This window comes from Pinus tabuliformis, chromosome 6 (assembly GCF_031772625.1).
Source record: "Pinus tabuliformis cultivar Carrire ecotype Pingquan chromosome 6, CPIR1, whole genome shotgun sequence".
In the NCBI taxonomy this organism is placed as follows: domain Eukaryota; kingdom Viridiplantae; phylum Streptophyta; class Pinopsida; order Pinales; family Pinaceae; genus Pinus; species Pinus tabuliformis.
Genome location: NC_142292.1, coordinates 1857235019 through 1857307107, shown reverse-complemented (window position 1 = coordinate 1857307107; position 72089 = coordinate 1857235019). Strand labels below are relative to the sequence as shown.

Genomic DNA, 72089 nt, shown 5'->3' with positions numbered 1-72089 from the left:
ATTACATGGAATTTTCACGAGGGCTGTCACATATTTTCTTTTTGTATATGATTGGATTTTTGAAATAACTATATAAACATTGGAAATTTCATTTTTACTTTGACGGAGCAGTGTTGTGAAGTGGAGAAGCATGGAAACTCGAGGGCGTTGAAGAGTGGAATGGGTCCAGTTATGGAATGGACAGAACCTCATGTCACTCAATCTACTTAGTCTCAAATATTGAATGTTGGAAGGGTGTTGGGAGATGTTGTAGGCAACAATGAGCACCCAAGTAGGCCATTTCCTTATAATTCCAATGGAGCAGTGATTCATCCTTCGATGAGTCATAATTCAATGAGCAAAAATGCTAGTACAAGCCCTACTTCTAATTCTACTCCTATTCCTGCCTCCTCCCATTTGTCCTCGTCAATTAGAAGGTTTCAAGGAAAGGGTACACTATATTATGCCAATATAATGTGATCATTGAATAAATTTGCAATTCACTTGGTCTCTATATAATTATTCTGGAAACAACACCTACCAATATCAATGAAAATGTCTCCAAATGCAAGGTCTCATTCTGAAGGCATTTGAATTCTTTGCTAATGTTATTGTGCTTGATCCCCAGAATGCTTGTGCTCTCACACACTATGGATTTTCTTAAAAGGATGAAGGGAACTTTCCAGATGAAAAGAAGGTTTGTTTTTCACATCTCACATTGTTTAAAATATATTTCTTTTTTCTTTAGTGTACTTTTTTTTGCGTTACTTATTTTTTCAAGATTCTAAATAATAGTAGTTGTTTTATAATGGAGTGGGTTGAACAAGAGTTGTAACTACCTAAACATTTTCGGGTTGAGGAGGGTCTATTTGATTGCTAAGGAAATTTCCATCTTGTTAGGAGTGCCAAAAATCATGACATGTGAAGGAACGATAGTGAAGGATTGTATGTCCTTTCTAAACCCCCCAAACCTCGTTTATGTTTTCCACTAGGATTATCAAGAGTGTCATACTGTCATCATGATGTGATGTGCTAGTATATTTTGTAGATGGTGAGGGATTTAGTGGGCTACACTAGATGATGCATCCTTCAAGTAGATCCTCAGTGAAGTTGGCGTTTTCCTCAAGATTTTTTTCATTTGGGGGGTGGGAAAAATAGGGTTGCAACGAAGAGCGAGCATGGAGATTGTCAGGCCATAGGAACTAGGCATATTGACTTTGAAAAAATATGATTCTACCACATTTATTTGAGATCAGCTCAAACCCTAGCCATAGACCTATCACTTTTCTCATTGTACATAAGTGTTAATAAATTTTTTCATCTTTTATAGCATATATATAAGAGAAAACAAAAATATGATGAGTATTGGGTAACTATCTGCAGATATCGACCAAATCAAAGTAGAAATGGAATTTTTGTTTATCTCATGCTCTCTGAGACTTCTCACAGTCTCTACTAATTCAACGTGTATTACATAATATTTTCCATTTGAATTTTCTTCCACATCTGCATTATTTCTCTCTTGCACATTGTAACCTCATGCATTAAATAAGCATGCATTTTTAGTTTGCTTTTAACAGGCATTAGAGTGAGGACTTGGATTTTGTTTTCAAAAGTCTATTATCCCTTAATTGGATACTCTACACCATTCTTAAGCTATTTTATTATGCCTTCTTCCATCACAATACATTTCTTCCTTCAGAGACTCTATCTCCTTCACTTATAACTACTTCAAATTGAAGGTTTCTACACATTGCATTTCACCTTCTCAAGATGTTTGGCTTTTGTTCAGCTCATCATTGTACTTCAATTTTATTGGGACCACAAAGAAGAAAAGAATCCACTTTGCATAGGAGATTTTCTTTTCATATTATTTTGATTTTCTTGTGTTGTCTATTTTTTGGGGGGTTTTAGCACTTTCCTTTGATTAGCAAAACAATGGACTCCTAATCTATGCTTCACTTGGAGAATCATCTTCAACGTTTGGTGATTTTTCTAGAAAATTACTCTATTGTTTAACACTAATAAAGGCTTAACCAATTTACCTTCACAAAATAAGAGTCTTGAGTCTGTTGAGCTATGGTAGCTCAGGAATTATTCTTCACTAGCATGGTGCCTTAGCTTGTGAAGAATATTAATCAGCCTTGTAAATGCTTACTTAAGTGGATAGAAATCATGGATATGGTTAGGGCATAGCCACGAGGCATATTGGCCTTGCAGAAATCTGATTCTACCACATTTCTTTGAAATCTACCCTAACCGTAGCCACAGATCTATCACTTTTCTCATTTTACATAAGTGTTACTGATTTGTTTCACCTTTTATAGCATATATATAAGATAAATCAGAAATATGATGAGTATTAGGTAACTATGTGCATATATTGACCAAATCAAAGTAGAAATGGAATTATTGTTTATCTCATGCTCTCTGAGACTTCTCATGATCTTTGCTAAGTGGACATGTATTACATAAGTGTTTCCATCTTAATGTTCATCCACATTTTAACTATTTCTTTGTTGCACATTGTAACCTCATGCATTAAATGAGTCTAACTTTCTGGTTTTCTTCTAACAAGCATCAGAGTGAGGAATTGGATTTTTTTTTAGAACTCTATCGCGCCTTAACTGGATACTCTACACCATCCTTATGTTGTTTGATTCTACCTTCTTCCCTCAAAATACTTTGCTTCTTTCACATACTATCTCCTTCACTTATAGCTACTTCAAACGAAAGATTTCTACACACTAGAATTCACCTTCTCAAAGTATTTGGTTTTTTTTCTGCTCAACACTCTACTTCAATTTTGTTTTGACCACAAAAAAGAAAAGAATCCACTTTGCACAAGAGATTTTCTTTTCATATTGTTTTTATTTTCTTCTTCTGTCTACTTTTTTGGAGTTTTATCGCTTTCCTTTTATTAGAAAAACAATGGTCTCCTGATCTATGCTTAAAATGGAGAAAAATATGCAACGCTTTGTGATTATTTTGGAAAATCATTCTATTATTCAACGCTGAAAAAGGCTTGACCACTTTACCTTCGCAAAATAAGATTCTTGAGTCTATTGAGCTATGGTAGCTCAAGAGGTATTCTTCACTAGCTTGGTGCTTTATCTTGTGAATAATATTTATTCCAAAAGGTGTTCCATTTGAGAACAACTCCCCCATTGCCACTGTGTACTATTCTGCACCATCAGATGGAATGGTAGACAATTAAATATTTTTAGACCATTCGATTAATAGTTAATAGTTAAGAGAAAACTAATAGTTAGGGCGCGTAATGGCCATGTTCAAAAAGTAATCAAAATAGTTTCTTAATGGCTTAATGTGGAGGTTTTTTCGTTCTAGATACAATCGACACATGTGATCTCTTTGATGACAACATGTTCGAAGATTAGAAGTGGGCAGGGTTTACTTTGAGTACCTAAACTTGGCCTTCTGGTTTCCTTTCTCTCTCTCTGTTACTTGAATTGTCTCCAAGAACTCCATTTGGGCTCTTGTGAAAGTATAATTGTGCTTCCTATAAGTTTGGAAAAGCTTACATAACTGAAATAACTCTCCATATGTTTAAAGTCGGTGTATATTTTCATAGGCTGTACTACAATTTTGTTCAAATGGCATGGGTCAGTGGTGCATGCACAATGCCTAATATTTTCCTCACAACTGACCCTCGAGAATTCATATGGATTTTATTTATTATATTTTTGTGCAAATCATTCATTAGCACAGGTTGTTCTCAAGACATTCAAACTTTGACAAGCCTGAAAAAATGCTTCACAAATGAAACTATCCTCATTGACTGGCTAGAAATAGACTCCTCTCGTTGTGCATGGACGGGTATACAATGTATATAGGGAAGTTTTTTCTCCCTAGATTTATCCTTCATAGCTCTACGGGGAACCATATCCCCTACAATAGGAAACCTAACATTTTTGCAGAGTCTGAATTTGAGCAATACTGCACTGACAGGGAAACCACCTTCACAACTCTGGGGTCTTCCAAAACTAGAATATCTAGACTTAAGCAACAATGATCTATATGGTGTGTTGCCCCCTGAGATTGCTAATCTTGTTAGTTTATTTTAAATTTTAATTCATTCTCCGGTAGCCTTCCTACCAAGCTCGACAATCTTGAAAATTTGAAGTATCTTGATCGCATTTTCAATATATTTTCTGGTAGAATTCCCCCCTCCCCCCTCGATGGGGAATTTCTTAAAATTGTCGTATCTGGATGCCATTGAAAATTCCTTCTATGGAGTTTTCCCTATTCAGTTCGACCATATTACTAATTTAGTCACTCTGGATCTTAGTTATAATGCACTATCTGTATTGCTGCCAAAGGAAAGTGGGGGCATGGAGAATTAGTCTATATATGGATAGGATCAAACTCCTTTAGTGATGAAATACTAGCTAAAATTGGAAAAATTATTAAGCTTAATATATTAGATTTTCAAGGTTGTAAGTTCACTGAGCACATTCCCTCAGAAATTGGAAACCTTAAATCTCTGACGAAACTTGACCTTTTATAGAATAACCTTGAAGGATAATTATTAGACAACATTGGTAGTTTGTACAACCTTCTATATCTAATTACTGTGATTAATGGACTAAGTGGGTGGACTCCAAACACAATTGCTAATTGTAGAAAATTCCAGGTGCTAGATTTCTTATTCAACGCGCTAATTGGGCTTCTCCCCGATGATTTCAAAAATATGGAGTCAATTTAGAGTTTTAATGATTAGGAAAATATTCTGACAGGGCCCCTTCCATCCTGGGTTGGTGGGTTGAGAAGAGTAACTTCTATAAGGTTATCCAAAAACTAGTTTGAAGGTCGCTTACCTCAGGAACTAGGAAACTTTTCATCTCTCAGAACATTGGGAATTGACGCTAATAGTCTTTATGGATCAATAACATTATATCTTTATCATGCCAAGAGCCTAGACTCTCTCTCTCTTTTTCACTGAATCAATTTACAACTATCACAGAGGTCACTTTCCGAGGGTGCATGAACTTTACAATCTTGTTATTGGATGGGAGCAATTTTTCTGGTGGTATCCCTAGCTACTTTCAAGTCTGTGTTTGGTCACCTTAGACATGACACACAATAATTTCTTTGAAAAATTACCAGATGAACTTTGGATTTCATAGACTAGGCTTGGAATATCACTCATCAATAACTTCCTTGTGGGTGGGTTCTCTCCATCCATTTATACTGTGACTAATCTCCAAAGGTTTCACCTTGATAACAATTATTTACAAATATTTATTCCTAAAGACGTTGCAAAGATCAAGAATTTAACAAATTTATCACTTCATGGAAATAGGCTCAAGAAAAATTCCTCCTCAAATTTTTTACTGTGTCAATCTTATGGCTGTTGATTTGGGAATTAATGATTTGTTTGGCACAACCCAAGAAAGATTGGGCAACTAGAAATTTTGGATAACCTTTTCCTTTCTCATAACAAGCTTTCTGGTTCCATTCGAGGTGAAATTTGTGTTGGATACAAGGAAATATTCCCATTACCTAATTCCGGGTTTACACAACACCATGGACTATTAGACCTTTCGTGGAACAATTTTACTGGGAACATTCCTTAGCAGATTGGGAATTGTAGTGTGATAGTTTATTTAAGTTTACAAGGGAGCCTACTTACTGGTCATGTTCCTCATAAAATTTCTTGGCTTGCAAATCTGACTTTGCTGGATTTGTCCTTCAATTTTATTAGTGGGCCCATTTTACTTTATTTGAAGAGACTCCAAAACCTTCAAGGTCTGTTTTTTTCTCATAACCAATTTTCTGGTAGTAATCCTATGGGGTTAGGAAGGATTTTAGGCATTGTGAAGCTTAGTTTAAAACATAACAAACTGACGGGCACCATTCCTATAATGCTTTGGAAATCCAAAAAGGCTCACTCATTTAGATTTGAGCAACAACAATCTCACTGACAGTCTCTTACCATCTTCTTTTCCAAATCTGGGAAATCCTTTATTGTTTTTGGATTTGAGAAATAACAGATTTATTATAGGAAATATATCTTCGCTAGGAAATCTTGCAGAGATGGATAACCTAGCCTCGGTACTTGGACCTATCCTCCAATCATCTTGAAGGTATCATTCCACCCAATTTGTGTAAAATATTTTGCCTCAAGTTCATAAACTTCTCATAAAATGCATTACTGGTAGAGATTCCTGAGAGATGCAAGAATTTTAATTTGTAATTACTTTCCAACCCGATACTATGTGGGTAGCCAACCGGTATTGTGTGTCCCTCAAGATCCTTCTTGAGAAAAGGTGTTGTATGCGACATAGAAATAGGGAGTACACTTTCATTTCTTTGCTCGATCTTGGTTGTTATTAGGTGGAGTATGTTGAGACAAGAGGCTTTTGTGAAAAATCCATAGAAAACAATGCTCATAGCTCCTCTTGAACCCAGTGACTATGGCTCTATGCTTCTTGATACTTTAATATCCTGCATTGAGACATCTCTTGGTCTCTGCTAAGTAGACATGTACTACTTTGTGTTTCCATTTGAATTCTCTTTCACATCTGCAATATTGATCTCTTGCACATTCTAATAACATGCATTAAACATTTTTAGTTCTCTTTTAACATCTTTCAAAGTGGGGCTCAAATTTTATTTTGGAAAATAGACAATCTTCCATCATCAAGCTACTGGATTATGTTTCCTTCACTGACCATGCTTTGCTTCCTTCAGAGACTCTATTTCCTTTTCCTACATTTTCTTCCAAGTGAAGCTTTCCACACATAGGACTCCACCTTCTCAAGGTGCTCGACTTTTGTCCATCCCATAACTTCACACTTTCTTAAAGTTGTATTATACGTTTGAACTCTTAAATTCTTTCTTTCCTACAATAAGAGTTTGCAGAAATAAATCTCGAGGTAATGGAAAGAGATCACAAATTTAAAATTGAAGTTTCATTTATCCCCTTTTTCAAGAATACAATGATTCAAAGAAATTACAGAGTAAACATCATCTATAATAGTATATTTATAGAGAAAACCACCCAAAGAGAGGGTATCAAAAACAAATACTAATGTGTACATACTATTAAGAGCTAAACCCTTAGGAGAAATTTCATGTAAAAGGGTACAAGGAAGAGAATATCATGAATTCTTGGAGCTATTATCTTGTATTTTGGAGGAATACAGAGAAGGATGTTCCTCCTCCAAGTCAACAATCATTGTATATACATCTCTACTAACATCCAAGGTTTTATAGAAGAAATCTTGTATAGATGATTGACTAGATGAACTTGTGAAATGTGTTGTTGCTTGGAAGAGGCACCTCGCTTATGGTGTTTAGACGAAATCGAATTCTTGTTGGTATGACGTGAAGTATCTTAGGCTCTGAAAGGATATTTCTATGGGGCCCCTTAAGAGGGTGGGGAAACTCATTCATGAAGAGCATATAATCCACTGAGGTCTCATGGATCTAGAATCAAAGAAGGTGTTGCACTTGGCTTGCCACATGGTGCCTCCAGTAGATGGGAGCATCGAGAAAAAATATGTGATTGTCCTAAGGGTCCCCCGCATGAACAAAGATAGGTGCATCTAATTCAAATATTGGAAGAAGGTCAAAACTGAGTTTTGTGATCCTTGAATAGACATTAGAGCGCCCTTTTAATCACATAATGAATGGGATGATGGAGTATGAAATGTTGTTAGTCTTAGTCTCTTGTAGATGTGTGATAAACTAAGTGGGTGTTACCTAAATAACCACGTGAGCTAGACGTCCATTTGGAAAACTGACTTGTGAGAGGTTAGCCTATGAATATACTATATTTGTTGTTATGATTTTTTGATGTCATCTTATGAGTTATTTGAAAAATTCTTTTCTTCTTTGATTTATGATATAATTCTTGATAAACTTATTTCATTTGTCTTGCTTCAAAGGAGTTTCATCTTTGGTAGTCATTAATGTATTTCCATGCGTCTGTTATAACCCTAAAAAAAATCTAATTAGAAGAGAATTTTTGGCTTACAATATGAATGATTATTACTGTAGGGGTATATAAATGTCGATGTTGCAGTGAAAAAACCAAAAATGAAAGATGATTTTAAGCCAAAGCTAAATCTTTCAAAAGAGAGTATCCAGACAGAAAATTGTGGCCACAAAGTTATTGATGGAGAAGAAGAGGTTTCTTTCATTCTTGGTCAGATTAAGGATTATGAGGAAATCCTTTCACCTGGGAAGAATCAAATTTAGGTAGAATGTGAAAAATAAACAATGTTTCTTAATGTGGAATATGTGAAGAGAAACAAACTTGTAGAAAATCACTCTGGGTCAACAAAATCAGATAAAATGGACTATGAAGAATGTAATATTTTTCTATAGAAAGGTCCCTGATGGTTGTACCCAATACAACAAGGAATTTAACTATGGAAGTTGTAAGATGATATACTGTGAAAAATGAGGTGGAAATTCAATGTGTTGTTGCCCACAAAGATGATAAGCTAGGAACAAGAGACATTTCTAGTTCGGAATGAAAATGAAGTTTTTTTAGGAAGGGATTATGGAGTAAAAATTTAAGTGGATTCATTACTCAAAGTTCATTATGCTTTGGACAAGATAATTTTTTTTATGGTGAATATGAGTTTAGTAATATTGACAAAGCAAAATTTCTACATAATCTTCGTAAGCGTGATTTGAAAGTGGGCTAACAAATTGATAAACAGGAATCCAAGTGAAATGCAACATTAGAGGCCAATGATAGAAATTATTTTTAAGAAAGTCAGAAAAGGATAATTGTTATTGGTGCAGGGCCTTCTGAGCTAGTAGTTGCTAGGCATTTGCAGTGGCTAAATTGTCATGTAACTATTTTGGAAGCATGAGATAGGGTAGGTCGAAGAGTTTATACATATTTTTCATCACTTTTAGTGCCAGTGGATCTAGGTGTTAGCATTATTACTAGTGTTGGCGCATATGTGGAAACATAAAGAAAACTAGATCCATCTGCATTGCTTTGTACACAGCTTGTCTAGAGTTGACAATGCTAAATAGTTACTTCCCTCTATATGATTCTGTGACTCGTTAAAAGTTCTTGCCACCTTTGATGAGGCACTTGAAGCAGAGTATAACATCTCATTTATGATACAGTGATTCTTATTACTCGGAATGGAGATGTAGAAATGCACATTTCTATGGATGAGGGGTTAGAATATGCTCTAAGAAAAGTGACACAATGCTCGATCAAGCTCAATTGGTTCAAAGTTGGCAAGTAGTAAAGGTCTTCTTAACAATTCTGAATTCCTTAGTGGGAGGCTTAGAGGCATTGAGTGAAACAGTTGATTCTATCATAAAGGTAATTTCTTAAAGTAACGTTTTAATAGATGTAGTTAAGTAAAATGGAATTAACATGGAATCTCATACTGATAAACTAAATTTATCTGATAATTCCAGCATGGAATAACAAAGCCTCAATACACTTGAGAGATGAGTTATGGAATGACATTTTTCTAATTGGGATTCACTCCCTTACTGGAATCAAGATGATACTTATGGAGAATTTTTAGGAGCTCATTGTATGATTAAAGGAGGTTATAGCACTATTATGTAGGCATTAACTGAAGGTCTTAATATTCAACCAGGTAATGTTGTAACAGATATTTCATACTCTACGAAGGACCCAAAGTCAAAAGGTGGAATAGAGAGAGAGGTCAAAGTTTGCACTGAGAATAATCAAGAGTTTTTGGTGATGTAGTTCTAATAATTGTACCCCTTAGCTGCTTGAAAGAAAATACAATAGAGTTTTCACTAGCTCTTCCATATTGGAAATTAGCCTCCATTCAACAACTTGTATTTGGTGTCTTGAACAAGGTATTTATGGGATTCTCGAAGGTCTTTTTGGATGAGAGTGTGGATTATTTTGGGGAAACTGCAGAGAGCACAAAGTTATGAGGTTGATGTTTTATGTTTTGGAATCTGAAGAAAATAGTTGGTGCACCAGTTCTGATTTCTATTGTAGTTGGAAAGGTTGCAATAGATGGTCGGGATTTAGAAACCTTTGATCATGCTAAACATGTCGTCATGATCCTCTAATTTTTTTTGGGAGAAAATACCACTAGACCCCATTACATATGTTGCTACAAACTGAGGTAGTGACCGATTTAGTAGGGGTGCTTATTCTTATGTTGTCTTTGGTGCTTATGGAGAGGACTACGATGTTTTGGGTAGGCCTGTAGAAAATTTCTTATCCTTTTCTGGGGAGGAAACCTATAAAGAGCATCCATATATTATTGGTAGTGCACTGATGAGTGGTATTTGAGAAGTTGTTTGAAGCATTGACATTCTAGAAAGAAGGGAGGACTCCATGGAAAAGGCTAAGGCTACGGTTGTTGCACAATGGCAGTCTGATAGTGAAAGAAGTGAAGTGAGGGACATGTTTAGGAGGTTTGATGTGAGAGAGATTTCCGGTGTTCTTTGAAAAGGATCTTTTAATGGGGAATAAAATCCTTTGAGAATATGCTTTACTTCAATACATGTTTTGAAATGCAAAGACAACAACCGGGTTTCTATGTTTAGAAAAGAAGTTGTTGTAGCTACATGTTGTTGCTATGAATTCTTTTGTTGGCACAAAATAAAGGCTTGGAATTCTCAACATATGGATCCTAGTATGCTAAATGAATTTTCCTAAAAAAATTTGCTAGTTCATCTAATGGATTTCAAATCAGTTATCATGGATTACCTTGCCATTTCATTTTGCAATGACATTGTAATATTATGATTTTATTTCAAATTTCATCAGTGACATTCCATTATTTATAGAAAAATAAATTGTGTGTCTCTTTAGAATTTGTTATGCATAGATTTTCCTCTAATCAACTCAGAGAGAAGCATTACATGGCTATTGTCATGTGTCATTAACTTGCTCTCATTCCCCCTCCAGAAATTTCCAATTTTCCAATTGAGTTGATAGTTCATATTAAACTGGCATGGTTTTTGAATTTAGGAACGTTTTGCTTATTATCTCTATATTCTTAAATTTTAAAAGTGTAATGAAGCCTCGTGCACCTTATTAGTATAAATTTGTTTTCAGTTTGTACTTGATTACTCTATATTTGAGTACTTCTACATCCTAAACAAGTCAAACTTTAATATAATTTAGTTCTTGATTTGCAAATGACATTAAAGATGTTGTTGAAAATATATTAGAAAGAAAAATGGGTGAAGAATGAACCTTTATGTTATATTTCTTCATTTTGCATGGGGCAAACAAGATTACATGGGAAAATATGGAACACAAAATCCTGTGCCACTGCATACAATTTCTATTGATTTCTTCAGCTGATATGATTGCAGTACAAAAATCTCGTAAAGACACTGAGACTTCAACATAGCTTGTCATTCTTTTTTGCTCTTTTTTTCTTATGTTATTGTTTTAATGATATAGTTGATCCTAGATGCTTCGAATTTTTTAAATGAATAGATCATTTTATTCATATTCCAACAATTCTTTTTTGATAAATAACAAAGGAAGTTTGTTGCTTGATTTTATAGTTAAGATTAAAGTTTGTATTTGATTCATTATATATTTGCAAAAGTTTCTAGTCCAGTTCAAAAAAGAAGATACTCAATTTTATATGGTATGTTTAGTTAGTAATAAGTCCTCTTTTCAAGTTCACTGAATAATATTTCAACCAAAAGTGTCTAGAGTTCACTTCTATCAGGGAGCCACGAAGAATCCATGGTTGGGAAAGCATAGTTTGTAGTAGAAATACATCAGGTGAGAAAGACTCACATTCTGGAAAATTATTTGGCAAGGGAATAAATATTGCTTGAGGGGTTGGCATTCAAAGGTTGATACTTGATACTAATACTTCCTAACAAATCTCGAAGCCCTACAAAAGTGTAAATTATGGATTGAATGCAGATAAAGCAATTCCCAAGAAGGATGGGCTTTCTCCTGGATAACAAGAAAAACAGGATCTGCGCTATGGGAAGATAAAATAACAAAATATTCTTTTTTATGGTAATTCCTGTCTAGAGGTTGATACAAAGGATTTCTAGAGAAATCAAACCAAATCCGTAAGTGCTATAACTATTGAGGAGTGCAACGTTAATGGTGAAAATAGTGAAACAAATGTTGGAAATGTGAAATACAACTCAAATTTTACCTTCAGACCTTGGTCAAAGGGAAGAGCGAAAGGAAGACTTGGAAAAGGGGACCGTTGAGATAGAAAGAAAAAAATACTATGAACCTAGTGAGAACTCAAAAGGTACCATTAAGGCTTCTCTATCCATTCTCAAGAAAAATCTGTAGCACAGATGAACATGCGATGAATTTACTAGCAAGCATATTTGTGACTGAAATCTCAAAATATGAGAATGCAAATGTCGTAGAAAATTTTGTAACAACTTTCATGAGAACCTAAGAGAATTTAGCCCAGGATGGTTTATCAGGTTATGGATCCAAACTCAATTCACCTCATAGTGATGATGTAGTAGGTAAAAATGTGTTGAATATGAAGAAAGACAAGAATGATCACTATTCCATGGATCATCGAGATGATTCTAGAACCAACTTGGATACATTTCAAAATGTCGAATTTACTGGTAAAAAGGAGGATTCATTGAATTCCTCTATGAGGGATTTGGAAACTAAAAATGTTGCTATGGTAGGAGATGGTATAAATGGCCTTATTGAAGACATCATACAAGAGCAATCATTTCCAAATAAGGGTGGGGAACAATAAAGGGATGAGTTATGTTATGATGTTGAAGAACTGTACAGCAGAGGAAAAGATGGATTTGATTCAGACTATGAAAAAAATCTGAACTAGAGTGCAAATACGAATCAGAGGGATTTAGTGGACACCAAATACAAGATGCAGTTAATTTACAATAAGAAAAGGTACATGTCAGGGGAATTAGTGTACAAGGAGACAACCAAGGAAGTAGTAAACATTGCTTGGAAAAGGAAAAAGAGGTTGGATATGAAAACCAAGAAAATCCAAGTGAAGGATATGCTCCATGCACTGGGGCCTCTGATTCTGATGTTAGGGAGCCAGATAATTGTCATTCAGGCCTTTTTGACAATGATTTTGTGCAAAATACACATCAAGCGGAAAATGAGGTTGGAAAAATAAGAGGCCCATGACAAGTAGTCTGGCTATAATAAGATGTCTGATAAAGATGTAGAGGATATAAGTTTGTCTTATGAACAAAATAAAAATACTGACGTGCTTGATGCCATGGAACATCATTCTACCTATGGAATTGAACATGAAGACCAAGGGAAGGGTGAACACAAAGGTAATTACCATCTTCTTGTTTCCAGGAGAATCACATATAAGGATGATAATTAGGAAACTTTGATCGAAAAAGGAGAGTGCATGGAACCAGAGCAAACTGTGGCATCTCGAGAAGTATAAAATAAAGGAATTGGTGTGACTACTAATTATGACAAGAAAAATTTTACTACAGAGATGGGATCTTGTTATGTTCTTGATATTTGTGACATTGAAAGGAAAGTTTAAATCAAACATAATGAGATTTCAGAGGTATCTTCTAATATTGGTTATGAAGGTCCACAAAGCATTACATTTGTATCTCATTTGTAGAACATCATGAATTTTGTTTGAAAACAATAGTACAGAGTGCATGGTGAGATGAACTGCATTCTTTTGACCAAATTATGGAAATGAACATCCCTCTAGAAAAGTATGATGGAAGCAACGATTCATCAGAAACACTTGCTTTTGACTTAAATGAATCTATTGAACTGGATGAAGGAGGTAATTATGACGCAACACTATCCATGTTAGCATATCGCTTATCAGTTGTACCTTACACAAGTGCTTATGTTCCACTTACTGTATGGTGCACTAACTTAGAAACACCAATTGGTGTGGTTGTTAGGTCAAAGCTACCTTTCATTCCTTCAATAATTCCAGTGCAAAGTATAGCAGAACTAGTTTGGAAAGGATCTGGAGCAAGAAGTGATTTTCGACCAGCAGAACCTAGAGAAATAATTGATCTGCAACATCCTCTCTCCAAAATACCAATTTCATATTCTAATGCATTTAATTCAGTTGGAAAAGGAAATAGAGCTTCATTATATATTGATATTAAGGTGTATTATGAGAAAACATCTGAAGATGTGGTAATAAGAACTCATTTATCTTCTCAAATATGACCATCAATAAGCTTTGGATGCAGAGATATCAGAGGAAATTATTTTATATCTTCAATCGTTGAGCCGTTTTCTCCTACCAGGCCTTGTAGTCATTTGAAGTTGCATTTAGAATTGAATCAAATTGACGATATTGAGGAGAATGAACTGATAAAAATTCCTCTTGGTATCAGTGTTGAAAATTTTGGATTGACTTTGAAGACTGACACCAGTGTGTCATCCCTTGGAGCTTCATGTGTTCTGAGATATTTTGAATTGAATGATGTGCCCACCTTTGATCATGGTGGAGATGAATCGTTGCCTTAGAATTTCAGCTCATCTTCCCAGCTTGTAGTTGACCTGAGAATGAAGGTCGCGCTATTCAATTCATCATCTTGTTTTTCTGCTAAAAATTCCTTTTAGTCATTTACAATACATTTTCATTTTAATGATAGGATAAATCATTAAGTTATCACCACAGTTGCATCTGCATCTCAGTATAATTGGAGCAGTGTTACAAAAATCGTGATTTTTTGAAAAAATCGCAATTTTTTGCCTAAAACGACTAAATCAATGATTTTTTCATTTTCCCGATTTTTTTTTTAAATCACTTGATTTTTGGTTTTTTTTTTTAATTTTTAATTTTGCTCATTTTTTGTCGGTTTTAACCGATTTGCCCTGATTTTTACGATTTTTTTCTGATTTTAGACCCTCGCTGATTTAATCCCGATTGTGATGTTCGCAACATTGAATCAGAGTTCATTACCTAGTCCTAATTTGTTCAGTGGTGATATACATATAAATGGCAAACATCATTCTCTTTAGATGCTACTATTTTCTTTTCAAATTCCACTAGTAAATCATACCCATTTATTGGATTTTATTTTGGGTCATGTTTTCATCTTAACTCTGCTTCTTTTTCAAGTGACTCACCTTCCTATCTAGAATAATTAGGATTGGGATGTTTTCCATGCACTACTCAGCCTCATCTAGCCAATCCATGTCTATTCACGAACCAGTAGAAAAATGGATAAACCTTGAGACAATTGTTTCCAAATGTATTCCAGAAAATGATTTCATCGAAATTAAATTCTTTCAGGTTCCAACCGAAGGAATGCAGATAGTTTTCACAGAGCATGCAATGCAATGTAAGAAAGCTCCATAGGACTAGACCCCAAATCCTATAGTGTAAAAGTCCCATGCATTCTTGTATTGCAGTGCAAGAACTCTAAATGTCATAGACCTTTAGATTATGACTTTCCAGTGGTTAACTAGGAATTTACTCTTCATTAATTCCCACATCACACTAGTTGTTTTCCATGGAAGGGCTTACTGACATATTTTTTATTGGAATCATGTGAGGATTTCAAGGATTGGAACAACATGATTCGTATACTCTACATATTTATTATTTGTGAATCCATTCGCAAAATCAAAATTAACAATTTCGACCCATTTTTTACAGCATGAATCATTGGAAAAATATTCGAAATCCAAGTACCTTAGCATGGTTCAGCCCCAAATTTTTAACCCTCTGAAAAGGACACATAAGAAGATTATGACTTTCCAGTGGTTAACTAGGAATTTACTCTTCATTAATTCCCACATCACACTAGTTGTTTTCCATGGAAGGGCTTACTGACATATTTTTTATTGGAATCATGTGAGAATTTCAAGGATTGGAACAACATGATTCGTATACTCTACATATTTATTATTTGTGAATCCATTCGCAAAATCAAAATTAACAATTTCGACCCATTTTTTACAGCATGAATCATTGGAAAAATATTCAAAATCCAAGTACCTTAGCATGGTTCAGCCCCAAATTTTTAACCCTCTGAAACGGACACATAAGAAGATTCCTACAACTCAACTAGAGTAGACACCCATAAAAATTGACTCTTTAAATTTAGTTTCAGACATCATCTCTAACATATTTTAGATGACAATTGTGATGATAATATCACATGCCAAATATCTAATATCACATGTTTTTGGAGACTAAACCTCTGCAGTTGGGGAAAGGGTTTCTGGATACCTGAATCTATGCCGTTGGAAAAGGTATTAGTCATGGATATGTGAATCTATACCGTTGGAAAAGGGATTGTTCACCAAACCACTCAAGCTAGATATACACAAATAGCTATTTATTTTCTTTAAAAACCATCTATATATTCAGATAAATGAATATTTTTTTTCTTCCAAGAGCTGGAAACTACCATCTCTTTAAAAAAACATCTACGTATTATGTATTCATTTAGACGGATGTTGTTTTCTTTCAAGATTTGGAAACTACCATCTCCATTGGATTGAGTGTGTTGAACCTACAACTTTTTGTTTGTAACTTGGGTGGATGGATAAGATTATTACTACAACAACTCCATTGTTGGAGTTTAAAGTGTTTTAGATTTGAGGGTGTCATTCTCACAGATTGAACAAGAAATAGAAAAATTGACATGGTGGTCCTCTTTCTTTGCATGTAATGATATTCATGTGGCCCCGTAATAAGAATAATATAGTGATCCATTGTCTGAATGTGCCATAGATAAAAGTTGACTTAGGGATGACAAGTGAAGAAAGTAGTTAACCTAGGGTTGAGGATTGGTTGGTAGCCAATATTTAATTATGACAAGTCCTAATAATTTTCCTTAGATATGAATTGAACCAATAACGACACATTCATTTCACTATACTATTCTCTCTCGCTAGCTAGTATATGGAAATGAATTCTTTGAACGATTCAATGCTAGGTTTAATTGGTGTAGGAGGAAATGGTTCTTTTACTAGAAATTTGGTAGATATTTCAGAATTATAATTTTAAGTTGTTTATTTTGTGGAGTTCCAGTGCTGCATTACTTTTTTCGAGAGCCAGACAGATCAACGTTCTAACAGGTTGATTTAGGTTTACGCACATCCATAGGGAATTGTCCAAATCTCTAGGTTTTTAGCAGCAACACTGTTTCAAGCACATGAATAAACTGCATTCATTCAGGAAAAGGCATTGACTGTATTGCTTTAGGCACAAAATTTCATCTTCCATTGGTGTTTAGAGACATAAATTACAGTCACTTTAGCAGTAAAATCAAGGGAGAAGGTATTGGCATCATTGACAACAATTTATGGTGGGTGAAGGTATCAATTTTTTTATTTTTTATTTTAATCTACTTTTATATAACCCAAAAAAGTCATGTTAAAAGAACAAATTCCTATAAAACATTATGATTTTAGTTGAAGGCTTTGAAATTTTAGGAATCTTTAACTTCAACAAATCAAATTGGTAAGCATCGTGACAGAGCATAAGTCCTTAGATGATCTGATCTATCTTTCATATTTTCTTAAAATATGTACTTACTCTTAAATTGTCAAGGCTTGTCTTACTGTAGTTTTTGGGAAGATTCATTTTTTAGATAGATCATTTTAACTATTTGTACCTTTCACCTCCTTTGGATTGCATTTATTTCAACAAAAAACCATGATGCTTGAATTCTAGATATTGAACTATGTGTAAATTTTGTAAAATGTCTGATATTTCGAGAAGACATTTATATCCATCATCATGGACAAAAAACCTTCAATTTGCATGTCATTTGCAATAGTGAAGTCTCCTCTCTAACTTAGTTGTATTTTTTTTTTTTAGAATAATCACTTATATCTTTGAATATATATTAAACTGTGGTTAGGGTGTAATAATAGAAAAAATGGTACTATAAAAGACAGGAATAATCAAAGTGAATTGTGTTTATGATTGCAGGGAGATATTTTCAACAAAGAGGATACATAGAAGGATTTTTAATTGGCCAAGTAAGTAGTATACTTGGTTATGCATATTACATTCTGCATTATAGATACTGAATCAAATGTTATATGTCTATTATTTTTATTTTGATGTTTTTATTGCGTATAAAATGTTATGAATCATTCCTTTATCTATTCCATTTGTATGCCCTTTTTTTTACATTTGTATTTATCTTTTGTTTCAATATTTCTTAGGTCATAATTTGTGTTTCATCATCTACATCTCAGTATGTTGATTAGCACCATATATAAATTAGAGATAGTTGCAGACTGACGAATATTATCTATCTTTAGGCTACTTATTCCGATGGTTGAGTTGTTGATGACGGGTTCTTTGTTCTTGATTTTGTGTACTATCCTTCAATTTATTGCACCAGAACCCTTACGAGTAGTAAATTCTGTAAGCTAATTAGAATCTTTTCTTTGTCATGGCATATATTTGATGTCGCGAAACATTTTGTTGGAATGAAGGTTGTTGGTTAAAGTGTAGCAATTCCATTAAGTTATTATAAGAACAATTTAGTTGGCACTTCAAATCTATATGAGATTATGCCCAAACATGGTTGCAAAAAGGTAATTCTAAACCTTGCAACTGTTAATGATATTTATAAATATGTATTATATAGAATTGTGCAAAGTAGAGGCATTATAGTAGAGTTATGAAATGGAATCAGCATAGTGCTCCTTAAGTTTATTTTGCATAGACCTACCAGTTTATGCAACGTAAATCTTTTCAAAAGAACATGTTATAGCTTGGATGCATTTTTGAATTTTAGGATTGATTAGGCCTTTTATATAGTCTAACTTGCCTGGTATGGTATTTGTGGGGAAGATGGTGTCCTTTGCGCTACCCCTTTTCATATTTTATGTTATTTTATGTCACTCCCTTGATGTAAGGAAATGTTATTTTTGATATTACATTCTCTTCTTCCTACCATTTTTGGGGATCATCCTTGCCTTTAGGAGAGCGTTGTTATATTGTCTCTCACTATAACCATTTATTTTGAATACATTTGCCAAGTGTTGTAGTCCTTGCTTTGTGCTCATCTTCAAAGATCCTAGTGGCTAATTACTAGAGCGTTGATTGTAGCTTGTTTTTGCACTAGATAATGAGGAGAATCTACATGCAAGTATCTAGTGGTATGGGTTTTATTTTGGTAAACTTGATAGGATAAGCCAATAAGGATCCATCTTCATTATTTTTTATGAGAATCTAAACGAAGGGAATTCTCCTATTATTTTCCACATCCATCATGAATCTAATGCTTTCATTTTGGTTGTTGAGATGATTGAGAAATTCATTCACGATTTTCATTCAATGAGAGCATTTGATAGTCAAACATATATGAATTGGTCCCTTTGATCTGGTTTCAGTGGAATGGATCCTAATAACTTCTTTTCAAAGTAGTTGATGTACATATTAGTATAAATTGATGAAAATGGTGATCACATGGTTATTTCTTCATTCTATTCATATCTGATTCCTTGAAGGTTGAAGTATGTGGATTTGAAATATCCTTCATTTTCCTAATTTCTTTTTTAGCTTTATTTTTTAGTAGATACTTTCTTATCTTGTAAGAGTTGGATCAAATTTAGAAACAATTCTGAAATAATTAATAAACTTGTGCAACCAAAAATTGCAGTAGATCATACAATTTTTTATCCTGGTGGTTATTCGTGGCGCCAGCTCAAGCTACTTCACGAGTTCAAATGATAGTAGAGTTATGAAGGCATTATTTGAGGTATTTCAGTAGATGAAATCATCAGTGTGATATTCTATCTGATTTATTGCAAGTACATAAATCAATTCCCAAATATTTTTCAAAGAGGGCATTATAAAACCAATTTGATTTGAGATTTTTTTTTTTAAATTTACATTGTTTCACATAGATCTAAATAAGTCATCCATTTAGTTAAAATGACACCATTTTTTATGATTCGTGATTCACTATGATTACTGATATGAAATATGCAAAGGTATGGATTTTCAAAATACTTGTGTTTCATAGCATACCAACACAAAAATTCCTGATTTTAAGCAAATTTGTCATATGTTTTGATTGTGTGTAAGTTGCATGTTTAATTTGATGTAGAATCTCAAAATATATTTTGTTATTTTTTCTATCTAAGATGTCTATCATCTTGATTCTTCCAATCCCACCCTAGTGGCATAATAAATGGGTCAATAGAGAAAAAAATGAAAATTATAGGGAAGGATAACATATATGTTCAATGTTGCTCTCAGATCAATATATAAAATGTTTTCATTGAAGCTGATGCAAGTGAGTAAGATGGTTGGGGATTATTGTGATCCATTTTAGTATGCTTACAAGGATATGCGTATCGATGTTGTATGCTGCTCATTTATGGATGATTGTGATCCCTTTTAGTATGCCCATTGCATACAAGGATATGGGTATCAATGTGGTATGTTTCTCAGTTATGACACTACTAGATGTTAATTTCATAAATTATTTTTATTAATTCAACTTGAAGTGTAGTCATGTTTTACTCAAATATGTTTATCAAATGGTTTTTTCATCGTCACCTACAATTTATGGACAACCCAACGTGATTCCTTGCGTAGAATACTTCCAACATTCTGCAATAAATCCTTATGGATGAACTAAGGTATGTTGTTCAACTTGATGTGTGCACCAATAGTTATATCTCCCTATTGTATTTTTTAGCTATTGAGTTCCATTGTTATTTCAATAACTATTAATATTTTCTTAGTAGATTCTTACATCTTTTTCGCTTAAAATAATTTTGTTATTAGTGGTTAGATGGACCATGTAGCTAGAGAAATTAACACCTTTTCCATCTATTTCTTCAAATCTTCCTTGAAGATATAGCCCATGATATTTATAAGGTAGATCCAAAGTGGATAATGTTTTATTGAGATACTTCAACCTAGTTGGAGCTCACCCAAGTAGCCAGATTGGTGAAGATCCGAAGGGATTTCCAAATATCCCCATGCCTTTCATCCAACAGGTGGTTATGGGTGGGAAACCATTGTTGAACATATATGGTAATGATTACCTAACAAAGGATGGAACAACGGTATGATAGAATACTATCTTCAATATGTGATTCTTTTATAATTTTTTATAGCGATGTTAGTTTTTTTTTTAGATAAGATACAAATTTGTGGTTTTGAATCTACACACATGAACTTACTAGTAGTATAAGATCTTTCCCAAAATGTCATATTAGTATGCAGAAGAGTCGGTCTTTTAGGATAATTTATGAGAATATTATAGATTAGAAAATATTGATTTTGAACCGCAATACTTGCTACTTATTGAACATTGATACTTGGAGAACTTTAAGAGACCATTTTATAGGTCATAGATCATTGAACCTATTGCTTTTGAAGTTTGCATATGTTTCTGATTCTTGTCAACTCTCTTTATAATGCTACTTTAACTCTTCACTCATTTATTTGTTTATGCATTTTATATTTTCTATTTGCAACTATTTATTTTCTTTCTACTGTACTTGCAATGGTATTAGGTTCGAGACTAACTCATGTGGTAGACTTGGCTGATGGTCATCTACGCTCCATAAGATATTTAATGAAAGTGACATAGGTAAATTTCCCCTAAGTTTCATGAATGATATTTTTGCCATAAATTTAGATCCCCTGATAAGGAGATCTCAAAACTATTTTAAGTTTCTATGCTGGAAAAAATACTTTGATAGCTTTTGTGTATTGATTCCTTCATTTTTTTAATCTAGTCCTTAAATTTAGTTTTTTGATATGAAGAATTCATTGATATTTTGACATTTCAATATGTTAAAGGTCTTGGCTTAAGAAGACGACATTATGCCTACATTTCACGTTTTCAGTAAATATATGCCCTTTTTGGCTACAAGTACATATTAGTATTATCAATGATCATTTAATATGTGGGAAAATTTAAATAGCTTTTTTCATTATTAGATGCGAATTTTTTAGGTGTTCTTTTCTATGGTGACGTTTTATTTTTTTTGTTTATGCAGGTTATCTAGTGACATAGTGGTTACTATCGCCCAATTGAATAAAACTAGTTTAAGTTTCCCAAGTTTCATTATATATATTATTTCCATAAATTTAGATCAAAGGATAAGGAGATATAAAAATGTTTTAAGTGACAATGTATCTTTTATATGCCAGAAAAAATACTTTTATAGTTTTTGTGTATTGATTCCTTCATTTTTTTAATATAGTCCTTAGTTTTAGTTGTCCGATATGAAGAATTCATTAATATTTTGACATTTCAATATGTCAAGGTGATCTGAACTTAAACAAGAATGAAATAAATTATAGATATAATTATAAATACAGAGATGCAATAGAAAACACTTCATTTCATTAACAGAAAAAATATTGAACTATGCTTACAAACAGAATGGAAAAAAGATAGCTCGGGCAATGGTGGCTTATCTCTGAGAAGAGATGTGACGGCTACATGCCTCTGAAATATGTTACAATGAGGCTCAAGGACCTATTTATTATTGAAAAGCATGAGAAAACCCTAAACAACCAAAACCCTAACCCCAAGAGATGTAACACAAAGAGTTTGTGGGCCCCGTTGGGGTTAGTTTGGTAGCCAAGTTCTCGGGGTCATAACTTGGTCATATTATCTTCGTTTGGCACGTAAGATAAATTTTTGGAAAGGTCTCTTCGAGTACTATAGGTTTTGTCACAGGCTCAAAAATACATCGTTTAGGGGGTCAAAACTACTCCAGAAGTTTAGGACACGAAAAACTGCTATAAATAGTAAATGTTGAAATAAACAAGGAAACCTATTAAATTGACTGGAGGGTCTAGGTGGAATAGGCGGGTCGCCACCAATATCCACCTGGATCATTCCTACCCCCTTAAGAAGCAATGGTTCCCATTGCATGCAGAGCCTCCATGAGGTGAGGAAATTTTTGTTGAACCTAGTCCCTAGTAAACCACTTGCCCTGGTGAAGAAGTTGGCCTAATTTGACAACTCGATATAAATGTATCTTCTGTTGGCAAGTGTTATTGATATGTGTATCCATGATCTGATTAGTTGTGACCTATTCCATGCAGTTTGGGTTGAGCTTTGTTGGTGTGAGTTGTTCTGCAATGTTGGATGTGTCCAACAATAGTGGAAAGTATGGCCGAAGGCGCTCTACATTGAACATTGGGTGTAGACCAAGGAACTATGGCATGCTGAGCTTGAAGGCATTGTTACAGAAAACCTTGGTTATGGTGTATGACCCATATCAGAGAGGGAAAATCTTGTGGTGGGTTCTAGTGAGGCTCTCCTTCTGCAAATGTAGCCAAACTTTGTCACCCACCTAGAACATGTGTGGAACTCAATGCTGATCATAGTGTTGCTTGTACTTAGCATTGGCTCTATCCAATATATCATGGACCTATTGGCCAATGTGTCAAATGCGCTCAATGAATTTTTTAGCCCTTTCAGCTTCAAACTAGACATGAGCCGAATTTGCTTGAGTCACTGTAAATGGTATTTCCGCATCAATGGGACATAATGGTTGAAATCTCAGCCCTACTTGAAAGGGGTTATGGCCTGTTGAGATGTGGAGAGCTATGTTGTAGCTATCTTGGACATAAGAGAGACTTTCATCCCATGTGTGTGGATGCTTCGAGTTGTAAATGCACAAAATGTCTACAATCATCTTGTTGAAAACTTTTGTTTGGCCATCAGTTTGGGGATGGAAAGTTGTGGACTTAGTAAGTTTTGTATCCAGAATCGACGAGAGACTAGACAAAAATGCACTGAGGAATCTGTTGTCCCGATTTGAGACAATGGACTATGGGATCCAAAGGTGTACCCACACTCCCTCAAAGAAGATCTTAGTAGTGGCCTCTGTTGTGATAGTCTTCTTGTAGGCCACCATGATGGCCATCTTAGAGAATCTGTCGACAACTAAGAAAACTTAGTTGTTGTTGTTCCGAGTAGAAGGAAAGCCTGACATGTTATCCATGGAGATAGATTCCAAAGGCTGACTAGGAGTAAGTAGAGGAGTATACAGGGCTTAATTCTTTATGGTTGGTTTGGAAATGGCATAAGCGGTGCAGGATCTAATGTACTTCCCAACATACTAACAAAGTTTCATCCAATAAAAATACTTCTGCAATACCACCACTATTTTATCTACCTCAAAATGTCCAGCGACCCGACTGTAGTGTGCCTCCCAAATCATCTTGGCACGATCACTTGAAGGAACACAAATTTGTCCTAGGTGGCAAGACAGTGCATCTTGAAGGTGAAAATTTAGAACTTGCTTCCCTTCCAAGGGTGTCTAGTATGTTCTGCTGAATTTTGGATCACTCGTGTAAATATGCGGCCACCCCGAAGTCTTGTGCGCACAAGATTCGAGCACAGTGATCAGCACCATCACTGGTGGTCGACTGAGGCAATCAGCAACATTATTGGTGTTGCGCTTATTATACATAATATTCAAATGCAAATATTGTAGGTAGGTGGACCATTTCTGATGGCAATCATCCTACAACTTCCCTTGTGTCGGTATGAACTGTAGTGGTTGGTGGTTTGTGTGGATGATCATTTCCTTCCCCAGAATGTAACACTTCCATTGACGGCAGGCCTGCACACTGGAATAGATTTATTTTTCATAAGTGGGATAATTTTGGAATGTGTCTGAAAGCGTCTCGCTGTGTTAAGCCACTGGATGTCAATGTTGAATAAGAACCACATAAATAACATATTCGAAGGTGTCTGTCTCAATCTCAAATGGTTGTTGTAGGTCCAGTATTGTGAGCACTAGTGTAAAGCAGAGGTGATGCTTCAACTCAAAAAATGCCTGTTGTTGGGTTTCAGACCAAAAAAACGTTTCTTTCACTCTACCCTTGGTGACTTGACTTAAAGGCCAAGTGATATAAGATAACCCTAACATGAACTTACAGTATCAATTGGCAAGACCCGAAAAGCTACAGATCTCTGTTGGAGTGGATAGGGCTAGCCAATCCCGAATGACTTGTATCTTGGTTGGGTATACATGTACACCCTACTCATCAGTTATGTGCCCTAGATATTGAACTTGGTTCAAGCAAAATGTGCATTTCTCCAAGTTAGCACACAGCTTGTGTTGTCGCAGGGTTTGAAGGACCTGTCGAATATGATGGAGGTGTTCTTCCCAACTCCAGCTGAATATCAAGATATCATCTAAATCACCACCACAAATGCATTGGTGCAGGGTCACAACATGTCATCCTTCAGTCTCATGAATGTTTTAGGGGAACTCATCAATCTGAATGGCATGACCAACCATTTCAAAAGCCCCTCCTTGGATTTGAAGGTAGCCTTCTAGACATTGGAGGGTTCGATAGGCTCCTGGTGATAACATGACTTCAATTCAATCTTGCTTAAATATTTTCCCCCCTTAAGCTGGTCTAGAATGTCATTAATCCATAGGATTGGGTACCTATTCTGGACAATGATCTTGTTTAGTGCCCGATAGTCAATGCAGAGTCTCCAGGTCCCATCCTTCTTCGATACCAATACAAATGGGCGCCTAGAGGGTGATGAGCTTGGCCTGATGTTCACTTTCTACAATAGTTCCTTAATCTACCTCTTGATCTCATCGTTCTCCAGAACAAAGCATCGATATATCAATCCATTTAGCATCGACGCGCTTGGGGTTAGATCTATGGAGTGCTTGACTTGATAGTGCAGAGGTACCCCTGTAGGTGAGGGGAAAGTATCCCTATACTCCTCCATGATATTGTCCATCTGTTATTGTTGTGTAGAGGAGCTCTACCTGGAAGCCGTGTCCATAAGCTTCTTCTTGCCTTGAGGTAAAATCATAATCAAAACAAATTTCCTAATCTAGGAAATGATCTCACTTCATTGCTTTGCAGTGATCAAAGAGATGGTGGTAGGCACAGAAACCTTCGGTATCCTGTACAACTTATTGGCCAAAGTATTAATCACAGAGTGAGTTATAAGCTCATATACAACATGTCACTTCCACAAGTATGGTTTTCATAAAAATACATCACAAACTTCAAGAGGAGCAACATCACATAGTACCTCATCTGTGAAGGGCTTGATGCTGTAGGGAAGGCGACACTGCTGGCTGATGCAGAGATCTCATCCTTGGTGAATCCACCTGATGGTAGATTAGGGCATGAAATCCAGTACTCTTGGCTCTGTCTCCCGTAGCATTTCTTTCTTCCCCAATATTCGGCTATAAGTAAGTCTCCCAGAGAGAGCCTATCTCAGGAAGACCCATATTTTGGTACTGCAATGGGATACACCGGTGCTAAAACCTCTTCCTGAAATCTCTTCCAAACTGTTGGGGTCATTACGGTGCTTCCCCCTTTGTTGGTGTGTTGCTTTCTAGTTTCAGTGAACAGAGGTGTTGTAAAGGTGTTTCAATAGAGATAGGTATATGATTTGTTGCTTGCCGGTAGATGTCGCCAGAGGGGGAGGTCCAACCCATTGTTCTTCTGCTCTCAAACTTGATCCTTCATTTGTACAACTATAGATGTGTTGTAGTCTTTAGGCCCATCCACTTCATGACCTCTGCTGAAATGAGGTTCTTTTGCCTCCCATTGTCGACAATGAACTGCAGTGGAGAAACCTTGACCCACATATGTGAGTGGAAGAGGTTTTCCCTGTCCTCTGGATCTTCAGGCTCAATCTTCTAGATCTTGGAGGTGGCCGAAGTGGCACTGGGCTTTGCATCAATGTTATGCTTCCCTTTATCATTCCCCTTATCGGGTTTTGATTTAGAGACATAACATGCGTCTGACTCGGAGGCCTTTAGCTCGGCCACTAGTGACTGCTTGGCCTGACACTCACTTGTGTTGTGAGTAGAGCTCTTATGCAACTCACACCATTTTCCCGTGTCTTTCTTTGGCTTCATGTTGTTTCTCTTTGCTTTCAACTTTGACGAGATGTCCTAGGTAGCCCCGCCTTGGCTCTATCCTTTTCCCTGTGGTTTGGGGGTGCCTTTTCCTTGCTTTGGATTCACATATCCAAAGTCTTGTTTCTTTTGTTTAAAATTATGCTCAATCTTAATAGTGTATCGGTATGTCGTGCCGAGCAAGGAAATGTCCAAGAACTCCATCTTGTCTTGGATGTACTTGCGTAGATAGTCGTGGTACTTGAGTACCAAATTCCGCTCAGTATTCTTGATATCCAGCTTCGTGCGAAGGGTATGGAAATTATTTGTGAACTCGGCACATCTTGGTCCCTTCCTTGTTGTAGCGTGTTTTGGGCTACTAATTTGTGATTATTATTGTCAATTCATAACATCCATTTCATCCATTTATACTATTCTTTTATCAACTTATTTATCGTAATTTATTATATAATTCCATTTATAATTATTTATGATCTTGTCGATAAGTAACATTTGTTCTTATTTATTTTTAATACATTGGTGATTATTATGCATGATTTTACCAATGATGGTTTATTGATGGATTTTTTATAACATCACTCATGATTTTAGCCTCCAAGGTCTCTTCTAGATTCCAAATCTGATATTCAACTCATAATCAAATATTCCAACTTAAAAATTCACTTGAATAAAAAGTGACATTTTTGCATTGGACTTTTCTAGAAAACGAAGAATAATATGAAAAATATGAGACATGGGTTTTGTGTAGAACAGGCCAAATTAGTTTCGATTGGACATATTTCTAGAATTTGGTGTCGACTGGGAGAAAAACAAGGTTCCTTGAAGGACATATTTGAATAAAAATTCATTTATATTGAACAAGGTTCAAAGCCTTAAGAATAAACCTGTTCAACACCATCTTAGAAAATTTGTGTCAGTTTTCTTTGATGATATACTCATATATAGAAAATCATGGAAGGACCGAATTAAACATGTAGATATAGTTCTACAAATTATTGAGAAAACTCAATTGTATGTAAAAGAATACAAATTTTCTTTTGGGAAACAAGGAGTATTTAATATTATTTCAAGTTAAAGAGTTAAGGTAAACCCTCAAAAGATTCAAGCTATTACAAAATGGCTTATTCTTAATAACATCACGAATATTTGAGGATTTTGGGGAATTCTAGGATATTATTAGAAACATTGTTAAGAATTATGCATGTATTGAAGACCTACTCACATATGTCTTGAATAAAAATTCATTTATATTGAACAATGAGGATACTTTGGTCCCTTCCTTGTTGTAGCGTGTTTTGGGCTACTAATTTGTGATTATTATTGTCACTTCATAACATCCGTTTCATCCATTTATACTATTCTTTTATCAACTTATTTATCGTAATTTATTATATAATTCCATTTATAATTATTTATGATCTTGTCGATAAGTAATATTTGTTCTTATTTATTTTTAATACATTGGTGATTATTATGCATGATTTTACCAATGATGGTTTATTGATGGATTTTTTATAACATCACTCATGATTTTAGCCTCCAAGGTCTCTTCTAGATTCCAAATCTGATATTCAACTCATAATCAAATATTCCAACTTAAAAATTCACTTGAATAAAAAGTGACATTTTTGCATTGGACTTTTCTAGAAAACGAAGAATAATATGAAAAATATGAGACATGGGTTTTGTGCAGAACAGGCCAAATTAGTTTTGATTGGACATATTTCTAGAATTTGGTGTCGATTGGGAGAAAAACAAGGTTCCTTGAAGGACATATTTGAAAATTTTATGTTGTGGGTGTTTTCCGAATTGCCCAATTGCAATATCCAGATTTGACTTGTTCCAGCTGAATCGTGATGGGAAGATCTCTTAGATATCATCTTTCTTGTTGAGATTTTGTAATCAATCTAAATTGTATTGGAAATAATTTTTTAATTAGTTTGTTGTAAATTTCCTTTTGTTGTTTTTATATTTAAAAGACACAAATCAGAGATAAAAGGGAGATAATGCATATAGGGAGTAGATCAGATATTGAAGGTTTCCATTGAGAATGTAATAGCAAACTTAAATATTTTCCTTTTGATTAATGAAATCTTGATCTTCTGAGTATTATCTAGCCTTTGATACTTTTTCCACAGCCCTGATCGAAGAGTTGGGCCCACTCTCATTATAAGGTGTTGTTGGATTAGTGGTGTGTATAGATTTATTTCTATTGTGATTATTTCCTTATCATTGTATTGATTCATTAAGTTTTTGTTGCTATGAATCCTAATTTGTTGTTACTCTGATTGTTGTTACTGTTATTGCTTGTTGTTACACATTGTTATATTCTTGATTGAATGCTCAGTGTTGGGTATGGAAACTGTGGCCTACGTAGACTTTGCACGATAGTCTTGAAATAACAAGATGAGCCCCAGATTGAAAATTAATGTGGGGAAGGGTGAATTCTATAATTCATATCTAAACACCAACATTTTGGTGTTGTTGTTGGGGAGGCTATCAAAGTCGTGCAAGTACAACCAGTAGTATTAGCCATAATACCGATCTCTCATCCTGGGGAAGGAAGTTTATATCTTGCTCCAGGTCCTGAGTATTAGATCATTTGGTTTTTTGGTTTCTTGTTTTTCTTGTTTTTTTAGTATTACTCTCTCGTCTTGGGGAAGGAAGTTTTTATCACCTTGCTTCAGGTCTAGAGATTTCGATTGCTTTGTTTTTCTTTCATAAGTATTTCTCTCTTATCCTTGGAAGGGAGGTTTTATTTTTTGCCCTATTTCAGGTCCTGAGCTTGATTTTTGTGATTTGTTTATTTTCTTTCTCTCGCTTTCTTTAGTGGCCACTCTCTCGTCCTGGGGAGGGAAACTCTTATCCTGATCCAGGTCTTGACCTTTTAATTTTCTTGAATGTTTCTCTTTTATTTCATGATTGTATGAATAGGAAAAAAAACAAAAAGGGCAGAGGAAGACCCCCAAAACTCACGGGTTGAGGTCAAGGAAGAAACCATCAACAAAATTTGGAACCCAGCCGAAGAACTTCACAATATGAAAAATATGGGAAATTAAGACTATATGAAGAAGCATTTCACTCTATTGTTTGCTTGCAACATTAATCCCTACTTAAACAATTCTTGGCACCATCCTTAATGAGGAATTTGGTCTCTCATACCCTAGTATTTATTGACATGCATTTCTCAAATTCAGGTATATACACACTTCAGACCTTATTTCAAAAATGGTTCCATTAGAAGTACTCTTATACGTAAGGATATTTTATTTGTTTAAGGTACGGTAGGTTAGTGTATAAAATAGAATAAATAAGTACATAAATAAATAAATTTCTTTATATGTAAAAAGAGTTGTGTTTGTTGCAATATGCTGAGTAAATCAATATCGGTGGTAGATATGTGAATTTGTTTGTGTATGTGGACATATTATATTGAAAATCGTATTTCTACAAACACCATCAACATTTTGGAAAAAATTCCTTGTTTATCATATCTTATGTCTTGTGGGCTTCATAAAATCACTGAAAACACAGTCGGGACAGTCATGTTTTGAGGGACCAAATGGGAATATTTTCAAAACTTGTTTCTATATTAAATAGCCGTTTATTTATGCTTTCCAATCCAATTTGAATCACTCCAATTGGATTTGAAATGAAAACATTATGACCAAAACATTGACACGATGTCTAGTAGGCAACTCAGGAACAGAGTTGGGACAGTCAGTTTTTGGAGGTCTAAATGACTAGATTTTGGAAATCAGTTTCTATAATATATTCCTCTACTAATATAGCTTACAACTCAATTTGAATAACTCAATTTCGATATGATATAAGAAATGTAGGACCAAAATACTGATTGTCTATCATAAATCAGCACCCTTAAAACTCTGTTTTTCCAGTCGTACCTTAGCACATTTGACTCTTCAATTATTCATGTCTTCAAAACCTGTTTATATTTGATATATTTACATGAATTTACTTTAATCTCCAATTTTAATAAGTTCAATCCGATATCAAACAGAAACGTTATTCTTAAAATATAAATTGTTGGTCTAAGTTGGGAAATCGAAAATGGATCTGTTATGCAAGTTGTTCTAAGAAAATTTGACATATCATAGCATGCAATTTTTAAAACTTGTTTCTATTGGTGACATCACTTTGAATGAACTTTAATTTGGCTTTGTAATCATTCAAATCAAACAAAAAACAAAGTATTTATGATTAAAACATTGTTGGTTAGTATGGTCGACCACTGCTCTCTCACATGTAACAAATAAATTTTCCTTTGTTCATCTTTCAATGGATTTGTTTTACCAAGTAATTATTTGTTATTTTTTTCATATTTATTGGATTAAGAGAGCCACGCACCTCTCTTCTTCCATGATTTTATGTTTTATTGCAGGTAGATGCTCGTGTTTTTTTTTAGGTCCAAGGAGAATAAAGGAGGTGCGTTTATGAAAAAGTGATTCTTGAAGACAATGTTAATTAAATAAGGGCATTTCATCCAGACATCCATTAAGAAATCTGATATCGTATGATTTTGAGACATTCTAGGTGCCATGATCTAAAAAATTAAATCATAAGAGCTTGTTGCAAATTGTTCCTGCTATTATTCACCAACACAGAGAAAACAACATGAAGACTTTTCATCACTTAAGGGATTTATAATAGGAGAAAAGGGGAATTTATTTCCATTTGAAGATTGAAGTCATTTCCACCAACTCATTTTTTTTCTTCTTTTTCAAAAGACCATTTTTTATTCACCATTGAAACAGATTGATGATTCCCTTAGAAAAAACATTGCTGCAACCAAAATCACAACCATTGTAACTTAAGTTATTTATTTATTGTTTTTTAATAAAGTCTTGTTTATTTTTTGATTTCTCTTATGTTTTTATGTTTCGGGTATTGTTTACCTCAAAGTCACTTTTTTTTGTTCTAAAAATAAAAGAAGGAAATTAAACAAAGTCTTTCGGTAGAAATCACATGAGAGTATTTTTTGGCCAACGCGTTTCGAACCAACAAGTGTCATCAAAACTAGATGAAGAGGCAAACCATGGCAAAGGCTTAAATAGAGATCAATGTAGAGACATAATTTCAAGTAACGGCTATATTTGAACAATTTTGTTTAAATTATAATATTAATTTATTAATATATTAAAAACAAATATTATTAAGTAATGGCTATATTAAATGGCTAGTTTTTGAAAAATATTTAAATAATGATATTATTTCATTAATTTATTAAAAATATTAATAGGTAATGGCTATATTAAATGGCTAGTTTTTGAAAAATAATATTTAAATTAATTTATTAAAACCAAATATTACTAGTTCTTGAAAAATAATATTTAAATAATGATATTAATTTATTAATTTATTAAAATATTAATATGTAACGGCTATATTAAGAAGGAAGTTCTTAAGTTCCATGATGCTTCTATCCATTTGTTCCCCAGTCTTATCAGCATATGGTTTCCACAGATCTAATATCAAAAACTATTATGGTGTTGTTACTTAGCTAGTGTTGTTACTTCGTCGGTGTTGTTACTCTGCCGATGTTGTTACCCTGCTGGTGCTATTACTCCATTGATGTTGTTACTCCACCGATGTTGTTACTCCGTTGGTGTTATTAGTACGTTGGTGTTGTTACTCAGCCAATGTTGTTACTCTGTCGGTGTTGTTACTTCACCATATTATTATTCTACTAGTGTTGTTACTCTGCCAATTTTATCCTGCCGGTGCTATTACTTCGATGGTGTTGTTACTCTGCGAGTGTTGTTAGTCCACCGGTGAATGTCGTTACTCTACTCATTATGATACTCCGTCAATGTAATTTTCCAGGTATTTCCCTAACCAACTCCATGGATTTGATTAGTATTTCACTTATGACATCATCATACCTTGCACACTTATCCACGCACAATCGAACTTGAATCATGTACGACGACATTAACTTGGTTAAAGGGAAATATTTTCAACGGTTTAGGTCCTCTTTGATATAATGATTGGGTAGTCAATTTATCTTTGTTTATCTATAAACATAATCTTATGCAAAGATGATTTCATCATGCCAACATTCAACTTCCCTAATTGGTTAAGTCCTTGATCTTGTAAAATTTATGATGATGACCACAAAATATTTAAATATTTCCATCACTACCTAATGAACTATTCGTCAACCCCAATCTTAGCAAAGAAAAATATATTTATCAACAATCATTTGAAGTTTATTAGTTTTTGAGAAGAAAAACTATCGAAGTTGAAAATAGTTACTACAAAACGTTTTATGCCATCCCTAGCTCTTAAGGAGCTCGACTGCCACTCCATCTATTAAGTAATATTTTGTTCATTAAAAATAACCATACTTGAATTTTAAACATAAATAATCAACTGGAGGACATGAGGTCTCATCATGAGCCAACCTACCATGATTGTAAGTCCTAATAGAGTGACATTACCACTACTGGTAACCAAGCCACGGTAATGGCCTTCGGTCATAAAACTGAAGGACAAGAGGTATCATCATGAGCTGTTATGAAAACAGCTCACAAAAAGATAGAAAAGATAGATCAACGCCTTAGAATTCAGCCTCTTCGAGGGGGTAACCTCCTTTACATTACACAAATGAATGATTCCTTGATGATTCAAATGAGAAAACCTCCTTTCTATATATAAGAGTCTAAGGAGTCACAACATAACCCAGCCGACCTAACAATAATAATATAAAGGCACAAAAATAACAATAAAGGGATTCTATGGGGCACAGTAATAACAATATGGGGACAATAGGGGCACAACAATATTAATAAGGGATATAACTAAAATAGTAATGGGGTAATCACTAGTATTATAGGGACCTAACATGCCCCTCCTTCAAAAACGTGTTGTCCTCAACACTTGAGTAGTTCTGGATGCTTCTGTATAAAATTCTCATCCTCCCATGTGGAATCTTGGGTAAACCTCATACTTGGGTAAATCCTCTCCACTGATGCTTCTGTATAAAATTCTCATCCTCCCATGTGGAATCTTGGGTAAACCTCATATGTGGAATCTTCAGTGGAGAGCTGTCGAGTTCTTGTTTCTGTGACTGCTTCTGGTTCCAATATAATTTTTCCTTCCTCATCAAGTTCTGGCAATATTGTTTGAACTGGGAGCTTGTCACCTATAACCTTCTTTAAACATGAAACATGGAAAACTGGATGCACTCGAGAAGCTGCAGGAAGCTCCAATTTGTATGCGATAGTACCAATCTTTTGCAACACCTTGTACGGACCATAATACTTTGGCGATAATTTATTATCCTTCTTAGCTTGCTTGAGGGACATTTTTTTATATGGTTGTAGCCGTAGGAATACCCAATCACCTACATCAAAACTTCTTTCACTGCGATGTTGATTTGCCTGTTGTTTCATTCTATTCTGCGCCAACACGAGGTTATCCTTTAAGAGTTGGAGGACTTGTTGTTGATGCTTGATGTGATGTTCCACTGCTTGAACCTTAGAATTTTCTCTTAAATATGATGTGATGGATGGTGGCTGATATCCATAAAGTGCCATAAATGGGGTCATTTTTGTTGTTGTATGGAAGGAAGTGTTATACCACCATTCAGCCAGAGGCAATCATTTGACCCATTGTGTCTGTTTATCAGATACAAAGCAACAAGATATCCTTCCAAACATTTGTTTACTATCTCAGTTTTCCCATCAGATTGAGGATGATAAGATGAGCTATGAGCTAACTCAGTACCGAGACAAGAAAATAATTATGTCCAAAAATTTCCAATGAAAATGGGATCTCTGTCACTTACAATAATCTTTGGGTTTCCATGTAGCTTTTGAATTGTTTCCATAAATGCAGTGGAAACTGTACTGGCTTTAAATGGATGTGATAATGCAAAAAAGTGTGCATACTTGGTAAGTCTGTCAACTACCACCATGATGACACTCTTTCCCTCATACTTGGGTAAACCTGTGATAAAATCCATTAAAACCTCCTCCCAACGTTGGCTTGGAATGGATAAAGGTTGTAATAGACCCGGGGTCTTAATTGTTTCAACTTTATTTTGTTGGCAAACCAAACATTCCACAACAAACTTTTGAATATCCGATTTAAGGCCATCCCAAAAAATTCCTTCTTAACCCTGTGGTAAGTTTTTAAAAATCCTGAGTGCCCTCCTAAGGGAGAAGTGTGCAATTCCATAAGAATATTTTACTTGAGTTGGGAATTCTTACAGAGGTATAAGCGATCTTTGTACCATAACGAATCATTTTTCCAGCTAAATGTATCAGATGTACTGGAATCTTGTTGCAACTTTCGAATAAGTGCCCACACTTCTTCATCATTCTTCCATTCCTCCCTTGCTTCGTTTATCCAATCTGGTTGGATAATAGAAATGGCACACAATAATGCTTCCACATCCTCATCCTTTCTTGAGAGTGCATCTGCCACCACATTTTGCTTCCCTTTTTTGTAGATGATTTCAAAGTCATAACCAACATCTTTGTGACCCAATTTTGTTGCTCTTCAGAGGATAATCTTTGTTCTAAAAAGTATTTAAGGCTATCATGATCCGTTTTTACCTTGAAGTGTCTTCCCATTAGGTAGGGTCGCCATTTCTTAAGTGCATGTAGTATTCCGAACATTTCCTTCTCATAAATAGCTTTGTGTAAAAACTTTCCCTTGATTGGACGACTTTCAAAAGCAATGGGTCTTTCATATTGCATTAAAACAACACCAATTCCATTTCCTGAAGCATCACATTCCACAATGAAGGTTTTTGTGAAGTCCGATGTAGCTAAGACCGGTGCTCGGCACATTGCCTCTTTAAGATGTTCGAAGGCCTTTGTTGCTTCTGGAGTCCATGAAAATGTATCTTTCTTCAATAATGTTGTTAGAGGTGCTGCTATTCTCCCATAATTCTTAACAAACTTTCGATAATACCCTGTCAACCCGAGAAATCCTCACAGATGCTTTATGGATGTGGGGATTTTCCATTCCTTAATGGCTTTAATTTTGCTAGGGTCTACCTTAACTCCTTCATGAGATACAATATGACCCAGATATTCCACCTCTTGTACTCCAAAGAAACATTTGGATCTTTTTGCATATAATTGTTTTCCCTCCAATAATTATAGCACCCTGTCAACATGTTCAACATGATCCTTCCAAGACTTTCTGTAGATTAGTATATCATCAAAAAATACTAACACAAATTTTCTAAGGAAGGGTTTGAAAATGGAATTCATCAAACCTTGAAATGTAGAAGGTGCATTGGTAAGGCCAAAAGGCATGACCAAAAATTCATAATGACCCTCATGAATTCTAAATGTTGTTTTTGGAATGTCTTCAATCTTCATTCCGATTTGATGATATCCTGAACGAAGATCCAACTTGGTGAAGTAAATTGATCCATGCAATTCATCTAGTAATTCATCAATGATAGGAATGGGAAACTTATCTTTAATAATGAGCTTTTTGAGTTCCCTATAATCCAGACACATGCGCCATGATCCATCCTTCTTGTGCACCAATACTACGAGAGCAGAGAAAGAACTTTGACTAGGTTGAATTATACCAGCCTCTAGCATTTCTGCAACCATACATTCAATTTCACTCTTTTGGGCATAGGGATATCTGTACGCCCTAATGTTTGGAGGAACACTTCCTGGAATCAGATAAATAGCATGATCATGATCACGAATAGGTGGGAGACCTTTGGGAGTCTGAAATACCTTGGAATGATTGTCCAAGACTTTTTGGATATCTGGAGAAATATATGATTTTGATGTGGAAACATCTAGCGAACATAGTTGTGCAATTACACCTCTTTGTTCCTTTTTTAGAAGCTTTGTCATACTGTTAGTGTTGATTATCTTTCCTGGTTTCCTTTCAATACCCCTTAATTCAACTTCCTTTCCTTCCGCAGAAAATTTCATGAAAAGTTCTTGAAAATTAAAAGCTATTGTACCCAAGGATTGTAGCCATTGGACTCCTAGTACAACATTAACACCTCCCATTGGAATGGAAAGCATTGGGCTAGTCAATACATATTCTCCCATGGATAGCTTGATATTATGGCACTTCCCCGAGCAATTTATTGTTCCTCCATTTGCAACCATCACTTGACACTCTGGTGCTGGATATAGGAATCAATTCAATTCTTTTGCTACCTTACAATGAATAAAATTGTGGGTACTTCCTGAATCAATCAACACTATTACCTTTTTTATTCTTGATTTGTCCTTCTATCTTGATGGTTTGAGGAGTGGTAATTCTAGCCAATGCATTACAAGATATGGCCGGATTAATTTCTTCTTTATCTAGGCTTTGTTCTTGGAGTATATCCTCTTATTTTGACCTTTCTTGCTCATTTTCTTCTTCCTCTTCACAATCTATGTAGAATAATTTCTTCTCAGCACACTTATGACCTTTAGTGTATTTGCTATCACAACAGTAACAAAGCCCTTTTGCTCTTTTTTCTTCCAATTGTTGTGGTGTCAACCTTATAGGTTGTGGAAGACTAGGGGCAACAACACTTCCATCTTTATAGTTATGAGTGGTATGCTTCCTGGTTGCCATAATTTTGCTTTCCATTTTTCTTGCTAACTTGAATGCCTTCTCTAATGAATCAGGTTCCCAAAGGCGAACATCATGTTGGATATTATCCCTTAAAGTCCCTATGAACACATCAATCCTATGCTCCTCTGGAATATTTTTTACCCTTATGTTCAATTTTTGGAACTCCTCAATGTGCTCCATTATTGAACCCTTTTGCTTGAGACTTATCAATTCGCTAAAAAAAGTGTTGTTTTTTGTATCCTCATAATGTGTTGTCAATTCTTCCGTAAAAATTGCCCAAGTGATAATTTGTTTACGAGAGCAAAGCCATTGATACCATACAAACTGATTTGGTTCCAAATATAAAGTTGCAATACGTACCTTTTGTGTGTTTTGCACATTATTGAGATCGAAAAATTACTCCATCTGTAATATCCATGTTGCGGGATCGTTTACATCAAATTTCCTCATATCGATTTTTGGAATATGGTGGGTCTTCAATCCAACATTAGAGTCTATGAAATCATGATTAACATTTCTTTTGTTTGCATCATGAGTTTCCTTTACTACCCTTTCACCATTAATAAGTATTTCTTGTAGAAAATTTGTCAAATCTATCTTCAAATCTGCCATGCCTATCTTCAAATTTGTGTTCAAATCTATCTTCAAATTGTCCATCTTAGCTTCCATGCCATTCATCTTAGCTTCCACACTATTTATCTTAGCTTTTGTTAGCTTTTGTGAGAGTGACATTTGTTGCACTTGGTCTTGTACTGTTGATATATCATGTAGCATTTCTCCCTCTTCTTCATGAGTCATGCCAGAGCTTTCAGGTTGTTTACTAGGTGTTTGCATTTTCTTTCCTCAAAGGATCAGTTACCGATAATAATGCTCTACTATGCCCTTTGAATTCCTTCAAAATAATTTTTCAAACCAAGCTTAAGCAAGAATTTAAAAAAATCTACACACATTTTTTCACTTTGTAGAAGCTCGATATTGCCTCTGATGTATCTCTGTAATTTCTGATCATCTAGTTTTGAAATTACGACCTGCAGTAGCTCTCTGCGTCCTCTTTCCAATGCCACTAGTCTGATCCAAATTGGATTCTCAAAGGAAGAGTTATGCCAAATCTCCCACAGTGACCTGATTATAGACTAGTTCAGTAGAGCAAACTTGTATGACGTGCCATGTGTCCCAATTTCGACCTTTGGCTCTGAAAAATATATACAAGAAACTATAGTCCGTCCTCTTTCTGTACCTTCTTATGAAATTTAAATCCAATGCTCAGAGAGAAAGTTATGATGATTTTTCCCAGGTCACCTGTTTGGAATGTAATTTAGGAGTTTGAAAAAAGACCAACTTCCTCAGATCATATCTCTGCAAATATAGTGTGAAAAGCTCTGAAATTCGGACCCGAGATTCAACACGATTTCGTCTCAAATGGTTTTTTTTTTCGCTTCTGAAACGTTACAGACAAAAAGTTATAGCAAAAATGCCACGATGACCTATTTGGAGCAGCGAAACCCTAGAATCCAAAAGCTCTGATACCAAATGTTATGAAACTAGCTCACAAAAAGATAGAAAAGATAGATCAACGCCTTAGAATTCAGCCTCTTCGAGGGGGAAACCTCCTTTACATTACACAAATGAATGATTCCTTGATGATTCAAATGACAAAACCTCCTTTCTATATATAGGAGTCTAAGGAGTCATAATATAGCCCAACTGACCTAACAATAATAATATAAATGCACAAAAATAACAATAAAGGGATTCTATGGGGCACAGTAATAGCAATATGGGGACAATAGGGGCACAACAATACTAATAAGGGATACAACTACAATAGTAATGGGGTAATCACTAGTATTATAGGGACCTGACACGAGCCGACTTGTTCACTTTTGTTAGCTCCCATGAATGGAATTGTTATTAACTAGTTACCAAGTGAGAACAATGATATTCAGTAAACATCTAAGTAAATTGAAATGATTTTGTAACTATGTACTTATTTAAGAATTGAGGGTCTTTCACAGTGCATTATATTAGATATCATTTTTTTTGGGATTCAACTGCGTTAAGAAAGTCATTCATCTATGACCATTTCCATGAGAGGTAGTTATAATTGACTAATTTCTCATGATTTTTGAATAGTCCGCTCAGCACTCATTTCATCAGGTGATGCTCGAAGGGGTGAAGAAGTGGGATTGAAACTACTGAAATAAATCACATAGCGTAAATCATCACTTCCAGGGCTTGCACTCGGTAACCAGGAATTCCTGGGAGGTCACCCATCCCAAATCGCCTCTAGCTCAAGCACACTTAAGCGTGGATTTTTTCCCCACAATCAAACCCACTTAGCGATGCTACGCCATTTGCAAGACCTTAGCAAGTATTGTGCCTCATGAACCATTCAAGTAGTGTTCCTTTCATTCTTTTGAATTAATTATTGGGGGTTTTCTCAGTGCATTATATTAGATATCTTTTTTGGGATTGGACTGTGTTAAGTAAGTAATTCATTCATCTATGACCATTTCCATGAGAGGTAGTTGTAATTGGCTAATTTCTCATGATTTTTGAATAGTGCACTTAGCACTCATTGCATCAGGTGATGCTCATAGGGGTGAAGAAATGGACTATTCAAAAATCATGAGAAATTAGTCAGTTACAACTACCTCTCATGGAAATGGTCATAGATGAATGACTTACTTAACGCAATTGAATCCCAAAAAATGATATCTAATATAAATTTCATTATCTCTATTTCAAAATATAAATATAAGTATCAACGTAAATAATTATATAAATTTCATTATCTCTATTTCAAAATAGAGATATAACTATCAATGTAAATATATTTATTTTATTAATTTTAATTATCTATTAATAAAGAGTATAAATCCTACCACCCTTATTCTAAAATAAATACACCAAAAACGTAAATATCAAATATATGTAATGGAGCCCCATCTTTAATTTGCCAATATATTGCCTATAAAATATAGTTAAAGTTGAATACGATAATGAAATTTATTAAACTATTTCAATTCTGAAATTCCTCCTATGCAGACGTAGAAATCATAAATTAAGGTATTGTTTAATTAAATAAAAAATAAATTAATTAAATGTGAAATAAACTCCAATTTTGTACCCTTCAAAACTAGGGTATGTTTATACATTGCTTTATTTGTGAGGAAGCATCACAATCACATATGTGCCAGGCATTTTATTTATTTATTTATTTTAACCACATGGTGAATCGGTAACTGCCAACCCTAATCTATGGGAGACCCAAGATCAATCCTCTAGCTGCCACTATAACACCAAGAGTACATCCAACTACCCACAACTTGATATACTAAGATCCTATGATTTTAGAGAAGCGAGACTCTCATGCCGCCAAGGCGGGGGTGGGGAATCTGTTACTAGCAATAATTTTGGACAGTGACGGGCATTTAAACAGTGGTCATTTTAGATCGGGCATTTAAACTGTGATAATTTTATATCTGATAAATCAATGATGTTGGAACTTGGGGGCATGTGAGAGATATGATTCATTATTGCAAGATCCATTATAAAGTGAGAGAGTATCCGGAACAATATTAAACGTTGTGTTTTAAAAGGTTTTAAATGGTCAGCATAGCTTCTCCTTATAACGTTACTTATCGCCTCTACCACCTTTCATTTCCATGGTATTTAGTTCGGTAAACTAATTGGTTATTTTGTTACAGAAAACCCAAAAAAAAATAAAGGCAAGATTACATATGGATTTCATTTCCATGGTATTTAGTTAGGTAAACTAACTGGTTATTTTGTTACAGAAAACCAAAATAAAAATAAAGGTAGGATCACATACGAAACAAAATTAAAGGCCACTTCAAAATGGTTTAAATGGTATAGCTTTTCGTCATAACGTTGCCTATTGCTTCAAAAGTAGGCAATAAACCACATTCCACTTCCACGCTCATGAAATCCCCGCATAGCACACTATAATTAATTTTCCAATTATTGCATTACTGCATCTCCAATTAAATTTCATTATTGCATCTCCATTGTGGCTCATTTTTTTCAGTTTAAATTGCCTGCCCCACTCTCCTATATGCAGAGAGTCTTGGTTCTTTATTGGGTGACCACGCTTCCTCTAGTTCGTGATTAGCGTGATTTCTACCATCGAGATGGATGGTAAAGGCAAAGGGAAGGCTATTGGTATCGATCTTGGAACAACCTACTGTTGTGTTGTAGTATGGCAGCATGACAGAGTTGCAATAATTGTCAATGATCAATGAAACCTAACCACTCCTTCTGTCATTGTGTTTACCCCATCTACGAGGCTCGTTGGGGACGGTGCCAAGTATCAGAGCACCACAAATCCTCACAATACCATCTTCGATGTCAAAAGACTCACTGAAAGGCGATTCACCGATCCCCCTGTGCAAAGTGACATGAAACTTTGGCCCTTCACTATTGTCTCTGGACACAATGGAAATCCTCTCCTCTGAGTTGATTACAGAGGCGAGCAGAAGAAGTTTACAGCCGAAGAGATATCCTCCTTGCTTTTAGTGAAAATGATGACCATATCTGAAACATATCTGGGCTCTGATGTCAAGGATGTTGTGATCACTGTGCCTGCTTATTTTAATGATTCTCAGAGGAAAGCTACTAAAGATGTTGCTCTTATTACTGGACTCAATGTCATGAGAATCATTAACGAACTGACAGTGGGAGCTATGGCTTATGGGTTTGACATTGACCTTTACTTTTCCAAACATAAGAAGACAATCCTAGTTTTTGACTTGGGTGGAGGTACCTTCGATGTTTCTATTCTCACTCTTCAGAATAGCCAATTTGTGGTAAAGGCTGTTGGAGGGGACATGCATCTAGGCGGTGAAGATTTTGACAATAGAGTGCTTAATTGTTGTGTCCAGGAGTTTAAGAAAAAGCAGAAAATGGATTTGAGTACAAGTGCAAAAGCTGTTCAGATACTCCGATCAGAATGTGAGAGGGCAAAAAGAAGTATGTCTTCTGTTGTGGAAACAGTGATTGATATTGACTCTCTCTACGAAGGAATAGACTTTCACATAAAGATTGGAAGGGGCAAGTTAGAAGCACTCAATGCTGAATTGTTCGAAAAATGCATGGAAATGGTCAACAAGTGTCTGGAAGATGCTACGATGACCAAAGAAGAGATTGACCGTGTAGTGTTAGTGGGTGGTTCAACACAAATTCCAAAGGTACAGGAATTACTGCGGCAATTCTTCGGGGGAAAGAAACTCTACAATAGTATCAATCCCGATGATGCTATTGCATACAGTGCTGCACTTTAGGTGGCGTCCATGAACAAAGAAGGCATCCATTTAGTCCTTATGGATGTCACACCTTTGAGTCTTGGAATCAAGAGTAAGGGTGGTTTCATGTCTGTGGTCGTTCCCAGAAATACTCCTATTCCCACTCAAAGGGAGGGAAATTTTACTACAATGTTGGACAATCAAGTAAATGCATGTTTTTCAGTTTATGAACTTGAGAGAACTATGACAGCAGACAACAATTTACTGGGTGAATTTTCCTTGCGTGGAATTCCAGCAGCGAGATGTGGAGTGCCAAAGCTTAAAGCGGTATTTGATGTGGACGTCAATGGAATTCTAAAAGTTTTAGCTCGGGAGGAGGGTAGCAGGGTAAGTAATCACATTGTTATAGCTAATGACTGTGGTCGGCTCAGCAAAGCGGAGATAGAGAAGATGGTGCGTGACGCAGAGCAGTTCCGGAAGGAAGATGAAGAAACCAAAAGGGATCACACTGCCAAATCCGAGTTGGAATGTTATATATACAACATGAAAAGTAGAGTGAAAGAGGCGAAATCCAAGGGAGCGATGAACATCAGAGGGTTGGAATTTATAGAGAAGATGCTAAGCAGTGTGGAGGAATGGTTAGAGGAAAACGAGTGGGCGAAGGCCAAAGTACAGGAAGGGAAGTTGAAAATGTTGAAAGAGATATGCAACCCATTCGCATACAGATCACTCTTCTTCGATTTGTTGTCCTTGGAATAATATCGGTTGCAATAGTAGAAGACAATTTTGTATTCTGATCCTTTATGTCGAGTAGAATGTTATTTTGTACTCTGATCCTTGTATTATGTCATGTCTAGTAGAAATTTCTTTTTGTATTCCAATGTTTATGCCGATTTCATATTAGTGCTCAGAAAATTAGCATTTTATGTAAAAAAATCCGTCGGTAACCAAGATCTAGACTGGATCTATAGTTGATTGCTATCTGCCTTTCAATATATTAAAGGGCAAGCCGATAATAGAAATGATATAACAGGTGATTTTGGAGTAAAAATCAAGGATATAATGTGGAAGACTTATGAGTGAGTGTGTATTAATAATGGTGAATATCAAATATCAGATTTTTGAATGTTGTAGCTTAACATGTCATCTCATCTCATCTTGGAATAGCTGTTGTCGTAAGAAGACGCTTGAGCTGGTCAAATCTCCTTTGACAATCGGGGGTCCATTTAAAAGCTTTTCCTTTCTTTTGTAGAGAGGTGATATGATATGCTACTCTGGAGAAACCCTCCACAAATCTCCGATAGTAACCTGCTAAGCCCATAAATGATCTTATGTCGACTACATCCTTTGGTATTGGCCATTCCATAATGGTTCTTATCTTTTCCAGATCTACGACAATTCCATAATGGTTCTTATCTTTTCCAGATCTACGACAATTCCATAATGGTTCTTATCTTTTCCAGATCTACGACAATTTTGTCCTTGGTGATGACATGTCCCAAGTACTGGATTTGATCCTTAAAGAAAACACATTTACTATACTTGGCGTATAGTTGGTGTTCTCGTAGGACTTGCAGAACAATATGGAGATGTTCCTTATGTTCTTCCATGTTTCGAGAATAGATTAGTATGTCATCAATAAAGATTAATATAAATTTATCTAAGAACTGATGAAATATGTTGTTCATGAGACACATGAAAGTTATTGGGGCATTAGTTAGTCCAAATGGTAAAACCACAAACTCATAATGTCCATAACGCGTCATGAAAGCAGTTTTTGCAATATCTCCCTCTTTTATTCTGATCTGATGATACCCAGAGTGGAGATCAATCTTTGAGAATACAGTTTCACCTTTCACCTGGTCAAAGAGCTCATCTATCCAGGGAAGGGGGTATTTGTTTTAATGGTGAGCTTGTTTAGCTGGCAATAATCCATGCACATTCGCAAGGTTTCGTCCTTCTTTTTAACAAATAATACCAGAGCTCCCCAAGGAGACACACTGGGACAAATATACTTATTATCAAGCAACTCTTGGAGTTGCATTTTTAATTTTGTTAGCTTGGGTATGCTCATTCGATAAGGTGCCTGGGAAACCAGAGCAGTGCCCGGAATCAACTCAATAGTAAAATCTATGTCTCTTTTTGTGGGTAGGCCCGGTATTTCATCAGGAAATACATCTGGAAAATTTTGTATCACAGGTATGTTTTCTAATGATATAGATTTATCTTTAGAGTGAGCATACCCTACTTGTATTACATAAACTTGACAACCTTTTCTGATTCATTTGGCTAATTGGGAGGTTGTTATTGGCCTTAATTGTAGAGGTTTCTAAACACCTTGGATTTCTTATCTCTCTCCTATTTCATCTCGGTAGCTAATAGATTTTTGTTTATAGTTTATTAAGGACTAGTGCTTTTCTAACTAGTCCATACCTATCAGAATGTCATATGACCCCAGGGGTAACACATTTAAATCAGCTATGATAGGTTGACCATCTAATTTCAAAGGGTAGTTACTTACTTTAGACAAAACTCTTCTTTTTTCCCTGTGGCTAGTTGTACTAACCATGGGTTTTTAAATTTAACAACTTGTAATTTACATCGTTCCACTACCCTCGGACTAATGTAACTTAATGTAGCCTTGGGATCTATTAAAATAGAGTAAGTTTGGTAAAAAATAGTACCTTCAAATTCAACCATAGTTGGTTGAAACTCTGCTTGATGATCTTCAAGAGTTGCGTTGATCTTAGGGATGCTTCTTGCCACTTCTCCCACAGTGGATGCCTCTTGAATTTGTGAGATCTAATTTTCTCCCCTGCGTTGAGGGCAGTTTTTGACATAATGTGGGCCTTCACATCCCCAACACTGTACAAGTGGTCTGTTAATTAATTCTACTTCAATTTTGTTGGTTTGTTCATTTGTCCTAGTTTCTGTTGGTACCTTAAATATGGGCTTATTCACATTCTGATTACCTTGACCTTTATATAATCACTTGTTGCTGGTGCTCTTATTTCCCTTGTGGCTAGGAATAAACTTATTTCCCTTCTTTTCTGCCCACCTTTTACTCGTATCTCCCTTTGGTTTATTTTGCTAATAACAAATTCGTGCTTTCCGAATGACTTCGTCCATGGTTTTTGGGTTGTCAAATTCCAGCCGTTCTTTCATGAACATCGGAAGACTGCTGAAAAACCGCTCTACTTTGGCTTTTTCTTCACGAATATAAGGAACGTATCACAATAATGATGTAAATTTTGTTATAAATTCATCCATGGTCATTTGGCCCAGGTGGAGATCATGGAACTCTTTTGATTTTTCATCATAAAATCTCTCGGTCAAATATTTCTCTTTAAAGAATTTCTGGAATTTCTCCCAAGTTATGTTTTGCTCATTGACCCCATGGATTGTTTTTACTTCCTCCCACCACAATGTAGCTTTCCCTTGAAGTTGGAAAATGGCCAGACGGCCTTCAAATTGTAATCATACTCATACAGCTGGAAATACTTGTTCATATTAATTAACCATGCTTCTGCAGCCTCTTCTTGCTCCCCATCAAAGAGAGGAGGCTTGATTTTACGAAACTCCCCAAGGAGTTCAATTTTCTATTTCTTCTGCGTGTTGTGATCGGACACGTCTCCTGATTCTTTCTCTTGGTTTTCTTCTCCTCCTTCTGTTTCCATATTTTCAGTTTGGAACTCTTGTCCCAGCTCCGAGTATTATGACTTACTTAAAGTCTTTCTAGGATAGGGTTTATGACCAGGCTGCCAAGTCTAAAAGACTGTGATATTAATTCTAGATATATTCTTCGAGGCCATTGGAGCCGTGGCTCCACTATTCGTTCTTTTTTGTTTTCAGAATTTTGTTTGAGGCTTTTTTAAAAAAGACCTTACGGCTTTGGCTGAATGTTGAAGGTTTTGGCAAAGAGTTCAGGTCGCCATCCTTGATAATATACAAACATTTTGGAACATTTTAAAATGTATGACTGGAGCTTGTTGATACGAAATTTCTTATTGAGAGGATCATTTTCATAATTTAATTGTTGAGTTTCAGATTGTTTTCCATGTTTATTCAAACGCTGAGTTTGGAAACTGAGAGTTATCCTTTCTCAATTTATTTAGAGTATTTGGTTTACGCTTTCGTTCTATATAGAGTTATAATGTAGCTCGGAATTGTATGCCTCAATTTGATTTGCATTGTTTTAGTTATAGCTTGGTAAATTCCCTCAACTTGTTGTGAATTAAAGGAAAATGTCTTGACGGCTTCTTTAGAAGTTCGAAATGCTAAAATTTCGATATCTGGGCTAAGATTGTAATCTTCATTTCCTTTTAAAATCTCTAGAAGTCGATTTTTCGTATCTTACATATTGATTCGTGAGCTTAGATTCTCTTTGTTATTCTCTGTTTGTAGCCGTGGAGCTTTTCATAATTAATTAGTATATTTGTTATGCATCAACTAGGGTTTAATGCATGTAAAAGATTATGGTACAGAATCGTGAACATTTTGAATGTGTTGATCTTTAAGCATACCTATTTATTTTATCTATCACTGTTTGAAGTTCTTTCGGTTGATAGACAAATTTAACTATTTTTCCTGATTTAAATAAAAGACAATATAGAGGATTTACCCTATCTGGTATTGCGATAGTAATGTTTATAGGAATCTTATCATTTTCCAATTTTGCTTCTCCATCTAAGTTCTTTGCTAATTCTACTGATATTCTTAATATAGTTTCTTTCTGTGAATATAATAAGGGTTTTTTCTCAGTTTTCTATTATTACTCTACTCTTACTCTTTGATGAAATATTTCAAAATAAAATAAGAAAACCCTAATGACATACTTCAAGAAATAGGAAACCTTACCTATAATTCTTGCAACAGTAATTCACAGATATTATCTCTTAAATTTAGCCAATTTGCCAAGCTATTGTTCTTAGATTTAGAGAATAACTTATACAAGCAATTCTTTACTGATCTGTTTACGCTGGTCTAAAACAATACTTGCACTTTAATTTTCCTCCCTGCCGTGAGATTACCTGCTTCAGTAAATCTCCCCCCGTGCTACGCTGGTCTAAAACAAGACTTGCACTTTAATTTTCCTCCATGCCGTGAGATTGCTTCGGTAAATCTTCCCCTTGTGCTACTCTTGATTTCAGGAGTTCTCTCTCTCCTCAGAGACCTTAATGTTTACCAACTATCTCATCTTAACCAGACATAGCCATCACAGACTGCCTGACCTTTCAGCACAGACTCCTTTCCTTTCTCTCATCTCAGATACCCCTATCCTCTTGATCTTTTCAGTAAAATACTCTAGGATTTAGTTTTGGAAAAGATAACTGTCTCCATAACTAATTACCTAGTAAAATAGTGTTTACCCATAACTGCAAAATTTATTATTCCATAACTAAATTCCAAAAATAGTTTATAATTTAAAAATAGTAACAGAGTGTTTGATTGGAGTAAAAAAATAAATATTTACATTAATGGGAGATATTACATAAAATCATTTATTTTATATATATATAAACCACCAAAAAAACCCATAAAATAAAAATGAAATTGTTAATAAATTTCAAAAACTTGAGTAAATTTTGTAAATTATTTTCAAACGTTACACATTAATTAAAAGTCAAACACACTTACTCAGAAATGATTTTTTTATAGATATTTTAGATTTGATGTGTGTATTATTTGTACTATTATGACAGTGGGTCTCATATATAATTTTTTTTTTTTTTTTTTTTTTTTAAATAAATTTTAATTTTGAAAAATTCTTTTTATAATCCCATAAAATTATTCATTTCATTTATATGAGTTAATAAGAAAATAAAAATTTAAATTTCTAAAAAAATATTTTCTTTTATTTTTATTTTTAAAATATTCCTATTAACCGTTATTTTTTTCAAAAATTTTATAAAATCTTTTTAAAATTTCCCCAACTAATTGAGACTCAAACCAGGTATAAAAATATTTGGATAATCAAAGTTATTAAGCTATTTCAATAGTTAATGACCAACAAAAATAATTAAATGCGAAAAAAACTCCAATTTTGTACACTTAGAAAACTGGGAGTGTTTTTATACATTGCTTTGTTTGGGAAGAAGCGTCAGAATCACAGAGGTGCGGGGCATTTAACTATCAATAATTTTGGACAGTGACGGGCATTTAAACAGTGATCATTTTAGATCGAGTGACGGGCATGTTGGGGCAGGTGAGAGATAGGATTCATAATTGCAAGATACGCTATAACTCTTTAGCGAGGGAGTATTCAGAACAATATTAAAGACCGTCATTTAAAACGCTTTAAATTGTCAGCATTGTTTTTCGTTATCACGTTACTTATTGCCTGTACCACCTTCCATTCCCATGGTATTATTTAGTTAGTTAATGTAAACTAGCTGGATATTTTGTTACAGAAAACCCAAAAAAATTGAAGGCATGCAAACACATGGAACAAAATTAAAGGCCGTTTTAAAATGTTTCAAATGGTATAGCTTTTCGTCATAACGTTGCCTATAGCTTCCACCGTGGAGGCATAAACCACGTTCCACTTCCACGCTCATGAAATCCCGGCGTAGCACTCTACGCCGCTCTGTGGTCACTTCATGTCATATCCAAAAGATAGTGGGCACTGCATATGAAGATTGGGGTTACCTTCCAATTAATTTTCATTATTGCATCTCCACTGTGGGTCCTTTTTTTCGGTTTAAATTGCCTGCCCCACTCTCCCATATGCAGAGAGTCTTGGTTCTCTATTGGGTGACCACGCTTCCTGTGGTTCGTGATTTCTACCGTCGAGATGGATGGTAAAGGCAAAGGGAAGGCTATTGGCATCGATCTTGGAACTACCTACAGCTGCGTTGCAGTATGGCAACACGACAGAGTTGCAATCATTGTCAATGATCAGGGAAACAGAACCACTCCTTCCGTCGTTGCGTTTACCCCATCTGAGAGGCTCGTTGGGGACGGTGTCAAGTATCAGAGCGCCATAAATCCTCACAATACCGTCTTCGATGTCAAAAGACTCATTGGAAGGCGATTCACAGATCCCTCTGTGCAGAGTGACATGAAACTTTGGCCCTTCACTGTAGTCTCTGGACGCAATGGCAATCCTCTCCGCCAAGTTGATTACAGAGGCGAGCGGAAGCAGTTTACAGCCGAAGAGATATCCTCAATGGTTTTAGTGAAAATGAAGACCATAGCGGAAACATATCTTGGCTCTGATGTCAAGGATGCTGTGATCACTGTGCCTGCTTATTTCAGTGATTCTCAGAGGAAAGCTACTAAAGATGCTGCTCTCATTGCTGGACTTAACGTCATGAGAATCATTAACGAACCGACAGCGGGAGCTATGGCTTATGGGTTTGACACTGAACTTTACTTGTCCAATCATAAGAAAACAATCCTGGTTTTTGACTTGGGTGGAGGTACCTTCGATGTTTCTATTCTCACTCTTCAGAATAGCCAATTTGTGGTAAAGGCTGTTGGAGGGGACATGCATCTGGGCGGTGAAGATTTTGACAATAGAGTGCTTAATTATTGTGTCCAAGAGTTAAAGAAAAAGCACAAAATGGATTTGAGTACAAGTGCAAAAGCTCTTCGGAGACTCCGCTCAGAATGTGAGAGGGCAAAAAGAAGTCTGTCTTCTGCTGTGGAAACTGTGATTGATATTGACTCTCTCTACGAAGGAATAGACTTTCACATCAAGATTGCAAGGGCCAAGTTCGAAGTACTAAACTCTGAATTGTTCGAAAAGTGCGTGGAAATGGTCGACAAGTGTCTCGAAGACGCTACGATGACCAAAGAACAGATTGACCGTGTAGTGTTAGTGGGTGGTTCAACACGAATTCCAAAGGTACAGGAATTACTGCGGCAATTCTTCCGGGGAAAGCAACTCTGCAACAGTATCAATCCCGATGAAGCTGTTGCATACGGTGCTGCACTTCAGGCGGCGTCCATGAACAATGAAGGCGTCCATTTAGTCCTTATGGACTTCACAGCTTTGAGTCTTGGAATCGAGAGTAAAGGTGGTGTCATGTCTGTGGTCGTTCCCAGAAATACTGCTATTCCCACTCGAAGGGAGCGAAATTTTACTACAACGTTGGACAATCAAGTAAATGTATGTTTTCCAGTTTATGAAGGTGAGAGAACTATGACAGCAGACAACAATTTGCTGGGCAAATTTTCTTTGCGTGGAATTCCAGCAGCGAGATGTGGAGTGCCAAAGCTTAAAGCGGTGTTTGAACTGGACGCGGATGGAATTCTGAAAGTTTCAGCCCGGGAGAAGGGTAGCGGGGTAAGTAATCACATTGTTATAGCCAATGACTGTAGTCGGCTGAGCAAAGAGGAGATAGAGAGGATGGTGCGTGACGCAGAGCGGTTCCGGAGGGAAGATGAAGAAACCAAAAGGGATCGCACTGCCAAATCCGAATTGAAATGTTATATATACAACATGACAAGTAGAGTGAAAGAGGCGAAAGCCAAGGGAGCGATGAACATCAGAGGGTTGGAATTTATAGAGCACATGCTGAGCAGTGTGGAGGAATGGTTAGAGGAAAACGAGTGGGCGAAGGCCAAAGTACTGGAAGGGAAGTTGAAAATGTTGAAAGAGATATGCAGCGATTTGCTATCCTTGGAATAAAATCGGTTGCAATAATATTTTGTATTTTGATCCTTTATGTCGAGGAGAAGGTTATTTTGTACTCTGATCCTTCTATTATGTCGTGTCTAGTAGAAGTTTCTTTTTGTATTCCGATGTTTATGTCGATTTCAGATTAGTGCTCAGAAAATTGAAATTTTATGTAATTTTTTTCCGCAGGTAACCAAGATCTAGACTGGATCTATAGTTGACAGCTATCTACCTTTCAATATATTAAAGGGCAAGCCCATAATAGAAATGATATATCAGGTGATTTTGGAGTAAAAATCAAGGATATAATGTGGACGACTTATGAGTGAGTGTGTATTAATGACGGTGAATATCAAATATCGTATTTCTGAATGCTGCAGGTTAACTTGTTATAGATCTAATATGTTGCAAAATAAAAAAAGTTTACACTTGATAGTTATTTACAAATAAATAGTAAATAGTTCAAATCAAGGTCAAAACTTATTTATTCACATTTCTATGGAGACTCATTTATCTTTAGTACTTTAATGATGTGCTGTTATTTTCTTATATTGATTTAGTTTCTGCTCTCACAATCATAACGAATGCACTGATTGGCGTTTAATTTCTTGTCACGACTAATTCACCAATTAGCTGTCAATTTCTTGTATTGATTTTTCTCTTAGCATCACCATTAATTCGCGGATAGGCATCACTCAATTTGCCTTCGACAATTTTTAGGGTCAAGATAACTTTTGATAATTCAGAAGTCTAATTGATAACTTTAAAAATCTAATCAACACGTCTTCCGTTTTTACTCAATTTTAAGTCATTGCTCGGTCGTCCGTTTCATTGTTCCGGCTATGCGGTTCACGGTTTCATTCTATTTGCACTTACCAACAGGTTTTATATCATGGTCAACACCATCAAAACAAATTGGAGCGCGACCAGGCGTAAGAAGACCATCGCGAGAACACCATGGACCACGACCAAACCAATAATGGACGCAACCAGGAAACTACCAAAGTCCTCCTCAGTCATAATCCATTATACTCATCCTCGTCTGTTCCGTTTATTGATTTTATTAATTTCCTTGTTCATTGTTTCGTTTTCGTGATTTATGTTAGCATTTTCGACTGAGTTCCACTTAATTTAATGTCCTTTATCAATTTATTTTAATTTTACCAATTTAGTATTCTCCACTTCTTACCCATATTAAATCTCATATGAAAATATAAAAAATCTAATGAACAAAAACAAGAGAAGTATGATTCTCACTTCATGAGCTGGACTTTCATTGGATGATTCTTACTTCCTGAGCTGAATTTCCATTGGAATTTCATATCGCAATAGGAGCAATGAATACATTATTATATAGGCAACATATTTCTAATTGGATTATCTGGAATTGCCATAGGAGCAATGATTACATTATTATATAGCTAACATATTTTTAATTGAATTATCCATTATCTGACTAACCTCTGATTCTAATCTACTACCCCAATCTGTTGAATAATAATTGACAACATCTATTCGCTGCCTTAATTCTGATAATTTGATCGCTAATTTGTCATGAATTACATAACATAGTTAAGCATTACTCTCAACACTCCCCCTTAATGCTTAATGAGGTGATTCCAAGCATATTCCTCATGTATTGACACTTCCCTTTTGGTAGTGCTTTGGTAAATATATTTGCAAGTTGATCATTTGTTGTACAAAACTTTATTTCAATTTCTCTTTTTTCCGCATAGTCTCTTATGAAATGATATTTGATATCAATGTGTTTGGTGTGGTTATGAAACACTGGATTTTTAGCTATGGCAATGGTATACAAGTTATCAGAGTAAATAGTTGTGGCATATTTTTGTTTTTGTTTTAGATCCAACAATACTTTTTTCAACCAAATTATTTCACATTTTGCCATTGTTGCTACAATACACTTTGCCTCTCTAGAAGATAATGAAATAGTTGGTTGCTTCTGTGAACACCATAATACTACCTGATCAAAGGCTAAAGAATAACCTAAAGAGTTTTTTCTATCATCAAGATATCCAAACCAATCACTATCTGTATAACCAACCAACCAAAACTTATTTGATGAAGTATACCAAATTCCATAATTGCTTGTTCCACGAAGATACCTCAAAATTCTTTTTGTTGCTGCAAAATGAATCTTACTTGGACTTTGCATGAATTTGGAAATCAAACATATTGCATGCATAATAGCAAACCTAGTGGTAGTAAGATACAAAAGGCTTCCTACTAGACTCTTATAGGATTGAGCATCTACCTTTTCAGCTCCATTTTCTACAAAAAAAAAATCATTTGTATTCATGGGTGTGCTCATGGGTTACAATTTTCCATTTTCCATTTCTGAAGAAGATTTGAAACATATTTTTCCTGTGAAAAATTAAATCCATCATTCATTTGTGTCACTCCTATGCCAAGAAAATAATGGAGCGAACCCAAATCAGTGATTTCAAATTCAGTCATCATAGCCTGCCCGAACTCTTCCACTAACAAATAACTTGAAGATGTGTATATCAAGTCCTCTACATATAAATAGACAATTATTATATCATTACCATTTGACTTGGTATATAATGCATGTTCATTTTCACTTCTATTAAACCCTTTTTTCAAAAAATAAGTGTCAATTCTACTATATGATGCTCTTGGAACTTGTTTAAGCCCATAAAGAGCCCTTTTTCAGTTTGTAGAATTTGTGTTCATTTCCTACTTCTCCATATCCTTGGGGTTGTTGAACATATACATCTTCTTTCAACTGACCATTTAGAAAGGTTGATTTAACATCAAATTGATAAACTAACCATTTATATTGTGCTGCCAATGCCAAAACAATTTTCATTGTATCAAATCTTGCAATGTTGGGTCCCTATAATACTAGTGATTACCCCATTACTATTGTAGTTATACCCCTTATTAATATTGTTGTGCCCCTATTTCCCCCATATTGTTATTACTGTGCCCCATAGAATCCCTCTATTGTTATTTTTGTGGCTTTATATTATTATTGTTAGGTCGGCTGGATTATATTGTGACTCCTTAGACTCCTATATATAGAAAGGAGGTTTTGTCATTTGAATCATCCAAGAATTGTTCATTTATGTAATGTAAAGGAGGTTTCCCCTCGAAGAGGCTGAATTCTAAGGCGTTGATCTATCTTTTCTATCTTTTCTTGAGCTGGTTTCATAACATTTGGTATCAGAGCTTTGGATTCTAGGGTTTCGCTGCTCCAAACAGGTCATCGTGGAATTTTCGCTATAACTTTTTTTCTGCAACGTTTCAGAAGTTGCAGAAAAAACCCATTTGAGAAGAAATCACGCTGAATCTCAGGTCCGAATTTCAGAGCTTTTTGCGCTATATTTGCGGAGATATGATCTGAGGAAGTTGGTCTTTTGCAGACTCCTGAATTACATTCCAAACAGGTGACCTGGGGAAAATCATCATAACTTTCTCTCTGGGGATCGGATTAAAATTTCGTAAGAAGGTACAGAAAGAGGACAGACTGCAGTTTCTTGTATGAATTTTTCAGATCCAAAGGTTGAAACAGTGACTCGTGGCACGTCGTACAAGTTCGATCTACTGAACTAGTCTATAATCAAGTCACTGTGGGAGATTTCGCATAACTCTTCCTTGGAGAATCCAATTTGGGTCAGACTTGTGGCATTGGAAAGAGGACACAAAGGGCTACTGCAGGTCACAAATTCAGAACTAGATGATGGGAAAGTACATAGATACATCAGGGGCAATATCGAGCTCCTACAAAGTGAAAAAATGTGTGTAGATTTCCTTAAATTTTTGTTTGAGCTTGGTTTGAAAATTTATTTTGAAGGAATTGAAAGGGAATAATAGAGCATTATTATCGGTAACTAATGCCCCGAGGAAAGAAAATGCAAACACCTAGTAAGGAACCTGAAATCTCTAGCATGACTCATGAAGAAGAAGAAGAAATGCTATATGATATATCAAAATTACAAGAACAAGTGCAACAAGTGTCACTTGCACAAAAAACAACAGAATCTAAGATGAATGGTTTAAGGAAAGATGTAGAAGCTAAGATGGATGGTTTAAAGAAAGGTGTAGAAGCTAAGATGGATTGTTTAAAGAAAAGCGTAAAAGCTAAAATTGATGGCATGGATGATAAGATGGAAGAATTGAAGATAAATATGAATAAGTTGCTACAAAAAATGGTCACTAAGGGTGAAAGGGTACTAAAGGAAACTCATGATCAGAACAAAAGAAATGTTAATCATGATACCATAGACTCTAATGTTGGATCGAAAACTCACCATATTCCAAAAATCGATATGAGGAAGTTTGATGGCAAGGATCCCGCCACATGGATATTACAGATGGAGCAATTCTTCGATCTTAATAATGTGCAAAACACACAAAAGGTACATATAGAAACTTTATATTTGGAACCAAATCAGTTTGTATGATATCAATAGCTTTGCTCTCATAAACAATTTATCACTTGGGCAATTTTTACGGAAGAATTGATAGCACATTATGAGGATACAAAAAGCAACACTTTTTTAGCCAATTGATAAGTCTCAAACAAAAGGGTTCAATAATGGAGCACATTGAGGAGTTCCAAAAATTGAACATAAGGGTAAAAGATATTCCAGATGAGCATAGGATTGATGTGTTCATAGGGTCTTTAAAGGATAATATCCAACATGATGTTCGCCTTTGGGAACCTGATTCATTAGAGAAGGCATTCAGGTTAGCAAGAAAAATGGAAAGCAAAATTATGGCAACTAGGAAGCATACCACTCACAACTATAAAGACGGAAGTGTTGTTGCCCCTAGTCTTCCACAACCTATAAGGTTGAAACCACAACAATTGGAAGAAAAAAGAGCAAAAGGGCTTTGTTACAGTTGTGATAGCAAATACACTAAAGGTCATAAGTGTGCTCAGAAGAAATTATTCTACATACATTGTGAAGAGGAAGAAGAAAAGGAGCAAGAAAGTTCAAAAGAAGAGGATATATTCCAGGACAAAGCCTAGATGAAGAACAAATAAATCCGACCATATCTTGTAATGCATTTGCGGGAGTTACCACTTCTCAAACCATCAAGATAGAAGGACAAATCAAGAAGAAAAAGGTAATACTATTGATTGATTCAGGAAGCACCCACAATTTTATTCATTGTAAGGTAGCAAAAGAATTGAATTGCTTCCTATATCCAGCACCAGAGTGTCAAGTGATGATTGCAAATGGAGGAACAATAAATTTCTCTGGAAAGTGCCATAATATCATGCTATCCATGGGAGAATATGTATTGACTAGCCCAATGCTTTCCATTCCAATGGTAGGTGTTGATGTTGTACTAGGAGTCCAATGGCTACAATCGTTGGGTACAATAGCTTTTATATTTTCAAGAACTTTTCATCAAATTTTCTACGAAAGGAAAGGAAGTTGAATTAAGGGGTATTGCAGGGAAACCAAAAAAGATAATCAGCTCTAATGGTATGACAAAGCTTCTAAAAAAGGAGCAAAGAGGTGTAATTGCACAATTATGTTCGCTAGATGTTTCCACATCGGAATCATCTATTTCTCCAGATCTCCAAAAAGTCTTGGACAATCATTCCAAGGTATTTGAGACTCCCAAAGGTTTCCCACCTATGCGTGATCATGATCATGCTATTCATCTGATTCCAGGAAGTGTTCCTCCAAACATCAGGCCGTACAGATATCCCTATGTTCAAAAGAGTGAAATTGAATGTATGGTTGCAGAAATGCTAGAGGCTGGTATAATTCAACCGAGTCAAAGTTCTTTCTCTACTCCAGTAGTATTGGTGCATAAGAAGGATGGATCATGGCGCATGTGTCCAGATTATAGAGAGCTCAACAAGCTCACTATTAAAGATAAGTTCCCCATTCCTATCATTGATGAATTACTAGATGAATTGCATGGATCAATTTACTTCACCAAGTTGGATCTTCGTTCAAGATATCATCAAATCGGAATGAAGACTGAAGAAATTCCGAAAACAGCATTTAGAACTCATGAGGGTCATTATGAATTTTTGGTCATGCCTTTTGGCCTTACCAATGCACCTTGAACATTTCAAGGTTTGATGAATTCAATTTTCAAACCATTCCTTAGAAAATTTGTGTTAGTATTTTTTGATGATATACTAATCTACAACAAGTCTTGGAAGGATCATGTTGAACATGTTGACAGGGTGCTACAACTATTGGAGGAAAAACAATTATATGCAAAAAGATCCAAATGTTTCTTTGGAGTCCAGGAGGTGGAATATCTGGGTCATATTGTATCTCATGAAGGAGTTAAGGTAGACCTTAGAAAAATTAAAGCCATTAAGGAATGGAAAATCCCCACATCCATAAAGCATCTGCGAGGATTTCTCGGGTTGACATGGTATTATCACAAGTGTGTTAAGAATTATGGGAGAATAGTAGCACCTCTAACAACATTATTGAAGAAAGATGCATTTTCATGGACTCCGGAAGCAACAAAGGCCTTTGAACATCTTAAAGAGGCAATGTGCCAAGCACCGGTCTTAGCTACACTGGACTTCACAAAAACCTTTATTGTGGAATGTGATACTTCAGGAAATGGAATTGGTGTTGTTCTAATGCAAGATGAAAGACCCATTGCTTTTGAAAGTCATCCAATCAAGGGAAAGTTTTTAAGCAAAGCTATTTATGAGAAGGAAATGTTGGCAATACTCCATGCACTTAAGAAATGACGACCCTACCTAATGGGAAGACACTTCAACATAAAAATGGATCATGATAGCCTTAAATACTTTTTAGAACAAAGATTATCCTCTGAAGAGCAACAAAAGAGGGTCACAAAGATGTTGGGTTATGACTTTGAAATCATCTACAAAAGAGGGAAGCAAAATGTGGTGGCAGATGCACTCTCAAGAAAGGATGAGGATGTGGAAGCATTGTTGTGCGCCATTTCTATTATCCAACCAGATTGGATAAACGAAGCAAGGGAGGAATGGAAGAATGATGAAGAAGTGTGGGCACTTATTCGAAAGTTACAACAAGATTCCAGTACATCTGATACATTTAGCTGGAAAAATGATTCGTTATGGTACAAATATCGCTTATACCTCTGTAAGAATTCCCAGCTAAAACAAAAGATTCTTATGGAATTGCACACTTTGATCCGGATTTAAACAGGAACGCAACAAATTACAGAGATAACCATATACACAAAGATGCAACGGAAATTATACTTCATTTCATTAATGGAAAATACTGAAATATGCTTACAACCAGAAATGGAAATAAACCAGCTAGGGCGATGGTAGCTTATCCCTGAGAAGAGATGTGATGGCTACATGCCTCTAAACTGTGTTACAATGAGGCTTGAAGGCCTATTTATTGTTGAGAAACAATGGAAAACCCTTAACATTCCAAAACCTAACCCTAGGAGATGAAACGCCAAACTGTGGGCCCCGTTTGGGGTAAATTGGTACATCAACTTCCCGGGGTCGTAACTTTGGCATATGATCTCCGTTTGACGCATACAATAGCTCGTTAGAAAGATCTATCCTAGCACTACCATTGTTGGAACCCGGATTCCCCAACAAACGTCGTTTAGGGCCTCAAAACGGCTCTGGAAGTTCAGGACCTGAAAAACTGCTAAAAATAGTAAGTTGTGCTACAATTAAGGAAACTGAAAATGCTGAGAAAAACAATGGTGGGGGTCCAGGTGGACTTGGCAAGTGGCCACCAATATCCACCTGGATCATTCCTCCCCCCTTAGGAAGCAATGGTCCCCATTGCGTTGAGCTCCTCCATGAGATGAGGAAACTTTTGTTGAACTTGTTCCCTGGTGAGCCACTTGCCCTGCTGAAGGAGTTGGTCTACTTTGACAACTCGATACAGTTGGATATTCTGTTGGCGAGTGTTCTTGATCTGTGTGTCCATGATTCGATCAGTTGCAGCTTGTTCCATGCAATCTGGATTTAATTCTGTGGGTTTGAGTTGTTCTGCAATGTCGGATGTGTCTAGCAATGGTGGAAAGTATGGCCGAAGGCGGTCCACATTGAACACTGGGTGCAGGCCAAGGAATGGGGGAATGCTGAGCTCAAATGCATTGTCTCCCATAGCCTTAGTAATGGTGTAAGGACCATATCGGAGTGGTCTCAATTTCCGATAGGCTCCAGTAAGGCGTTCCTTTTGCAAATGCAACCAGACTTTGTCGCCCACCTGAAACTTGTGTGGCACCCGATGTTGATCATGTCGCTGCTTGTACTTGGCATTTGATTTCTCAAGAATGTCATGGACCTTCTGGCGAATATGTTGGATGCGCTCAATGAAGTTGGTGGCCTTATCTGTTTCGGACTGGACATGAGCTGAATTTATGTGAGTAGCTGCAAGTGGCATGGCCACATCAATGGGGCATAGTGGCTGGAATCCCAAACCCACCTAAAAAGGGCTATGGCCAGTGGAGCTGTGAAGAGCTCGGTTGTAGCTGTGCTGAACATAGGGGAGGCTCTCGTCCCATGTGCGTGGATGCTTTGAGTTATACATGCGCAGAATGTGCACAATCATCTTATTGACAACCTCTGTCTGGCCATCAGTTTGAGGATGGAAGGCTGTGGACTTCGTGAGTTTGGTGTCCAGCATTGACCAGAGACTGGACCAAAATGCACTGAGAAACCGACTGTCCCGATCTGAGATGATAGACTGTGGGATCCCAAAGTGCACCCACACTCGTTCAAAGAAGAGTTTAGCAGTGGCTTCTGCTGTGATATTCTTCTTGCAGGCCACCATAATGGCCATCTTCGAGAACCTGTCGACGACCACAAAAACACAGTCATTTCCATGCTTAGTGGAAGGAAGGCCTGACATGTAATCCATGGAGATGGATTCCCAAGGTCGACTAGGGGTAGGCAACGGGGTATAGAGGCCGTGCTTCTTAATGGTCGGTTTGGCAATGGCACAGGCAGTACATGATCTGATGTACTTCCCAACATCCTGTCGAAGATTTGGCCAATAGAAATAATTTTGCAGTAATGCCACTGTTTTCTCGACCCCGAAATGCCCAGCAGCCCGACTGTAGTGTGCTTCCCAAATCATCTTGGCACGCTCGCTTGAAGGAACACAAAGGTGACCGAGGTGGCATAATAGGGCATCCTGGAGGTGAAAATCTGGAACATGCCGACCCTCCAAGAGTGTCTGGTATGTGTGGCCGAATTCTGGGTCGCTTTTGTAGAGAAGTGGCCAATCAGAAGTCTCGTTCCCACAAGAGTTGAGCACGGTGGTTAACGCCATGATCGGTGGTCGACTGAGGCAATCTGCAACATTATTGGTGCTGCCCTTCTTATACTTGATATTCAAGTGGAACTGTTGCAGGTATGTAGACCACTTCTGATGGCGATCATTCTGCAATTTCCCTTGGGTCTGTATGAACTGCAGGGGTCGGTGGTCTGTATGGATGACCGTTTCCTTCCCCAAAATGTAATGCTTCCATTGTCGGCAGGCCTGTACAATGGAATACATCTCTTTATCATAAGTGGGGTACTTCCGGACTGTGTCTGAAAGTGTTTCACTGTGATATGCCACTGGATGTCCATGTTGAGTAAGGACTGCCCCAATAGCATAGTCAGAGGCATCTGTCTCGACCTCAAATGGTTGTTGTAAATCTGGTAACGCGAGCACTGGTGCCGTGCAGAGGCGATCCTTCAACTCCATGAATGCCTTCTGTTGAGATTCAGACCAAAAGAATTTTGCTTTCGCCCCTCCCTTGGTGACTTGACTCAAGGGCCAAGAAATATGAGAAAACCCCAACACAAACCTGCGGTAGAAGTTGGCAAGACCTAGAAAGCTGCGGAGCTCTGTTAGAGTGGTTGGAGAGGGCCAATCCCGAATGACTTGGATCTTGGCTGGATCGACATGCACCCCCTGTTCATCAATGATGTATCCCAGATACTGAACCTGGGTCATGCCAAAAGTGCATTTCTCCAAATTGGCACATAGCTTGTGTTGCCGCAGTGTTTGGAGAACCTGTCGGATGTGGTGGAGGTGCTCTTCCCAACTCTGGCTGAAGATCAGAATGTCATCCAAGTATACTACTACAAAGGAGTTGGTGAATGGCCGCAAGATGTCATCCATTAGCCTCATGAAGGTTGCAGGAGCATTCATCAATCCGAAAGGCATAACCAACCATTCGAAGAGGCCCTCCTTGGATTTGAAGGCAGTCTTCCACACATCAGAGGGTTCGATTGGTACCTGGTGATATCCTGACTTCAGATCGATCTTGCTGAAATATTTCGCCCCCTTTAGTTGGTCTAGGAGGTCATCAATCCGCGGGATCGGGTACCTATTACGGACAGTGATCTTGTTCAGCGCCCGATAGTCAATACAGAGTCTCCACGTCCCATCCTTCTTCTGTACCAACACGATCGGGCTCCCACAGGGCGATGAACTCGGACGGATGTGACCTTTCTGCAGGAGCTCCTGAATCTGCCTCTTGATTTCATTGTTCTCCAGAACGGAGCGCCGATAAATTGGTCCATTGGGTAGCGGCGCACCTGGGGTCAGATCGATGGAGTGCTTGACTTGACAGTGCAGAGGAACCCCTGCCGGGGAGGTGAAGATGTCCTCGTACTCCTCCACAACCTTGTCCATCTGTAGTTGTCGTGCAGAGGGACCCCGTCTGGAGGCCGCAGCCACTGTCTTCTTCTTTCCTTGAGGGCGTATCATCAGGAAAACAAATTTCCTGGTTTTGGAAATGATCTTACTGCATTGTTTTGCAGTAATCAAAGAGATGGCGGTAGGTGGTGCTACCTCTGGTATCCTGTACAACTTATTTCCCAATGTAATAATAACAGCACGGGGCCTTGATTCATACACAGCATGTCGCTTCCACAAGTATGGTTGTCCTAGTAATACATCACAAACTTCAAGGGGAGCAATGTCACACAATACCTCATCCGTGAAGGGCTTGATGTTGTATGGAAGGCGACACTGCTGGCTCACGCGAAGATCTCGTCCTTGGTGAAGCCACCCAATGGTGTATGGTTGTGGATGTGCTGTGGTCGGTAAGCCCAACCGCTTCACGACCTCTGCCGAAATGAGGTTCTTTTGACTCCCGCTATCAACAATGAACTGTATCGGGGAGCCCTTTACCCACATCTGGGAGTGGAAGAGATGCTCCTCCTCCTCTGGATCTTCGGGTTCATTTTTCTGGATCTTTGCGGTAGCAACAGTGGCGCTGGGATCCGCGTCAATGATCTGCTTCCCTTTTTCATTCCCCTTATCGGGTTCTGACTCAGAGTCGGAACATGCATCTGATTCTGAAACCTTTAGCTCAGCCACCAGTGACTGCTTGGCCCGACACTCACTTGTGTTGTGAGTGGAGCTCTTATGGAACTCGCACCATTTTCCAGTGTCCTTTCTCGGCTTCGCGGCGCTGTTCTTTGCTTGCAGCTTCGGCTGGTTGTCTTGGACTGTCCCGCCTTGGCTTTGTCCTTTGTTCTGTGGTTTAGGGGCACCTTTCCCCTGCTTTGGATTCGCAGATCCAAAGTCTCGCTTCTTTTGTTTAAACTTCTGCTCGACCTTGACGGCATATCGGTATGCTGCGCCGAGCGAGGAGATGTTTAGGAATTGTATTTCTTCCTGGATGTACTTGTGCAGGCAGCCACGGTATTTGAGTATCAAATGTTGCTCCGAATCCTTGATACCCAACTTTGTGCGAAGGGTATGGAAAAGATTGGTGAACTCCGGCACGTCTTGGTCCCTTCCCTGCCGCAGCGTGGTCCACTTTATGTATTCATCCTCATAGCTTCCAACAGGGTAGTACTGCTCCTTGATGGCATCCTGGAACGAATCCCAGGTGGGTGCGGCTGAAAATAGTGAGCCAGTACTTTCATCCTTCTGCTCGCAGTAGGTTTCCCACCAGTCCTTGACGTGGGGGGCTGCTTTGAGAAGAGCAAAAACAATCTTTTCCCGACTCGAAAATTCATGAACAGAAAAATAACCCTCTAGCAGATTTAACCATTTATCTACGGCATCTGCGTCTATCTGACCCTCGAATATGGGGATTTCAAAATTAACTTGTACCTTAAAGGGTGTGGCGTTTCCAGAGTAGCTGCTGGAAGCCGATGCGTCGCTTCTGGGTAGCCGCTGAAGGATCTGGGCAAAGCTGTCCATCATCGCGTTCCGTTGTCGCTCGAGGGCTTCTTCGAGCAAGATTTTGATGGGATCTCCTGCCCCCTTGTCTTTCTTCTCATCCGCCATAGGAGGCCGTCGGGATTTGCGAGGCTGGTCTTGCAAAGGTTCAACCAGTTCAAGCCCTAACTCCTTATATCCCGACCTTGTTGGGGACATGCAAAGAAAAACAGAGAAAAAGCAGACCGCTCTGATACCACTGATCCGGATTTAAACAGGAACGCAACAAATTACAGAGATAACCATATACACAAAGATGCAGCGGAAATAATACTTCATTTCATTAATGGAAAATACTGAAATATGCTTACAACCAGAAATGGAAATAAACCAGCTAGGGCGATGGTAGCTTATCCCTGAGAAGAGATGTGATGGCTACATGCCTCTGAACTGTGTTACAATGAGGCTCGAAGGCCTATATATTGTTGAGAAACAATGGAAAACCCTTAACATTCCAAAACCTAACCCTAGGAGATGAAACGCCAAACTATGGGCCCCGTTTGGGGTAAATTGGTACATCAACTTCCCGGGGTTGTAACTTTGGCATATGATCTCCGTTTGACGCATACAATAGCTCGTTAGAAAGATCTATCCGAGCACTACCATTGTTGGAACGGGCAACATCGGTCCATGGACCCATGTTGCCCCCGGATTCCCCAAAAAACGTCGTTTAGGGCCTCAAAACGGCTCCGGAAGTTCAGGACCCGAAAAACTGCTAAAAATAGTAAGTTGTGCTACAATTAAGGAAACTGAAAATGCTGAGAAAAACAATGGTGGGGGTCCAGGTGGACTTGGCAGGTGGCCACCAATATCCACCTGGATCACACTTCTCCCTTAGGAGGACACTCAGGATTTTTAAAAACTTACCACAGGGTTGAATTTTTTTGGGATGGCCTTAAATCAGATATTCAAAAGTTTGTGGCGGAATGTTTGGTTTGCCAACAAAATAAAGTTGAAACAATTAAGACACCGGGTCTATTACAACCTTTATCCATTCCAAGCCAACGTTGGGAGGAGGTTTCAATGGATTTTATCACAGGTTTACCCAAGTCTGAGGGAAAGAGTGTCATCATGGTGGTAGTTGACAAACTTACCAAGTATGCACACTTTTGTGCATTATCACATCCATTTAAAGCCAGTACAGTTTCTACTGCATTTATGGAAACAATTCAAAAGCTACATGGAAACCCAAAGATTATTGTAAGTGACAGAGATCCCATTTTCACTGGAAATTTTTGGACAGAATTATTTTCTTGTCTTGGTACTCAGTTAGCTCATAGCTCATCTTATCATCCTCAATCTAATGGGCAAACTGAGATAGTAAACAAATGTTTGGAAGGATATCTTTGTTGCTTTGTATCTGATAAACAAACACAATGGGTCAAATGGTTGCCTCTGGCTGAATGGTGGTATAACACTTCCTTCTATACAGCAACAAAAATGACCCCATTTATGGCACTTTATGGGTATCAACCACCATCCATCACATCATATTTAAAAGAAAATTCTAAGGTTCAGGCAGTGGAACATCACATCGAACATCAACAACAAGTCCTCCAACTCTTAAAGGACAACCTCGTGTTGGCACAGAATAAAATGAAACAACAGGCAGATCAACATCGCAGTGAAAGAAGTTTTGATGTAGGTGATTGGGTATTTCTACGGCTACAACCATATAAGCAAATGTCCCTCAAGCAAGCTAAGAAGGATAATAAATTACCACCAAAGTATTATGGTCTGTACAAGGTGTTGCAAAAGATTGGTACTATGGCATACAAATTGGAGCTTCCTGTAGCTTCTCGATTGCACCCAGTTTTCCATGTTTCATGTTTAAAGAAGGTTATAGGCGATAAGCTCCCAGTTCAAACAATATTGCCAGAACTTGACGAGGAAGGAAAAATTATATTGGAACCGGAAGCAGTCACAGAAACAAGAACTTGACAGCTACGAAATCGATCAATTTCAGAGTATATTATCAAGTGGAAGAACTTATCCGCGGAAGATTCCACATGGGAGGATGAGAATTTTATGCAGAAGTATCCAGAACTACTCAAGCGTTGAGGACAACACTTTTTTGAAGGAGAGGGGCATGTTGGGTCCCTATAATACTAGTGATTACCCCATTACTATTGTAGTTATACCCCTTATTAATATTGTTGTGCCCCTATTGCCCCCATATTGTTATTACTGTGCCCCATAGAATCCCTCTATTGTTATTTTTGTGGATTCATATTATTATTGTTAAGTCGGCTGGATTATATTGTGACTCCTTAGATTACTATATATAAATATAATCCTTAATTCAATTAATACATATCCCAAATAGCTAATACCATATGTAAAATATCATACACAAGAATTTGATATAATTATTAAATCTAAGAAATTAGTTCACATGATCAATAGTGTTTTAAGCATGCATATTTATGTTCTACATGTCTATGTTCCCGATCAATAAAATCACAAACTTGGATTCTCCTTCCACTACATATTTATGTTCTACATGTCTATGTTCCCGATCGTCGTCCTGAATCACCGGGATTTGATTATTTTCCTTTCCTCTTAAAATTAATCGTTTATCCTTTTAAATCCACACCTATACATTAATCAAACCAAAAAAAATTAAAATTAATAAACAATAAAAAATAAAAGCCAAAACATCTATTGATTTCTTTCAATAGTTTTCAGGTATTTTTCTCGTTAATTTGAGAAAGTTATTTTTCTCCATTTTCTTTTATATGTAAGGATATAAAATAGTACATCTCTTGAGAAATATTTTGTCATATACATATGTGCTCATATCATCTTGTGATCTGCCCTATGATTCTAGACATTCTAATATGCGTTCCTATACAAATATACTTGTAACAGATAATTGTAAATAAAACATATAAACTGCAACATATTTAAAGACCCATATTTCTCACAACGTATACATATCGACTGTGATCTCATATAATAAACCTTTCATTCCAAAATAACAAAAGGTCCATGCACAAACCGTCTTTAGGCAAAATAAAAGAGGCAGTTCAATGATATTGACCGATTCGTGTGATATGTTATTCTAGGAGTGGGAAAATACTCTTATCCAGTGTGTTGTTGCCTAGCTTTATCTCAATATGCATCTCGTGTAGTGTATCTAGTAGTCCCATCTTTGACATCTTGTCCTCATTCTTGTTGTCTTCCCTCCCAATGTGTTGAATCGTTGAGTCTCTGAGGGTGTCCCAAATTATCCCAATCTATCTGAGCCATCCATGAAGTTGTGGTTGGTTTATTTTGTTATTGCCCTGAATATGATCAATGATAGACAAAGAGTCCCCAAATATATGGATGGAGTATGATGAGAACCAAAGGAGTCCCCATAACGCAATAACTTCAGCCTTCATATTTGTACCTCTGCCAGCACCCCAATGAAACCAAAATTCTTGTTCCCTTGATATTCTGATCCAAAAACCACATCCAAATATACCCCTTTGTACCGCACCATCAAAGAAACTGGTCGAGTATACATTCCTTGGGCCAGGCTTCCTACTATTAGTCCGCGTAGCTCCCCTATTGTTGTCTTAAGTATAGTTATACTATCCAATAATGTAGTGCATTACTTGTGTTTCATGTTCCCTATAATTTTCAAAGATAATCTTATTGCGCCATCTCCATATTTCCCAAAAGAAAGTTAATGAGATAGTCCTCCATTGTGTTTTTTGTTTGCTCCACTAGCACAGATAGTCTGTGATATTTAAATATTAGTTGTGCGGAAAACCAATTTCGCGTGCAATGCAACACCAGATCTTCATAGCAATTGAGCATCTTAGAAATATGTGGTCATTATTTTCCGTCACTTCCCTACACAATACACATACTCCCGGCCCCTGCCAGTTCCTCTTTTGTAGGTTTTCCCATGTCACGTTCTTGTTTTCCAAACAAGCCATAGAAATAAAATGATCTTAATAGGAATTCGAGATTTCCAAAATTTGTAAAACTAGCATACCTCATTATTGTGTGCCCCTTGTTTGCAGAAAGTGTTATAGATGTCCGCCACTTGTACGCCTCCTTCCTTCATTTTTCCAAGCCAAGTAATTTGATCCTCGCCATCCTCCCATCTAATACCTATCAATTTCATCTCGGACCTTATTAGCTCCCATTCCTGTGCCATCGAGTCCTCGAGTCCCATCTCATTCGGTCTTTTCTAGATAGGTAAGTGACCTTGCAATTATGAAATGGCTTGGTTCCAATAGAAAATACCCATATTGTTTATACAATGAATGAGCTCATCTATAAAAATTAAATCCCTTCTCATACCAAGTATAATGTCCTAGCCAATCAGAATCTTATGTCCAGAACCAAACAACCAACATAAATTCTGCAGGAAACTATGTCTGATCTTGTTAAAGCTAAGCCACATGGCTGACCCCAAGGTAGCCCCAATGAGTTCCCTACGCATCCAAACAGTGAGGTCTATGTCTTTTTGGTATTTATGTCTAATAATCTTCCCCCATATGCCATCCCCAAATATACCCCTCCACAGTGTTTTTTGTAACAATGACCATCCAAAGTGCCTCAAATCCAGTATACCCCAACCACCCATTCTTTTTGGAATAGTGATAATGGCCAAACTAACCAGATGATACTTATATTTGGTAGTCACTCTAGACCAGATATATTGTGTCATGATCCTGTTAAGTTTCTTGATAATGGTACTTGGGAGGCAATATAAATGGGCCTAGTACACCCCTAACTAAGAGATCATTGATTGGGTGAGAGTAATACGACCACCCACAGAAAGACATTTGTATTCCCACCCAGTGATCTTTTTGTATTACCTATCCCCTAACCATATCCAATCATTTATCCTATATTTTTTGGGTTTAATATGATATCCCAAGTATTTCATGCCCCATCCATTACCTCAACTCCAATGCCAAATAAATTTATGATCAATGAAATGTCCTCCAACTCACAACTTCCATATAAAATGATAGACTTGTGTAGGTTCATGATAAGTCCAGTAGCGTTTCTGAATCTATAAAAAATGTGGTATAGAGCCATCCACGCAATCCTATTGATCATGCCCATAATCGATATATCGTCCACAAAAAAACTATGAGAAATCCTAATGTTGCAACCCAATACTAGAGCACAGAAATCACCTTCCGCCATAGTTTTTTTATGTGTAAACTGAGTCCATCCATTGCCAAAATGAATAATAGTGGAGATAGGGAGCATCCTTTTCTGAGCCCCAGGCCCACCATGAAAAACCCAGTGGGGTACCCATTAATAATAACAACATATCTAACATTTGTTATATAGGTCATGATCCATTCCGCATTTCTCGTGTGTAATCCAATTTTTTTAAAACCCATCCTCAGATATCCGCAGACAATGCAATCATATGCCTTCTGAAGATCAACCTTCATTACAGAAGTGTTTAATTTTTTGATATGTATAGAATGTATGCATTCTTGTGCAATGGCCACAGCATCGTGGATCTGTCTGTTCTATAAGAAGCTGAACTGTTCTGGTGATATATATTGAGATAGAGTGTTCTTCATCGTTCCCGCAATAGTCTTTGATATAATATTATATATAAGATTACATAGTGAAATCGGCCTATAATACGAGAATGTACCAGTGGATGTACCTTTTAGGATGAGGGCGATGTAGGTCGAATTTAAATAAGTATGGATATACCCACGGATCCTTGATTCGTCTACCATAGCCAAGAGATCACCCTGAAAAATGTTCAAAAAGTGCGTAAATAATTCAACTGTCCATCCATTAGGTCCCAAACATTTATCTTTTTTAAATGTATTGAGTACCCCCATGATTTCCTCCCCTGTAACCTCCTTGAATAGGGCCTCATTTTCATTATCATCAAACATGGTGGGATATACATCCACCCGCCAAATATGATCCTTGGCACAGTCTACCCCTCTATGGCCATAAGCCTTTACAAAATGTTGGAAAACCGCTTTACAAATATCCTTTTGAGTTTGAAATTAGTTCCCATCTCAGTCCTTAATCTCCCATATGGAGTTAATTTTTCTTCTGTTATTTGCAAACTTGTGAAAGAATTTTGTATTTCTATCACCTTCCCGGATCCATATGGCCCTACTCTTTAGGCGCCATGTAGCCTCCAAGATTTGTAGAATTTGTTTTCTCTTCAGTTCTAGTGTATGTATATCCTCCTTTAGTGTCATTGAGGAACTATGAAATAGAAGTTGTGGACTCGGTTTTTCCAATGCCTCTGATATATCATTTAGTTCTTTTTTCAATTGGGCTTTCCTCCTCCTGTCCTATTTCTTTACCATCACAGTCAGAGACCAAAGTTTGTTCATAATGTTTATCATTAGGGAGATGTCCTATGCCATTTCCATATGCCAAGCATCCCACACCAGAGTATAAAATTTTGGGTCCCCCAACCATATACGATTAAATCTAAAAGGCATTCCATGTCTGAGGTCCTCTCGCCTCCATTGGAGAATAATGACTCTGTGGTCAGAAATATAATTATTTATGATGCCTGATTGAATGGATCCAAGTCTTTCCACAAGATGTTCGTGCAATAGGAATCTGTCAAGTCTTTTTACCACATATCCATCTCCTCCCCAACCATTATCCCATGTAGGAGCAACCTTGGATGGAAATATATCTATGAAATTGTAATCAATAATGATATCTTTTATCAAATCAGCCATGACATCTACTTTCCTAGTCCTCGCAAAACTTCATCCATCCCAATAGTGCAATTCATATCCCCAACCATGATAAGGGATTCAAGAAATAAGACCTCAGATGTGACTAGTCTACCCCAAAATGTGTTCCGGTCTTAATATAGGGCATATATATTCAATATATATATACGCCCTGGGAACCCTTTGATTTTATCGACAAGTAAAATACCTGCAAAACAAGTAAATGCCTTCATATAGACCCATCTAGGGTCCCATAGATCAACCAGGCCCCCCAAATGATCAACAACAATTGTTGGTACCATGTACGAATCTGGGAGAATTTTTTAGAAATATATAACCACTTGCTGTGCTGAGTGCATAGTCTCCTAAAGAAGTATGATATAGGGACGGGTCGAAAGGAAGAGTTCCTTGTGGGCACATTTTCTCTAAAGGCCCGAGGAGGGATGGAAGATGCGATGGGGACATCTACCAAAGCATGGGAATCAAATGGACTGAAAGGAATAGGTCTAGCATGCCCCCTGAAATGTTTTTTGTCTCAGCTCTTTTTTTGGTAGACAATGATGTTGTCCGCCGAGGTGGGGGTGATGAGGGTTGACGTCACGCTAAGGGGGTTTGTGAATCGTAAGAGTACAAAGATCTAGTGTCTTCTACTGGATAAGAAAGTCAATGTTTCTATATACCGAATTGGTAGGGGAGTAGACAGGTGAAATAGGCGAAATTGGATTATTCCTAGTTACCGGGGATGTATTAGTATCTGGATGTCGAGGAGATGCAGGAATATACGTAAAGTGTGAAGGGGAGGTGGCATCATATGACGTCAGGAGTGGTGGAATTATCCCCGAATGTGGTAGATCAATCCCAAGATGTAATAGGTTCTTTTCCAAAATGGGGTAGAGTGTCATCAGTCATAGGTTATCCAGAACCGTTAGTGGTTAAGGGAGATGAGGGAACCTCAATAGGAGCGGAAAAAACACATTTTTCAGAATTTAGTTCAAAGGATGGGAAAGGAAAGGAAAAATGTGGTGTAACTAAGGAAGGTTTTGTGCTGCCCGAATACATAGTGTCCCCCAAGCCAACCCCTGAATTAGCATCCCCTCCAGTAGCCTTATCCTTTGGACCATGATAAGTTGTACGTTGTGTGACATTGACCCATCCAGCATGGACATTGAGCCATGAGATGTCTTCTATGGTGACAAATAAGACATCGAAAGGGTATCCCCTAGAAGTCTAACCTTTGCACCAAATGTGTGCCCTCGCAAAATATTTCAATATGATCAGGGAATCCCCCCTTGTATTATTTTTCAATCAATATCCAAGCAATTCTCTTGTCTTGAGCACCCAAAAAATGTGGGTCGATGTAAATAAACTTCCAATCGCATTCCCAATGTCCATGAAAACTTAGCGAATCCAAAATTCAATTGGAAAAACAAGCAATTTAACCCATATCAGTTTGTTTTGGGACGTATACTTAAGGGGATTGAAATCAATATGCCATGGATAGAGAGCCAAGAAACCTTTCCCCTTTATCCATGGCAACACCTTGATTTTATGTAAATCATCCTGGTTAAGAAAATGGAAACTGTACCAACCATTCATCAACTGAACCAACGAAGGAATATATCCCAGTAGAGACTTCCATTTTGTTTCCACCCATTTCCTCATCTCGCCTTCTCCCAATTCAGCAAAGTGTCATCTACCAACCAGTGTTTGCTTCTGTAAACTGTTCACCCGATCAATCAAAACATCATGGCTAAAACTGATAACCGACGTCGGTGAGGAGATATTGATAGTTTGTTGTTTGTTAGACCCCTATACTACTAGTGTAACCCCTTATTGTTATTAGTACAACCCCGTTATTATATTGTTGTACCCATATAGTCCCCATATTGCTATTATTGTGCCCCATAGAAGCCCACTATTGTTATTATTTGCCCTTACATTATTATGGTTATGTCGGCTCTGATT

General features: G+C 36.7%; 1 protein-coding gene and 1 pseudogene across 1 annotated transcript; both read left to right on the top strand.

Annotated features, from left to right (window-relative positions):
• The first annotated feature begins 41520 nt into the window (after positions 1 to 41520).
• Positions 41521 to 43389, top strand: LOC149266476 (heat shock cognate 70 kDa protein-like; annotated as a pseudogene).
• A 6034-nt stretch (positions 43390 to 49423) lies between these two features.
• LOC149266475 (heat shock cognate 70 kDa protein-like) lies at positions 49424 to 51265 on the top strand. The gene has a single exon (XM_089408373.1). The coding sequence runs from the start codon at positions 49424 to 49426 to the stop codon at positions 51263 to 51265; it is 1842 nt and encodes a 613-aa protein (XP_089264499.1).
• The last annotated feature ends 20824 nt before the right edge of the window (positions 51266 to 72089 follow it).

What these genes read in the sequence shown, in the direction of transcription:
- LOC149266475 (XM_089408373.1), top strand. Translation starts at nt 49,424, where the DNA reads ATGGATGGTAAAGGCAAAGGGAAGGCTATTGGCATCGATCTTGGAACT.